This window comes from Phocoena phocoena, chromosome 5 (assembly GCF_963924675.1).
Source record: "Phocoena phocoena chromosome 5, mPhoPho1.1, whole genome shotgun sequence".
NCBI lineage: Eukaryota > Metazoa > Chordata > Mammalia > Artiodactyla > Phocoenidae > Phocoena > Phocoena phocoena.
This window is the reverse complement of record NC_089223.1, coordinates 33,902,180-33,963,127: the sequence shown is the minus strand read 5'-3', so window position 1 is coordinate 33,963,127 and position 60,948 is coordinate 33,902,180. Positions and strand designations below refer to the sequence as shown.

General features: G+C 34.2%; 1 protein-coding gene across 1 annotated transcript; it reads right to left on the bottom strand.

Annotated features, from left to right (window-relative positions):
• Positions 1-2,736: 2,736 nt before the first annotated feature.
• On the bottom strand, positions 2,737-34,913 carry RBM46 (RNA binding motif protein 46). The gene is made up of 4 exons (XM_065877691.1): positions 34,763-34,913; positions 33,469-33,936; positions 32,174-32,956; positions 2,737-3,697 (listed from the first exon to the last, which is right to left on the bottom strand). Exons 1-4 carry the CDS (start codon positions 34,911-34,913, stop codon positions 3,498-3,500), a joined length of 1,602 nt encoding a protein of 533 aa, XP_065733763.1. The 3' UTR covers positions 2,737-3,497.
• Positions 34,914-60,948: the final 26,035 nt, after the last annotated feature.

Here is a 60,948-nt window from a genome sequence, read left to right as displayed (position 1 = left end):
TTTGGGTGTGGTTCACTAAAGATCTTCATTTTGTTTCAGAGAACAGTTATATGTCTTTTTACCTAAAAGAAATTTAGATAAAATATAGATGAATAGATAGATAAATAGATAGACTGATTTATCATGGAGTTGTGTCTGAAGTAAAGGAAACTTTTAAAGTGTGATCTCGTATGTTTTCCTCATAATCATTTAGTTTTTTGTAATCCTTCCACAGTTTGGTGTGCAAATATAAGCACATACAAATGTTTTCTCCCTCTTTACCCAAAATACATCATAGGATCTTACACACATATTTCGGAACCTTGCTCTTTTTCACATCTCTCGTTCTGTATTAGGAATAAAGAGTATTCTTATTCTTTTGTAAAACCTTTTATTGTGCACCAATAAATTTATTATTTTATTTAATCAGTCCCCTAATGATGGGTATTTGGGTTACAAACTATTTCAATGAATAGTGTTTCACACATACCATTTTGTACACATATGCAAGTATATCCCAGAAGTAGGATTGCTGGATCAAAAGATTTAAGTATTTGTAATTTTGGATGATAGCTGCCAAATTGTTCTCTACACCAGTTTATAATCCCACCAGCAATGTATGAGAATGCTCATTTCCTTCAATGCCTCCAAAGGTTTAACAACCTTTTGAATTTCTGCAAATCTGAATTTTTAGTTTGCATTTTTCTTATGAGTGAGATAAAGCACCTTTTCAAACATTTAAGGGCCATCCGTCATCTGCCTTCATACATTTTGTCCATTTTCCTCTTGAGTGGATGATCTTTTTATTACTAGAGATTAGCCCTTTGTGAAACAATTCTCCATTATTGTTCATCATTTGTCTTTTGACACGACCCACGGCACTTTCTTGCCACACAGGCTTTCCTTTTTAAATTGGACTTACCAAATTTTTCTATTATGGCTCTAGATTTTGGGTCATAGTTAGGGAAAACTCTCCCACTCCAATATTGTAAAAGAAAAACTAGAGAAGAGAGGTAAGGTTAAACTTTCTGCATAACCTTTCTGCTTACAAGGGATTTTATGCAAGCCAAGGGATCATGGCTACTTAGTAGAACATCTCAGCCACAACCCCTGGCACAAAATTGTACAAAGAATTTGATAAAGGACTGTCTTTAGAAGTGTTTCCCTGCCCAATGAGCTGCATGATATAGCTAAGAAACTTACCAATAATGGCTTGTGGTCGATAGCTTATTATAGAGCCTGTGCTACAAGAATTAATGCAGCAAATAATTAGTAGCTAATGTTCACAAGTCAAACGAAATTTCATATGCAGTATGAACAAAACTGCTCAACCATAACATCACAGAAAGAGACAGTGCTTGATATGAATGCACTGATTTATATATTTCTGGTTGAAGGAGGCAGAAGGAATGAAAAACCAGTACAAATGACTACTATATTCTTCATATAATTATACCTAAATAATAGTCTACCATTTGAGTGTCTTCTACTTAGCAAGTGTTTTACCTTTAACATTATAAGGTTTATGTATATCATGATTATACAGATTTGAAAGTATGGCTCAGAGAGATTAAAAAATGTGTACAAGTTCAAAGACCTGTTACTTGGCAGAAGTGGTAATCAAACCTGATGCCAAAGCTTATACGTTTCCCACCATATAACCATGGACCTCCAAATACACTATGTGGTCAGTAAGCTCTCTGAATTGTTTGTGATATACAACTGACCCTTGAAGAATGCAGGCATTGGGGGTGCCCACCCTCCAGCACCCATGGTTCCATACTGGCTGATTCAACCAACCATGGATGGTGTACTACTGCAGTACGTATTTATTGAAAAAATAATCCACGTATAAGTGGACCTGTGCAGTTCAAACGCATATTGTTCAAGGGTCAACTGTGTAATATTTTAAGTGAAAAAGTTATGTGTGAACTTGTAATTATTATTTGGTCCATTCCAAATGTTTCTATGAAAAACTAAATTGTCTGTTTATCTTCTGGCTTGCAATCTGAGTCACCTCTGCATCCCAAGGGTATTTCCACAGTAGCTAACGAAATAAATACTCGTTATGTTTGCTGAAGGAGTGATATGAACCTGTGAGTCACGGGAGTTAAAACTGTAAAATCAGATGTCAGAAAAAAAATAATGCTAGTTAAGTATAATGTCTATGCTCATTTAAATTAGAAGATCTAAGGCAGTAACCTGGAAAGTATTACATATAGTTAGATGGAATGAACTTTCTTTAGAGGATGAAAAAAGAAACTAATTTACTCTCCGATAACTTCTGCTAGGAAAAACTTTAGTAGAAGAAATATATGCAACCATTTCATATTCTATTAATGAAAACCATATACCCCATACAATGAGTTGATCAACAAAGTTAATGTCTGGTATTCTAAGAGGAAAGATTTTTGTCTCTATAAATTATGCAAACCATCATTAGAAACTGATTACAGATGTATACTGCTAAACTATTAAACAGTCCAAATAACCTGGATTCATTAATTATTCATAAAAAATGGAGGAAATGTCACTGGGTTCATGAAAAAAGTATTTCTATTGGCCCCTGAAAAGGACTTTTGTTACGTTTCACAAAACTATTAATTTTCTTTCTGCAGTATCCTTTGCTTTGGTCCCAATGAAGACACTGAGCCTATGTATACCAAGTAGGGGAAATTGTTCTCAGAAGGTCAAAGCGGTTGTGAGAGCTAATTTTTTTGTGCATACCAATAAACAAAAGTGAAACACGTGCATATTAGAAGCATCGTATATTTAATGTCAAAGAATTTGAATTCAAGTACAAAAATTAACACATGATTTCAACATTAAAGACCATAACACTTATTACTCAAAGAACTATACAGTGAATATCAAAAACACAAATGGAGCATAACTATAAAAACCTTAAATACATTAACAGCAAAATTATAATGTATTTCTACAACAAACAATTAACTAAAATATTTATAGTTATTTTCAAGGACCACAATGGTAGATTGCTTTTTCTTTAGTACTGCATAAAATCTGCATCTTAATCTTTTTGCCCTTCATTTCTTTCTACATAATAGTTAGATGCTTCTGTTTATATAATTGTTCTAATCGCTAATACAGATAGTGATCCTTGGTAATCAAATCTAGTGTAACCACTGTCTGCAAGTGCTTTAATACTTGAGAAACTCTATTTAGCAAAGTTACAATGAAAAAATTTAATGTAAACTTCTGGGTTCTACTGACCACTCAGGAATCAGAAGTTATTTAAAATCCCAAAAGTTTAAAAAGAACAGCAGTTTGTTATAACTTTATCAAGAGAAATCACTAAGTAACTTTTTAAACTTAGCATTTTTAAAAGTTTTACAATGGTAGGTTATTCTGAATTGTGACTGATATTTACTATGTTGAAATAAATATATAATTATCATTTTAAAACCAAATGTACAAACCCGATTCTAAAATAAAACAGTATTTTAATTTGCATGTTTTACAAGGAAACTTTCATACTCCTATTTATAATATTTTCTTCAGAAGAATGAGGCCTGATTGGAGATATATAGCCGCTGTCCAACATGGCTGCCATTAGCAAGTGATACTGTTGGTGACAAGGGATAGCTTGGATAAGAATAAGGCCTTGAAGTGTAAGGAAGCAGGCTGGGAGGCCAAGAAGAGAGGGTAGCACTAACAGGGGAAAGACTATTTATTGAGCTGCGACGGAAATTGTAGTCTGTAAATAAATACATAACAATTATGCTTCACATCTTTATGGTTACAAATTTAATTCAAAGAGACAAAGCATTAAAACTATAATCACAGTTTAACATAATGTTCTAACATTCAAAATCCTGATAATCTTATATTGCTGGTAAAGACTGCTTCAGCATTCACTGCATTGCAAATCCTGATAGTTTCATCAGTCAGTATTACGTAAACTTTCACTGACACAGTGCTTCAGAGATCTTACTAGAATGCATTCTTGGATATCTATTAATTGTTTTGTGTCTTTATGATCACCGAAAAAGAGAACCTCTGATTTCTCTTGCTCTATCCACAAGGAAACTCCTTTTAAATTTGGTACTGACACTAAGGGATCATCCAAGAAGAAAAGATATAAAACAGTGAATTCATATTTGCTTCTTTTTTGAAATTGTATTAGGTATCAAACCAGCAGACACATTTACCCCTGGACTGCAAAAACTGTCTAATATTTCATTATTTAAATACTAATGTAAACATTTATATAACCCCACAAACCAATTTAACATTAGAATCCTACTGGTACCATAAAACAGTAAAATGAATCATGTTTATAAAATAAACTTCAAGAAACCATTATCAACTTACAGTACAGAAAAATCCCAAAATTAAACCAAATTATTTCTTTAGAAACCAACACTTGAAATACTACTATTCCACAATAAACATTCATCTTATGTATGAATAATTTCCTGCTTCATTAGTTATAATGTTTATAGACGTCTGTGAGTACTAAAGACCAAATTTGCAAATCCTGTACTTTCCAAAAACTCAACTATGTTCTTTGGTGTAGAGTAAGCCAAGGGTGTGAAAATGACTATGAAGTGATTATTTACAAAAGGTATGGTGTTTCTAAGAACAGAAGAAATTAGATCATCTAATGCACAGGTAAAGTTTTTTCTATATTTTCCTGGTGCCATAAATGAGGCCTAAAAATGAATATTAACTTAGTATTGTCATGGGACTTAATATTAAGCCAACAGGAATGAGATCAACTGCAGGAGAATAAGCTCAAGCAACATCAGAAAGGACCTAGTTAAGAAAAAATAAAAATCAGTTAAATATAGGTTTAATTTCTAGCACTGTAAAACTCTAATTAGAATAATTTTATAACCTTTTTATTAATGGTACCATAAGATCAATAAAAGCAGTTTGTTCCAAGAAAACATAAATACATTCAAGGCATACAGTTCAAAATATTTTCAGTATTTTGAAACTGGATAAGGAATGACTTTGACACCATTTGCTTTTCTAATATCCAAAAGTAGGATAACTCTAGGTATTAGAGAACTTTTTTTCTTCTCTTCAAGGATCCACTTTGCCTGAAGCGTTATGGCATTGAGTATAAACAAAAACCTTAGTGTTCCTGATAATTCAAATAATTGCTAAAAAAAAAAGTTCTGATTCTCTTCTTCTAAACGTTATCACACAAATACAATAAATTCCTTATTAAGCATGTATATATAACTAGCTCTTTCAAATTTTAACAGTGTGGTACAGACAACATGATTTAGAAGAACAGATCTTTAAATATTTATACTTCTGTATGTGGGGAAATGTAGTTTTCAGAGAAATCACTTTCACTTTGGGTTTATATTCATTCAAGATCTAATGCAGCCTACTCATGAAATGTGGATAAAAAAGAGATCTTCAGGAGATTTCACAAAGAAGATAGACGGACAACTGGCTACTAGCAGAGTGCTTATCAGGTCAGAAAATTTGTATTTCTGATATTCCCCTGATGTAAACCTTCAATTTCCAAATACCCTAATGGACTGTTTTATTCTCACATTTTTAAGGAGACTAAAAGTATAAAATTAAAAGTTCACTTTGATGACTTTATTCACAGAGGATAAATTAAGAAAAAAAATTCCCCCTAATACTACAAAGATTAGGAAACGAAAAGCTTCAGATGTTTTATAAACATTTCAAAAATATTTTTTTTACAAGTTAAGAATCTAAATATATTTGGGAAAACATCTGGGTGATTAGAAAATATAATACATGTCAAACTTGAGACAGTAACTGTGAGATAAACCTAGATGAACCATGTTTTCCCCTAACATACAACTTATATATCACAGACAATAAAAATCAGAAAACATCACTGATTCACAAATTAACAAATGAATTAAAATTCCTAACATATACTTACTTGCCCACCCCTGCTTTTTCTTCCCAATGAACATCCTTAGCTCTTCAATCCCACTGTTTCTGCCTCAGACTGGGATATTACTCCCCTTCCCCCCTCTTCTTAAGGGAATGATACAGAGCCAATTTCAGAATTTAAGTTTTTACACTGAGAATTATTCAACTGTCTTAATTAACACTTTCTAAATTGAGGTACAATTTACATACAATAAAATGCATACATCCTATGTGTTCATTTCAATGAGTTCTGATAACTGTATAAAGCTATATAACCAACACCCAAAACAAGATATAAAACATGTCCATCAATCTAGAAGTTCCCATCATCCATTCCAGTCAAGAGCTCTTTGGAGGCAACCACTTTCTGATTTCTATCACTATAGCTTAGTTTTGACTGTTCTTGGACTTCATATAAAATGTATTCTTAAAGTATTTTTTTATGTCTTCTCTCAACATAATTTCTAAGATTCATTCATATTGTATGTAGCAGTAGCTTCCTTTTTATTGTTCAGTAGTATTCCATTGAATGAATATACTACAATTTCTTTATCCACTCACACTCACCTGCTGATAAAGATCTGGGTTGCTTCTAAATTTTGACTATTATGGATAAAGCTGTTATGCACATTCTTATACAAGTCCTTTTGTGGATATATATTTTCATTTCTTTGGGGTAAATAACTAAGAGTAGAATTGCTGGGTGGTAGGTTAGAGATAGATACTGCCGAACAGTGCATTGTGATCATTTTTACACTCACGTCAATAAAATATGAGAGGTCCAATTGCTCCAAACCCTCACCAACATTTGTTATTGCCAGTGTTTTTAATCATCGCTATTCCAGTGATATGAATGGTATCTCATTCTGGCTTTAATCTGGATTTCCCTTATGACTAATAACGTGTTCAGTGACCACTTGAACATCTTCTTTAGTAAAGTATCTGTTCAAGCCTTTTGATCATTCTTATTGGTTTTGCCTTTTTACCACTGATATCAATAAAATTTCTGACTAATTAGATTCTCTAAATCAAAATATTAAATAGCAATAGGTTGAGTCCTCGGAAGTCTCTAATTCAAACCACCTCTTTCACTGAAGAATTTTACAGACAAAAGATGGTTGATTAAGTGACTGTTCCATATTCCCACAGTTAAATGGAGAAAAAAACAAATTAAAAATTAGGCTTCCCAGTTCCTAGGAAAGTATTATTTCCACTTGATCAAGCATTTTACTCTGGCAATCTTCTCAAAACTGGGTTGAGAGAAAGCGTTTCAAAAGGTTGTTGTGCGTAGGGGGAGAGAAATAAAGTAGAGGGTGCTCTAAGCTACCTGGCTTCTGCTTGAGGCTGCCCACGCCCACACTTCCCACTTAAATTCACACAGCTCTGCATTCCCTTGCTTTATATGCTAAACTTTTATGTAACACTTCATTTGAAGAAAAGGCCCTTTTAACGCTTTAATATGATTATGAGAGATAACATTTTGATCAAATCCTCTAAAATTTCATATTTATATGCTGAATGGATACATTTTTACAGAATAACTTTGACCTATATTAAGACCAGTAAATAGGCTTAACCTTAAGTGCCAATTCTAATCAAGCAGTAATCACTAAAAGGACCCTGGATTCCAAGGGATTCTGAAGCTGTGTCTGGAATGAGCAAGAAAGTGAGTAGTAACTGTAGCGCCACATCTGACATGGGCACAAGAGCAGAGCCTGGCAGCACATTCATCACCTGCTTGCCAGTCCCGCCTCTGCAGTGATTATAATTTGGTCTCCTACCTTTCTCTGTCCAGCACAAGAGATGAATACCACCAATATGTTCCTCAGTGAAAACTAAGCAATAGGTATATACTGATTTACTCTCTTCTCGTGTGTCCCTTTTTTGTTTCTAATTCTCTTACACCTCTTGACCGAACATCACAGATTCTCTAGCTGCTTTTGTTTCATATGAAGAGGGGGAAACCCTTAATAGACACCTTAAAGTGAGTTCAGTTGAAAGCGTCTTCTCATACTAATCTTTTTCTTTTAGTTTGTTTCTGACCAGATATTCTTTAAACTAATTTTCCATTAGAAAGTAAATTCTTCATAATTGTTTTTTTTCTTTTCCTTGTTAGCTCTGAGTTCTACCTTCACACCCACCCCCTCTCTTTTTGATGCACCTTTTTAAAGTGTACAATTCAGTGGTTTTTAGTATATTCACAAGTTGTGCAACCAAACTCCACTTTCCCGAAATTTTCATCACCCTCAACAGAAACTCTGTACTTACTAGCAGTCGCCCCCCATTCCCTCTCCACCAGACCCAGCAACCACTAATTTTTCTGTTTCTATAGATTTGCCTACTCTGGATTTTTCATATAAATGGAATCATATAATTTATGTGGTCTTTTTTAACTGGCTTCTTAGCATAATATTTTCAAGGTTCATCCATGTAGTATGTATCAGAACTTCATTCCTTTTTATAACCACTGTATGGAGATACTGCATTTTGTTTATCCATTCATTAGTCAACGGACATCCAGGTTGCTTCCACCTTTTGGCCATTAGGAATAATGCCGCTAAGGAATAATATGCACAAGATTTTGTGTGGACATATGTCTTCAATTCTCGTGAGTAAATAACTAGGAATGGAATTGCTGGGTCATATGGTAAACTCTACTTTTAACTTTCTGAGGTATTGCCAAGTATTTTCCAAGGCAGCTGTACCATTTTAACACTTCCAACAGCAATGTATAAGGGTGAAGCACCTGATATTTTGACCTATGAAATACATTTCCCACCTTAATACACATTTTAAGTATTTCTTTAGATTTCTATGAGATCTTTATAAAAATTTTTGAAAAAATTTCATTTTACCATTTTATTATTTCAATTTCTAACATTCCAAGAGTCATAACTATAACTCAATAACTTTCTTTTACTGAACCACCGAATTTCATCTGCAAAACAAGTTTTTGGTAACAGTATTTATTATACATACCCAGAATATAAAATACAGCTGGGTTCAAACACAGAGATTTACAAAAATCATCTGTATTAGAATATTATTAACATTTATTATTTTGTACTTTCTCCTAGTACTGAAGACTAAGAGCTAACTATAAGGCAGAGGAAAGAATTTTCAGTATTGGTAATTATTAAGCAACTTATAACCTATGAAATATTTAAAAATCATTAACTATAAATTTTTAAGTGATACTTTTGGCTGGAATACACTAGTATTATCAAATTTACTGGCATTTTTACTTCATTTACTTTCCCTACTTCAATTTTTAAAAAGTATTTTTATTGTCTACTTAATTTTTCCTATCAGGTGACTGACAGCAAAGGGCAAAAAGTAGATGGGCAATGACCAACATTTTTTCTAAGACTAGGCCCACAGGGTAACTCAGGCCACTATTTCTGTTTTAAGATGATTTATAGGAGGGTTTGAGTATGATAATCTTAGCAACAGGTGGCTGGATAAGAAAATTATTGTCTGTAACTGTTTCCTTATAAGGTTCTAGTTAATTAGTTCTCTGATTTTACTAGATGATTATATTTTTCAGATTCAATTTTGGGGGAAAAATCACCTATTTCTGTTTTCAACTAAATTATTTTTTTAATTTACAACGTATTTTCCCATATAATTTTGAAAGAGTGATTTGGATTTTAAATTCTTACTCTGAAACTTCGATATTGTATAACAATCATAAACATATACTTTGTCAGGTATCAGTACTTTTATTTTTAAGAAATTACAGCCATTTCATTCTAAATTATCTCTAAAGATTGTAATTTAAACTTTAAAAACAAGGGTTTGAAATCCTAGAAAATGCAAACTAATGTCACTATAGTGACAGCAATCAGTTCAGTGGTTGCCTAGAAAAGAGAGTAGGAGGAATGGATTATAGTAGAGGTGAAAGAAATGTTTATTTTCTTGATTTTGGTGTCATTTCACAGACTTATACATAAAGCAAAACTGACCAAAGTGTACACTTTAAATATGTGCATTTTATTGTATTTCAATTATACCTCAAAAAAGTTATAAAGAAATCCCAAGTGTTTCTCTAGGTTAGTTTAAATGTGTCTCAAACTATATCCCACACAATTCAAGTACCTTGTCAAAACAAGAATCCCTTAGGCCAAAAATAATTGGGAAAATTTTAAGAAAGATGGGTTTAACAGCTAAACAAATTGCTACTGCAATTATTCAGGATGCTAACATGCATTATGATTTCCAAGGGGAGTATATATAGTACATGGTTCTTCCCAAACTTGACCATAGAAACAGTTACTTCACTCAACAACTTGGCAAATCAGTTTGGGAAGAACTCTTAATAGGGATACTATATAATAGGAAAACATTAAAAACAAATCAGAAAAATTCTTAAAATACATTAAACACAGCAATTACAAACTCAAATGCCTTCAGAGTCCAAGATGTAACAAACAAAAGAAGAACTCAAAAAGAAACAAATATAAAACAAATGCTGTCCAGCTATTTGTACTGAAATGAAACACAGCTGCTTTCCTTTCAAAAAACTGAAGAGACCAAACAAACCATATCAAGAGCTTCCAGCTTGCTACCTTTGTATTAAGAGATTGAATTAACATCAAATTCCTTTCCATGCTAGTTTCTATACCATTTTGGAAAGAGAGGAATAAAAGAGCAGCCTATGAGAGGGAAAATTATGATCCAAGCTATAGCAAACTAGGATTGTAACCTACTCAAGAACATTCGGATTACTACCCAGGGAACTACAACATTCTTTTTGCCTCTACATGTAAAAAGGAGTTTGGATAGTAATAATCTTTACTCAAACTTATTATAAACTACCTTTAGCTTTCTACTAAAACTTATCCTTCTCAGTACCATGTTGGAAAAACTAAACAGTGAATCCTAATAAACATAACTTTTATTCTAAATTGTATCAATAACAATTTTGGTTTAGTAAGTTTGAAAAAACTAGAGTTCTATTTTCAAATAAGTTTGAGAAATTCTGGGTAATCTACTTCATAATACACTCATTGCAACTACCTCCACCTTAATACTCTTTGCCATCCTGGTGGTTCACAATGTACACACTAGTATGTTAAAAGTTTTCAGTAGACCTGAAATATAGAAGTCAGTTTAACTCTTTAAAACTTTGCTTAATGCATCTATAATTAACAAAACTATAATAATTTAAAACTTTCACAAGGTTTCATTGAACAACTTTAACTATTTCTTCTTAAAACCGTAAGAAGAATAATTTATAACTGGCTTTCTGGAAACTAAATATATCACTTAATATTCCTAAGAGACTTTTTCTTACCTGTTTATTTTCTCCGAATTCTTCTACATAAGTCCAGGCTGAAGAGACTGTGTTCCCTGTCTGTAAGCAGTGAAGACAGAAAAGAATTGAGTCTTTAGACTGATGTTATCCCTTATCTTGGAAGTGCATGGAACCCTTGATAACTTTAGGTAAAAACTATTTGATCAGTAAATATGAAAATAAATTTAGAGGAAAAGAAAAAAGTGATAGTTATTTCTGAAGTTCTGCAAAGATGAACAAAGAGAACAGTATTTTGATTTTGGAATGAAAATTATGAGTGAATACATTAACAGAAAAAACATATCTTTCTATACAAATTAAGTCCTTATTAGTTGGTTTCTCCAAGAAGTACTACTCTACCAATAAAATAAGAAAAGGATTTTAAAAACAACTGAGATTGCCCAATTTTTGATAAGCAGAAAGCCAAAGAATCTAAGTGAATTTGAAAAATATCAATATCCTTTCTTTCCATCTTAAAAAGAAATAAATGATCAAAATAATACAAACCATAAAAAATATCTGGGTTATTAACAGCTAAACTTTAGAAGCCTAGTTTAGCCACATATAGTACAACTCTGGACATCCATCCATTTTGGTGGATCTCTCTTCATAGGAATGTATATCCAAAGCTATGCTAAGAAACTGCATTAGAGTATGAACAAATGAAAAATGTTTGATGATCCACATAAAACTACAGATTTTTAAATACCCATCTTGAAGATAACTCAGCAGAAAAAAGTCACCGTATTTTCTGAGTTTTACATAATGAAATAGGTAATTTAATCAACCCCCCCCCTCCAGTGAGAACTATAACACCTAGACAATTATTAAAAGCAAAACTACCTAGATGAAAGCACTGAGAATGGCCAAGACTGAAGAATTGTGGGACTGTGATCTTAGACAAGAAACCCAAAGAGGTGTGCACGTCTTCTGGAGGTGTGTTTTGCCTAGGAGGGTTGGCCAATTCTAAAGAATCTGAAAGGCAAGGGAAGATGGCAAGAGACAGACAAATTTCTGAGGATAAGAGGACAAAAACTGGAACTGAGGAGCTACTGATGAGGCAAGTCTGGAACCGTGAATAAAACTGAACCAGAAGTAGACCAACTTTAATGATGATTAAATTCAAATCTTCTCAATCCCTGCCTGGATTAAGACAATCTGGGATTGCCAGTCCTTTGGTCACCTTTCTGAAGCAAAAATAAATCCTCTCTGAATAAAGTTAACAGCATGTTCGCTTTCAAATTATCTCCACATTTTTTCATATACAATATCTGGAATTCAATTGAAAAGAACCAATCAAATAAAGAGATACAATGCGACCTAAAAGCACAAGAAACAAAAGTCAACAGTAAAAGATCTACAGGAAATGTAGATAAAGTTTTCAGAACTAGATATTAAAATAATTATGACTAATATACTCAAGGAAATAAAAGACAAACCTGAAAATTTTGGAGGGAAAGTGTAAATCATAAAAAAAGTCAAATGAAATTTTAGAACTGAGAAATAAATTCAAATAATGGTTTTATCATGTTAGACACAGATGAAAAAAAGAATTCATGAACCAAAAGATAGGTCTGAAGAAAATATGCAAACTAAACATACAAAAGAATGGAAAAGAACAGAAAGAACATAGTAGATAAATGGGATACAGTAAAATGGTCTAAGAAATGTATAACTGGAGTGCCATATAGAAAGGATAGACAAAATGGGACAAAAGCAATATATGAAAGCAGAATCACTTAGAACTTTCTAAAACAAGTGAAAAACACTGATCCACAGATTTTAGAAGTGGTGAAAGTGCCAAGTAAGATAAAAACTAAGAAAGCTACACGTAAGTCTATCACAGTAACACTTGTGAAAATCACAAGAGAAAATGTTATAAGTAGCTGGGGGGGTGGGGAGGTTTACAATAAAGGAGTAATAAGCAAATTATAGCTGACTTCTCAACAGAAACAACGGAAGCCAGAAGACAGTGAGTGGAATTAATAGCCTCAAAGAATTAAAGGAAAGTAACTGCTGATCTAGTAAAAATACCCTTTCAAAAGGCAGGTGAATTAAAGACATATTCAGGCAAACAAAACTGAGGTAACCTGTCATAGGTATATTCATACCAAAGAAAACACAAATGAATGTTCTTTGAGCAGAATAAAGAAATAATCATAGTTGACACATAGGAGGAAATAAAGAGCAAAGGAAATGATATATAAATGGTAAATGAATACTAATCTATATTAACTAAACACTATTATAATTAGGTATGTGGGGAGTTAAAACATAAAAGTTAAAGACATATAGAAATATCAAGACACTACACAAAACTGGAAGAGAAAATTTAAAAAGTTAAGAGTGTACTAAGGTCCTTGCACTGTCTGGAATGGAATAAAAGCACTAATTAATATTAGATTTCAGTGAGTTAAGAATACATGTTGGAGTCTACAGGGTAATAACTAAAAGGATAATAAAGACTCTATGACTAATACAGCTAAAAGAAGAAGAGAGAAAAGGGCAAATAATTCATCAAAAGAAGGCAAGAAAGGAGAAAAGGGAAATAGAATAGGGACACAGAACAAGGAATAGAAAGCAAATGGCAAGACAACAGACTTAATTCTAAGCATTTCAATAAGTATATTCAGTTCAAGCTGAGCAAACTCAAAACACAGACTTTCAACAAAAACAAACTTCAGCAACAACAACAAAACCTAACCATATATTGGGCTCATCTTAAGACTAAGATTCAGGGAAAGTAAAAGTTAAAATATAGAAAAAAATACACATGCAACCCTAATCAAAAGAAAGCTTGTAAGTCTATGTTAATATCAGAAAAAGTATTCTTTAAGGCAGGAATGCATGATAGAGACAGAATGACACAGTATAATAATAAAAGGTACACTTCACCAGAAAATTATAACAATTCTAGATTTCTATGCACCTAATACACAACCTCAAAATATAAAAAGCAAAAACTGACAGAACCAAAAGGAGGAAAAGATAAATTTGTAGTCATAGTAGGTGATTTTCATGACCCTCTCATAGTAATAGAATAAGCAGGCCAAAAAAACATGAAAGATAAAGAAATTTATATATAATTAGTAAACTTGGCCTAATTTATATTACAAGTTGAACTGTGTGCCCAAAAAAGATATATTGAAGTCCTAACCCCTAGTACCTCAGAATGTGACCTTATTTGGAAATTGGGTAACTGCAAATGTAATTAGTTAAGATGAGGTCATACTGGAGTAGGGTGGACCCTTAATCTACTATGATTGATAACCTTATAGGAATAGAGAAACACAGAGAGAAGAATGCCACATAAAGACACAGGGACACACAGGGAGAAGATAACCATATCCAACACAGGCAGAGATTGGAGTAATGCATCTATAAGCCAATGAACTAAAGGACTACTGGCAAACACTGGAAGCTAAAAGTGGCAAGGAAATTCTCCCCTACCAGCTTCAGAGGGAACACGGCCCCAACAACACCTTGATTTCTGATTTCTAGCCTCCAGAACTGTGGGACAATAAATTTCTGTTGCTGAAGCCATCCAGATTGTGGTACTTTGTCACAGCAACCCTAGCAAACTAATACACAGCAATTAACAACTGAAAACACATTCTTTTTAAGCAGGCATGAAATATTTACTTTAATTGGTCATTAAAAAACAAAAGACAAAGGACTGAAATGATACATAATATACTTTCCAATCATAGTAAAATAAAAACAATATAAGTACAAAAATCGTCCTATGTTTAGAAATTTATACTCATGAAAAGAAATCAAAATATTTTCAAAAAGATGATGATAAAAATAAAGTACATCTAAACATATGTGATGCAACTATAACCACACTTAAGAGGTCAATTTGTAGCCTGGAAATGCATACAATGTAATAAAAGAAAGGCTGAAAACTCTAAACTAAGATGGCTTCTTAAATGATATTCCACATATCCAAAAAATAACACCAATCTTAAACAAACTCTCCCACAGAATGGTAAAAGAGAAAAAACTTCCTAATGTTTTTATGAGGAAAAGTATGGGTCAATCTTATGAATGAACATAGATACAAAATCCTAAAGAAAGTATCAAAAATCAAATTCATCAATACATAAAAAGGATAATGTACCATGACCAAACTGGGTTTATTTCAGAAATGCAAGACTGATGTCACATTCAAACATCAATCAATGCAATTCACCACATTAAAAGAATAATAGACAAAATGATATAATTATCTAAATAGATACAGAAAAAATTCATCACCCATTTGTGATAAAACCTCTTAACAAACTAGGAAGGGACTTGAAGGGACTATTCTTACTGTGATAAAGGGCTTCTATAATAAAAACCACAGCAAACATCATACCTTAATGGAGAAATATTGAAAGTATACAAGGATGCCTTCTATCATTATTTGTATTCAAGACTGGACAAGTGGTTCTAGCCAGTGCAATAAGGCAAGAGAAAAAAGAAAAGTATAAGGATAGAAAGGAAGACAAAATTTCTCATTATTTGCAATTGACATGACTGTGTATACAGAAACATTTTAAATAATGTAGAGCCAAAACAAACCATTATACTCAAATGTTTTATTCAATACATAAAAAATAAATTGTATTGATATAAACAGGAACAGTCATAAATAGAAAAGGCACCTTTTACAATGGCATTGCAAAACATTAAATACCTAGGAACAAATCTAATAAAAAATGTAGGAGATATTTAAACAAATATTTATGTTTAGAGAAATTAAAGGAAGTCTAAATAAATGGAGAGATCTATAATTTTCATGGATCAGGAGGCCCAATACTATGAAAATGTCATTTCTTCACAAATTGAGCCACAGGTTCAATTCAATTCCAATCAAATTCCCAGTAGGATTCTTTCAGTAAAAATTTACAATCTGATTCTAAAATTCATGTGGAAATATAAGGGCTGTGATGAGTCAAGATAATTATGGAGAAAAAAGTTGGGAAGATATTCTCTACCAAATATTAAGATTTTCACAATTAACACACTGTAATAAAATCAATCAGTGGAAGAGAATACAGAATGTATAGTAAGACTTATATATATATGTTTGTGTATATAAGTATGTGTATGTGTGTATACACACATACATACAATACATACTTCACAACCTCACTAAATTTGAAAGATAAAAAAAAAGTTTCCAGAAGATAATACAGGAGACTATTTTATCACTTCAAGGTAAGCAAAGATTTCTTAAGCAGGGTACAAACAGCACTAACTTTAAAGACTGATAAATTGAACCACACTAAAATTAAGAACTTCTGTTTTTTTCAAAGAGTATCATGAAGAGAGTAAAAGGTAAGCCACAAGTGGAAGAAGGTATCTGTTAAAGTATATCTCCAACAAAGGGCTTGTATCTTAAGTAATAAAGAAAAAAAACAGATGACCCAATACAATAAAGGGACAAGAGACTTAAATCAAGAGACACTTCATCAAGAGGATATCTTAATGCCCTAAAACCCTATTAAAAGATGCTCACTAATATTACTAAATAGTGATATAGAAGTTATAATCTCAACGAGACAGCAATATATACTAACCAGAATATTCAATATTAAAAGACTGATAATACCCAAGGTATTGACAGGGTTATGTATGGAACAACTGAAACCCATGTGCTGCTAATAAAGTGTAAATTGGTATAATCACTTTGGAAAACTGTTTGGCATTATCTACTCAAGTTTTAAAACCATGACCTACCACTTTCACTCCTATGTATTCAACAGAAATACATGCAAGAACACCATGTACAAGAATCTTCACAGCATCATTATCTCAAACAGCCCAAACTGAAAGCACTCAAATTTCTAACAACAGAAACAGCAAATAAATTCTATGATTTCGATTGAATCCTTACATTGATGAGAGTGAATGAACAGTACTGCTACATGTAACAACATGGGCCAATCTCATAAACATAATGTCAAAATAAGCCAGACAAAAGTTTACAAAATTTTGTACAAATTTCAACAACAGAAGTAGTCAGAAGACTGGTTTCCTTGGGAACAGAGAGAGTAATATCTGAGTGGGGGTACAAAGGAGGCCTCTAGGGTATTGATTGATATTTTATGTCTTCACCTAGTGGTTACACTGATGTGGTCCCTCTGTGGCAATTCACAAAGCTTTCAGTTATGAATTGTGCACTCTTCTGTTTGTATGTAATGTAATAAGTTATAAAAAAAGAGGAATTAGAACATACACATAGACGCAAGAGGGAAGACATATGGGAACAGATGTATATGTATAGCTGATTCACTTTGTTATAAAGCAGAAACTAACACACCATTGTAAAGCAATTATACCCCAATAAAGATGTTTAAAAAAAAATAAAATAAAATAAAAAAAAAGAACATACACATGAGAAGTTGATCATTTATAATTATAAAAAATTAAACCACTTAATAAAGTTACTATCAATACAGAATAAGATATAAAAGAAAAATGATTCAAAGTAACTTTAAAAAACTGTAATGGTGATTGATTTTCAGTAGAGATGCTAAATGGAATTACTATTAAATATGGAACAAGTCTTCCTTCCAAAATGCCTTCACAGACTACCACCTGGACCTGGAGTTTTAAGAATTAGTTTTCTGTTAATCTTTAAGTTGAATGAAATCAAGTTCAACAGGAAAAAAATGCTGGGATTTCAATTACTGATATAGGACAATTACATTTCTGTTAATAAATATACAGAAGAGATGGTGAAAACCTATCAGCAGAACCTCAGTTTAATATCAAACACAAGGTTACTACTGGTGCTACAGTCCAGTTTAATCTGCCATTTATTAGTGTTGTTCCTTTAAAAAAAGACATATATTCCGATAAATTATTTTGAATGAGATTATTCAGTAATCAAGATACAGAAAGAGGCCAGGAAAAGAAAAGGTATATTGAAAGTCAAGAATAAGAATAGGATACATTAAACTTCAAAGGTCAGAGACAGGATCTTGTTTTCTGAAAACTGAAATCATTGGATATGTTATTTTACTCTTCTGCTATGTAGGAATAAGAGCCAAAAGAATGATAAACTATGTATAATTTCCACTAATTAGGATTCTAATTTTCATTATACTCATAAAGACATGACACTGTAGAACTATGACTTGTTCTGTAAAGATGTGATGAAAAGTTTTAAAAGTCACTTAAAACTAAATGTTACAAGTATATTCTGTATCTTTGAAGATTTTACTGGTTTCAGTTTGAAGAAGATTTCCATATACATTTTATAGTAAATGGTATGAAGATGAAAAGCTGTTTTTCAGACTCTCGGATGTATCATACTGCTATTTCTTCTTCTGAAAATAGAAAATGACTAAATGCACAGGATTCCAGTATATCCCAAATAAGACTGCTATATTAGCATCCTGAATTTTCAGGGCTTTTCCTGCCTTCAGGAAACTAAACTGAAACAACTCCATCACCTAGGTCTATACCTGTGTAGAAGAATGAAGAAATGCAATGCTAATATAAACTAAGTTTAGAAATAATACACAATAAGCTATTGCCAATTATTTTCCACTTGTGAAGTCCTAACAAATGGCACTAAATAGAACTGTAGATTACAGAAGCTATCATAATGTTCATTAAAATAATAATAATATTGTACATAATACAATCCATTATATTCTACACTACATTTTGTTGACAGAGATAAAAACATGAAGTTTTTCTCAGATAATTTAAAATCAACTACTACAACCATACTCTCCTGTTCTTCCAATATCCAAATTTCATTCATATATATACATACAGACACACACAATACATATCTATATATTCAATATAAAACAACCCACGACTCAGTCTATATTTCAAAGGTTTCACTATTTTAAAACACTTTATCAGCCTTCTAAAAATTATTTACTGTTCATTTCTACTTCAGTGAAATATAAATATATATCATCCTGTTAAGCACCATTCATAATCTGACTGTGTGTCTGCACCTACCAACTCTATATCTCAGATATTTCTTTTTTAATCCTTTCTTCTTTCTGCTCAAAGCACAGCCAAACTTTATCTTTCCTCGGAATTTTATCTTTTAATCTTACAGAATGTAGATCACTTTCAATTATTTGAAAAGCACCACGTGCTGAGTATTAAAGGAGGAGATAGTACTGACCTATAATAAATGAAGGACATAATAACAACAATTTAAAAAAATATATGTACAAAGTCCCCTGGCTTTATAATCCTAATGGATCAAAACTTTATAATAGTAAATAAACAGTAATATAAAAATTACTAAACTGTTGAGTAATATTATAAAGAACAAATCATTCTCAGTTACAATGTCCAAGAAAAGCTTTGTATAACAGATAAAGTAGATAAAAGTAGAATAATATTCCAAGCAGAGTAAGCAGCACTAGGAAAAGTTTGGAAACACCAATGAGCATGGCAAGTTCAGATAATCAAAGCAAGAGGTATTATCTATGGTTAGGTAAGATGGGGCCAAACAACAGAGCATCCTGAACAGGAGAATGTGGAGTTCAGAGGACTTTATTACATTACAATGGCAAGCCACTGTAGGTTCCTGAGCAAGGAAATAATGATGAAAAAGAATAATCAGACCTAACTGGAGCGATAAATTATGTTGCTGAATTACAAAATGAGACGTTTGGAGTATAATCAAAAAGCAAAATGAGAATACCAAGCAACAAGAGACCATGAAATAGACGTAGACAAACTTTGCCTATTTGAAATTCTGTCTAGCATCTAATGGAGGGGAAAAAACACATATCTTCTGCCACCTTGACACATATACCATCAGCTGGCAATGCTTATCCTAAACTTAAAAATCTCAAAGCTACAATGTAAACAAGCTATGTTCACAAAATCTTTGTAGCTCAGAATGATTCTTCCAGGATTCAGACAGATGTCCTAGGTCCACACTACATGGAGTGGTCTGGTATATGGGTTTGTTGGACGAGTGGAGATAAAATTGTCTCTGAAAAGGAGATAAAGTATGACACAAAAGCCCATTACACTATATTTTAAGTTTTAGAAGAATAACTTGCCAATAATATTCCATGAGTTCACAGCCTGTTATCAAAAGTTTAACATTAGACAAGGTCAGTTTTTCACTGGGATCATGTGAAGTTAACAAAGAAGAGCAGTTAAGAGCACAGCCTCTTAGCCAACTGGGGGATCCTGGGCAAATTATTCAATCTACTGAAGCCTTGGTTTCTTCATTTGTTAGAAAAAAGAAAGTGAAGACATTAAAATAATATCTATAGTACCTCAAAGAATTGACAGAATAATGCAGTATCATGTAAAGGCATTAAGCACAGTACCTAACATACAGTTAAGTGCTCAAAGAATCTTAACTATTATTATTACTAATAAAATTCATTATTATAAATAACTGGAAAAATCTGTTGTCTTGGATTTGTTTTCTGAGTATTATTCTTCGATACTTATATAGCATATTTCAATATAAAAGGTACTGCTGTAGGCCCTTTACAATTTTAACTCATTTAATATATATAATTACCCTATGAGATAAATACTGTTAACATTCAGATGAGGAAACTGAAGTATTGACAGGTTAAAGTAACTTTTCCAAGTAGGTAATGAAGCTGGGATGTGAATCCAGGAAATCTGGCTCTGAATGCCATGCTCTTTTATTCAATGTGGCCTGTATGCTATACTAAATTTAAAGTACTGAACTTCCTTTTGCTGTAATTCTTTCTAAAATGCAATGTACTATTTCCTGACCCTCTCATCTCAGATTAGGTCAGGTCATGCAATTATATTTTCTCATAACACCCCATACTTCTTTAGAGTGTTTTATCAGAACTGTAACTGAATAACTGTCTCCTTCAATACAATGTAAACTCTATGAAGGCAGCAACTGTGTCTGATTCACTACAGTGATCCTCAGGACTTCATATAAAGCACAGTGTTCAATACATATTTGTTGCATGAACATATATATTAACAAGGATTAACCATCAGCCAGCTAATAAACTGAAAATGAAAATAATTAAGCCTACAGGACTGAATAATAACAAAAACTGAATAAAAACAAAACAATAATAACAAAAACATATGATAAGAATAAGGATTCTAAAAATAAACTTTCTTAAATTGAAGTGTGAAAAAGGGCAAATTTTTCAGAGGACATCAAAATAGCAAGGCTAATACACTCCATGTGGTGTTAAAGTAGATAATTCTGAGTTAAAATAGTCTAGTAAAGAATCTTGCTTTGCCTCCATACATTTACTTAACAATGTAAACAGGTTTAAGAGGCGCAAACTACTAGGTGTAAAACAAATAAGTTTAGAAAAGTGTAATGTATAGTACAGGGAATATAGTAGCATTTTGTAACAGTTTAGCATGGAGTATAATCTATAAAAATATCAGATTACTATGCTGTACACCTGAAACTAATATTGTAAGTCAACTATAGTTCAATTAAAAAATTTAAATTTTAAAATAAATGTTAAAAAAAGTAAAGTTTTTTTTCCTTTTGTACAGAGCTTTTAGTAGTTTAAAAGCTTACATGGTTCTGCATTATATTCAATCATAATCTACCTCCTTGAAAATTTCCTCTATTAGACTTAATTCCAACCCCTGGAGCTTCATATTGAAGTCTCTCTTCTATGTGACAGCTCTTCAAGCTGTTGAAGACAGCAATCATATTCCCCCATAAATACTGCATTAATATTTACAGACTAAACAGATCTACATACTTCAGTTGTTCACTGTCCCAACTTCTTATTACAGAGTTTCTAAGTCTTCCTTAGTTGCCAATGTTTAATTAAATGCTGGTGCCCAAAAGCAAACAAAACATTCCAGATATAGGCTGAGCAGAATAAAATTATTTGGTCTGAATACTACATAACTTTCCAATTTTGCCTTGAGTTACAGTTGACCCTTGAACAATGCAGAGATTGGGTGCTGAGCCTCTGAGCAGTTGAAAGTTCGCATATAACTTATAGTCAGCCCGCCGCATCTGCAGATTCAACCAACCTTGGATCTCGTAGTACTGTAGCATTTACTACTGAAAAAACTCCACATATAAGTAGACCAGCACAATTCAAACCCATATTGTTTCCAGGGTATGTATGTTAATCTGACAGTCTCTAGAGTAGAATGACTCATTGTGGTTTTGACAAAATGATTCAGGTTTTTACTATTGGTTGGTTGGCTGACTTTCATTCTTTGTCACCTTATTTTTTTAATTATAAAAGTATGTTATACAGAGGAATGTATAAAATATAGATGTACAGTCAACATAATTTTAAAAATAAAAATATGCACTCACCACTCAGGTGTAGAAACAGAAGATTATCAATACCTTAGAAGTCTCTCTTATATCCTTTCCAACTTCTCCTTTTAGTCCTTAAAGTAATCATGATCCTAATTTTTAAGTGTTAACCATTCTCTTGCTTTCCTTTATAGTTCTGTCATATATTCCTTCATCCCTAAACAATATATTGTTTAGTTTTGCTTGGCTTTATTTTCCTACTCATAATTTCCCATTGCCTCAATTCCTTCAATGTAAGATTTGAATCTTTTCGTATTTTATTTATTTTTAATAAGCCACCTCATATCTTTCAGGGAGTGAAGCAGGGACTACAGTGGATAGCCCATCACAAGTAAAAAAAAAAGAGAAAGGTAAGATTAATATTCTGCTTAGGTCAGCCTGCCCCATCAATATGAGACAATGCTATCTCTCCCCAAAAAGAAACTGAGCTGAGGGGAAGTTGAACATCTTTCAATCTTTCTCCTAACCTGGATTTTATAATAGGGCTTTAGAATGTATGTAAATTCCCTGAATTAATGAACTACATATTTAAAGAGCATCCCAGGATAAATATAATTAAATAAATGAGGCAACATTTGAATTATTTAGTTTCAATTTATTCATACCTCATATGTAAACATAAATATTTGCTAGTTGACTATAGAAAATTTTCTCATATAAAAACTTTAAAAATAGAACATCAGACTAAAAGAACTGAAAATAATCATTACTGCCTAAAAATTCAGATAAAATCTCAAGGCAATGAAATTTGCTTTATTTACCAATTTAAATCAAAGACTGGCTGACATCAGTCTACTTGCCAAAGCCTAAGACGATTGATGGAAAAAGGCTGTTCATCCTCCTTCCCAAGTCATGTTCAGTAACATGCCACTCCCTGCTTGTGGCATAAACCACAATAAATAAATAAGCAAGTAAATAAAGTGCAAATATTTTTTAAAATCAGGAAAAGTGAGGTTTAAAAAAGACACTGGTGCATAAATGAGAAATAGATGATTGTAAAAAAGAGCAGATATCCTAGAGAGTCACAGATATCCTAGACGCATTTCAATACAAGCACTTAAAAATCTTAAGTCAGTAAATCATAGACTTAAAGAAATAAAGAAGGAAAAACAAACACAGCTATCTCATCATATTTGTAAATCCCCCTCAGAAGCCAAAAAAGTGCTTTCACAGGGTAAGTAATCCTATTTTTGCTCAGTATCTCCTCTTTCCCTCTAGTTCTTAAGAGAAAAGAAATTAACTTTCCAATGATTTGATATCTTCATTATTCCTACACTTGATATATCTAAATTTTACACCTAGGAATCCCTCAAGGAAACTTGATTTGTGATCTCTCAAAGAAATATATGTAGACACCTAATACACACAAGTGAGACATTTAAATGAGTAAACATTTCTCTGTTTGAATTATTTTGCTTTTGGTAAAAATTATAACTTTATAGTGCAGAATACAATTTTAAACCTGTTTTTCAAAGAATCATAATGGCTCACTTGGAACCTTTTAAATTCTGTACCCCAAATTATCCAATACAGGTATCCCTCACTTTTCAAAAGTTCACTTTACACCATACATTAGTATCTGTTTTTGCTAACTTAAAGAAATCCAAAGAGGATTTTCCCTTCTATGAAAAAAGGCAAAACGCAAAACTAGCGTTCAGGGTTTGTTTTGTAGCAATTTCGTTATAAAGGCAGCATGCAGCCTGAACATCCAGACTGGCATGGCCAAGATCCTTCCCCCACAATTACATCAGCGCCTCAGCATCAAGCCATCATAGCTTTGAACTGTGTCTGTGAGCATTTGTGCTTTACCTTGATTTACTTTGTCCATCTGTTAGCAAGATGTGTCCTAAGGTAACTGCTTCTTCGCTTTATTGCCATTTCAGCCTACAAAACGTTTCACAGGAATGCTCTAACTTGGATAGTGGGGGGAAATTGTACTTTCACAAATCTATAACTACATATTTGGTCACCTTTGGACCAAAAATGACATAGCAGCAGAAGAAAAAAAAGCCACAGACACATATGGCACATCTGCTGTAAATCTGTTTACCCCCTAATCTGGCCAGTAAACAAGCAAGACTGGAACATGTATGTTGAAACAAAGGTAACAAGAAAAAAATTAATTTCATGGGCTTGTAGTCTTACAACAATCCACCTATAAAACAGGATTACAAAAAAAAGCGTGAAGTATCTCTAGAAATAACATCCTTAGAAAATATAATGAAAGGAAATCAAATATGCAAAGGAAAAAGTGAAGGTCAACATAACTACTGTATAAAAGAAGCTGGAGTTGTACATCCTAGTTTACAATGTTTATTCACGTTTATTCTTGATTAATCTGTGTATAAAAATCAAGCTATACTGTTTAAACATGTAAGAAATGAGGGAGTTCAGAATATACTCATCAAATTTTCAGGCAATACAATTACAACAGACATGTTTTCTAATGACTGCATTCCTATATGCTTTTTAACATAAAATTATAAATACATTTATAGTAGAAATCATTATCAGGGTGGTATGTAAGATTATATTTAGTAAAAGCAATGCAGGAAGGTATACAGCTAGCCAAATAAACCATTTTCTTAAAATGTTAATTATTATATATATATAAAAATCAATATACAGGCCATTTTTACAGCTCAAATGTCACTTGCTGTAAGGAATGGCCCACATGTAACTAATAGATCTTTAACCAAATATTACAAATTTAAGGGCAAGAAAATCCAAGTTGTTATTAACATTTTGGCAATTTAGAGATTCTATTTAGAGTTTTTTTTTAAATTTTGTTTGCTTTTGTTTTGAATCTCCAGAGGGACGTGCACTTCTCTTAGAGGTAACGCACTATCAGATCTTAGATAGAGGATGTATCCTTCTAGGATAGAGGATGAATTGCTCTAGGATAGATAATATATCTGAATTTACTAATAAAAGTAGATACTTAACCATACTTAAGATTAACAATAGTTAAGATTAATTTAATCTTAACCAAAAGGCCTGGAAGCAACTCACATTGAATAATCTTAAAATGGTTAAAAGCACAGATGATCACCTGAATAAATTCATCACAGTAAAACCGTTTTTCCAAAACATTTTCCATCTCCATTCACTAGTCCATTCATTCTATAGCACAAGCAATTACTGTCTACTAAATATTAAACAGGAAACAGAAATAAAGGCATGATAGTGCAACTTCTACATAGATTTTCACTATTCTAAACCCCTCCAAAATAAGTAAGCCTTAGAGGAGAGAAAAAACAATACAACATTGAAATTCCTTTTAAAGCCACACTGAAAAATATTTTAGGGGACATCATGTGGCAAAATTATGAATTGCTGCTGACATCTAAGAATGCACATGCAAAATTTATTGTGGGGCCTTTGATACAATAGGCAAAAGTTTACAAACCATGATTTTTTAAAATATTAAATAAAAATATCATACATTACATTTATAAATTAAACAGCTGTAGCTACTATTAAAGCTAGTGTATTAGAACAAATATTTTAGGAATGTATTAACCAAAGATACTAAGAAACTGTAGGACAGAGGATCAAGCATGACTAAATAAATGTATAAAGTAAATGAAATCACATGATCACATTCATCAGTTAATAACATAACTATGGAACAAATACTGGTCACATGATATGTTTTAATACACATCATTATTTTCCTAGATTTTCTGTTACAAAAAGAAAACTAATTACCAAACTCTTAAGTAATTAGGTTGTTTATAATATCTTGGTTTTGATTATAATTGACAAATTCAGGGAAAGAAATAAAAAGTAATTACTTGTCATCATGAAAATGAAACAGGTAACTGACTCATTTTTTTTATCTAGTTGTTCTGCTATGAAGTGGACAAATATAAGCTTTGAATTATTATATATGAAGAAAGGAATATTAAACTGAGAAGAGTTAATTCCTACAAAAGTAGCTCTTGATTTTAAACTATTTTTAATTCAAATATCTATCTCAGTACACACACACAAAAAACTCAAGTATTATTTTTGGTACTTCATATAATTTTTGTCATATTTTAAACAAAACCATAATTTGGGGGATAAAAATGTCCTTAGAGGTCACCAAGTAAAACCCTGATACTTTAGAGATGAAGGCACTGAGGTCCACAGAGTAAATGATTCATTGCCCATTTCAAGGTTACAATTTGTTGGCAGCTGAGACTACAGCTTCTTTTACTTTTACTTGACTACTCATTACTCTGTTAAGCTTCTCCTCTCACAGCAGCAACTCCGTAACAATTGTCTGTTAATACAAGTGTTAGTAAGACAAGAATTATGAGTAATACCAGATGATGATCTTTCAGGAAAAAAAACTGTAAGTTTCAAGAGGAATAGAAACACATTTTCATGAACACTGGGCCCTCTCAGAGGGTCAAAGAAACATAGTTGAGTTAATGGAATTTTCATCTCACCACTTGGTCATATGAAAACAAATCAGTGTATAAAATGCTGGTGCTCATCCTACATAACTAGGTGAATTTTAAAGCAAATTCAGCAAATTATTTTTGTTCTTTAAAATGTAAGTGTGAAATAGTATAAAAGTTAGATCTATAATTAAAACTGGAAAGAAAAGAATAACTTTCTAAAAGTATTATTATTTTTCTTCTAATTATTTATAATAAAATTTCACTATAATATAACCATTATATTATACTTAGCTTAAGTGTCTTCTAAAATTATTTCTTAAATTTAAAAAAAACTAGAGAAGGTTTCTCTTTGTTTCAAAGCAATTTATTGGCAAATTTTTTAAATCAAAATTTTATTTTTTCATTTCTGCCCATCAATCTGTAAATAATGATAGCTCATAAGAAAAAAGCACCAGTTATTTTTCAGATTAAAGCTTCTCAGAATAGTATACCTTCATCCTGCTGTGTCTTCTATTTCAATAACTTTCAACCAACTTATAAGTGATAACAGAAATCAAAACCTAATCCCCTAATCTTTAAATGATATTAAAGAGATAGCAAACACAATGGCTATCATGCTTAGAATATATATATTAAATATTTTAGCACTCAATGATGAGAAAAAAATTAAAGTTTCTGATGATGTTTGTTATTACTAAGTCAAAATATGAGAAGCAATATGCAAGTCAGACACAAAATGAATACTGAAGAAAGTACAGAAGATATAAAAAAGATGAATATTCACATATAAAATGGTCCACACAAATCAGAATGGATTCATCTAAGAAAAAAATTACTTAGAGAAGAACCAAGCACAGTCAACACAGTTGTACTAAAAAAAAAAAAAAAACTTCAAAGTCTCAAAAAGCAGGACTGATAAAATTTCAGTTAACTAAAAGTCCACATCTTCTCAATTTCTAATTCTTAAAATCTCACTGAAATCAACAAAGAAAATGCTATACAGAAATGTGTGCCATTAAGTTACCATCACGCTGTTTTTCTAATAGGTGTTTGCTCATATTGTGCCCCTTTCTGCCCATAAACTCTCCTCAAGATTTACAACCAAGATCAGGTGGGAGGCGTCCCCTTCCTCTGTACTCCCCAAATAACCTATGCTTAGAGTTTGTGTCTCTGCCTTCGTCAGCAGACTGTGACTCCTTAGGAGCCAAAACAATGTTTTATTTATCTTTAGCTCCAGATTACTTAGGAAAGTACAATTAACACATGAGAGGCATTCAAAACAGATTTGTGCTTTCATTAAATTTTATCAGTCATGGCCAAAACAACAGTACAAAAGTCAGATGAAATTAAATCAATGGCACAAGCTCGTTTGTGACAGAGGTTCTTCACCTCTGTTTTAAAAGTTTTAGCTGGTCATTCAAGTAAAAAACTACCACTTGCATCAGGATTACACAAACACAGAAATGAGACAAGAAATGCCTTGCCTACAGTTATTTGTTAATAAATTATTCAATAAAATGAATTATGAACACACACTGAGGCTACCTGACTCCTTCCACTAAATATTTTCCAAGACTTTCTTCTTCAAAACTAAGACTTTCCTTTATCTCCTTGATTTTGATCTCCTAGATGGTGAAGAATCCTCCAGGGGAAAGCAGTGGCAATATTAGAAGGCCCAGATTCGAAACAGAGGCAAAGTTATAGCAAAAGCAGGATTATTCACACTGATAGTCTGATCCATTATTAAACAGATACAAAATTATGAGATAGAAAATGCTTATTTAAAAAGATGTGATACTGAATGACCTAAGATGTTTCCATACATCAAATATTTAGTATAGAACCTATCACCTAGCCCCCAAGTCTGTACTCTACCCATTAAACCCAGTAAGTATCCTATTTATTACAGCTTCCTAATATAACCAGGCGATAGATAATTTCTTACCCTACTGGTTGGGTGCTGAGTTCCCAGTGAGGTTAGGGAGGTTATTCTCTGACATTTTGGAGATGGAGACAGTCTCTATCTTTGAAGTAAAAAAAGGTGTGTGGGGGGGGTTAATTTTGGCATTAACCCTAGTTTTCAGCTTTTCTTAAAATATTTTGCTTAAAATAAAGCTCGCTATAAATGGAACCAAAAAAAAAACCCAAAATATTTTAAAAATTTATTTTAAGGTACTATGCAATGAGAACATTTGGGATTCTAGGTAAGAGCACTAAATGGTCACCAGAAGTACTGTGGCTTTAGTACTTATATAGATGCCTGCTCTCACCTGGAAAAAACTTCTATTTTCCTCAACACCAATGATCGTCATTTAACTAAATAAAGTCTAATTTTTTTCTCTTTTATTTTTCAGACTTGAAAAATGGGCGTGGTAATGCCAAAACAATGTGGATAGTAAAAGCACATTCTTAAAGACCTCTGAAATAAAAATGTAAATGACTGTTTATATCACATATAATAGCAAAAGATCATTAAGGTAAGATTTGATAGTAATGCTCAAAATAGCATCAAAACTGAAAGGGTAATAGAAGAGTGTCAAAGCAAATTAAAAAAAAAAATACTACACCCAAAGAAAACATCTTAAAATAGCAGTTAAATTCACTATCTAGAAAATTAGATTCAAATTCTTCAAGAAAACAGAGGCAAAGGATGATCTAATGGAAGTGCATTTAAGGGACTCTAGGAACCAGCAGCAACCTCTCAAGATCTCAAAACAATCCAATGCTTGAAACATGCAGGATATATCAGTAACAGAGTATCCCTTCCCCTCTAAAAACACATCACTACCACCAAATGATCTCAACCCTGAGCCATCCAGCAAAACCCTACAACCTTTATCTAAAGGAAACTGCACATAAAAAGGCATCAGCTCTTTAAAGCCCAGAGGATCCAATATTAACAGAAGAAAAAGGTAAGCCCGAACACTGCCAACAATATTCAATCTGTTCTTAACCTGCCCTGTGGCAATATGTAACTTCCTGGCTGTCTATAGCTCCTGCCCCTACTTTAATGACCTCTTAAGATCTGATTATTTGCTTTCTTATCAAAGATTCCTAGATCCCTGATCTCCGATTCTTCCACTTCCTTGAATTCTCTCTTTTCCTGCTTAGTTGCCTCTTAACTCAAGCTTCACTCATATTTCTAGTCAATCACAATAAGGATTTTTGTGGTACTGTCTGTAGACAAGGCCTCGAGCCTTGTGTTTACAAGCCCTAGTATTTAATTGAAATTTTTGGCTTATATTTGGATCTTAGCTTTTGCCTCTGATGATGAACTAAAACTGAAAAAATATATAAAACACAAATTGTCAATTTTTTTATTATAAGCAATTTTGATATAAAGTTTATAAAATATGAAATAGAATGACTAAAGCAAACTGTCTGTGCCCTCTAAGAATTTCAATTCTTGAAGCTAACTGTATCCCTAATGAACATAATCAAGTTGGAAATGCTATAACTGAACAGGGGTTTTCTTTGGGAACTACAGGTGAATAGGAAGTTAACTATGGCCCTATGACTCAAGTAAAAAACATCTTAAAAATCGAATTAAAAGCAGATGGGTAGGGGCTTCCCTGGTGGCGCAGTGGTTGAGAGTTCGCCTGCCGATGCAGGGGACATGGGTTCGTGCCCCGGTCTGGGAGGATCCCACATGCCGCGGAGCGGCTGGGCCCGTGAGCCATGGCCGCTGAGCCTGCGTGTCCGGAGCCTCTGCTCCGCAGCGGGAGAGGCCACAACAGTGAGAGGCCCGCGTACCGCCAAAAAAAAAAAAAGCAGATGGGTAAACCATGTTTAAATAGAAAATCTGACAAACTAAAAACAGTTTTAAGAATCTTGAAATTTAAGTTAACTTTGTAAGGGAAATGAATGGATATAGAAATAAAATGTTTCAGCATTACCATGTTACAACAGACGCAAGTATCTTGCTCAGCAACTGAATGCCTAATATTCCACTCCAAAAGAATAATTTAATCCAATTTGCTCTAAGAACTCTAACGTTAATCATTTGCTATCCACCTAATTTTATCTTTAACTCAGTTGTCTTTATTAAAAGAAAAATGGAAGTATTTCTATTTTGTAAATTAATAGAAATCATACCTAAGACTTTATTAACTTAGATGATTGTAAAGTTCCCAAATTCCGAACTAATAATTGAGGATACTGCTGAAAAGTTTCTTGTAGGGAACCCTCCCTTCAGGTCTAAAATTCTGACTCCACCTCCTAATCAGAATCTCCTAAAAATATTCATCATAATACCATGGGAGTGGCCATGCTGGATAAGCAAGTCTATACAGTGTATAAAAATTACTCTCCTTTTTGACAATGTTTTTCCTTTTCAATTTCCTTTTCTTACCAAATTTGAGAATATCAATTTTAAATAGATATAAGCTTCAGTAGCATGATTCTGCAACTATATATCAATTTAAGCTATGGCTTTGACAATTATAATCAAGAACAATTATAATCCTTAGTAGGAGACCTTTTCTTTCTATTGGACTTTTCAATAAGCCAATATTCTTCTAATAAATATTATTTTGAGCATGAAGTAATAACCAACTGAAATCTACAGCTGCATTAAAAAATGAGACAAACTGGTGTAGGGGGAGGGGGGAGGGTAGAGGTTAACACAGTAACAGGCAGTAGGAAAATACCAGAGTGATATTACATCTCCTCCTTCACAATGCCAAATATTTAGTTAGCATATGGCCCAAAGCTTGTCTTAATTATCCCTCAAATGCTTTAGAGAAACCTACTTTTTTTAAAGCATGAAATTAAAGAGAATGGTCATAAACATCTCTTAATGATGCTTTTTGTCTTTCATGAGTAATAATGACAGATTTCCAGATTGGTGAGCATAAGGTTGTATCTACACATGACCCATCTGAAATGCCTCTGATTTTACCAACTCCCTATCCCTGCCCTCAAAAAAAGATTATTGTGTAGACTTCACCAAAGATGCAGTAACACTCTTATAAATTGGTTTAAGTAACAAATCTTGTAACTTATATAGAAATCATTTCAAATGAGGATTAGTCATTACAAAAAGAGTAAATTGGTGAAACAGGATCATGAACTCTAAAGTAAATCAAAACTAAATGATCCCCCCAAGTAAGTAATGTTTAAATAGCTAAATATAGGAAGTTTATACAAAAGAAAAGTCTCAACAAAATTTACCATGAATTCAAAAAATTGAGGTAATATTTATGCTAAATACTTACCACTAATGTTGAGTTCAAAAGAAATGAATTTATAAATATCTATACTTCCTAATTTCATATTCTACAATATTGTTTAAAGTATTTTTAAACTTACCCAAATGAAGTAATGTAAACTGGGCTGCCAGTTCCTTTGCATCTTCCAGAGTAGTACAGAGTTTGTCTGGCATGAAGTAACTCTGGGATCCATTTGCAATAGCAGGAATAACGATTTTATATATCAAGAGTACTTTCCCATCTTGACTTGTTGTTGAATATAAATAATATTCTGGTGGTGCCCAATTATTTTTGTTGCAGTAATAATCCAAATGCATTACTGCAGAATTGAAATGACTGGATTTTAAAGAATACATACTAATTGGAGTAAGCTTTGTTCCAGGAAAAAGTGGGTAAGAGCATCTTTCAATTTCAGGGGGGCCTGGGCTATGCTGGCCATTGAGACGAGCTGCAAGAGTTGGTGGCTTGCCTAGAGTTTTGGGGTAGCTCTCTTCTTTGTTAGCAAACACAATCAGGTTTTCCGAATTGGGGCTAATCTGACCATTAAGATGCTGTCTTCCAGTGTTTTCTTTAATTACAGGTTTTGCCAGTGTTACCTCAATACGTGCTCCATCAATGCATTTTCCATTCATAACAGACATAGCAGCCACTGCATCTTCTCGGTTGAAAAAGTGAACAAAAGCATAATCTCTAAGTTTCTTTACTCGTTCAACTGCACCAGGTTTGAATTTACTGAATTCTACTTTAATTGTTTCCTCTGCAGTTGAGATCATTAAATTTCGTACATAGAGAACTTTAACTCTCTGCATGGTTTCCTCATCAACCTCCTTCTCTGGGTCAGCCCAATCTACCTGAATGGTATGGCCCCACAGTTGGAAGGTTCCTGTAAAAAAAGAATAAATTAATTTGAAGACAATTAAAACAAAAGTCAAAATTAAGTAAAACTGTTTCTCCAAAGAAGCAGAAACTCAAATACATGTCGATACATTTGGTCAGCATTAGTTTCCTACTCACAAAATAGTTTTTACTAAGGCAAACCTAGCCAGAACTTATGGTGAAATTAATTTTAAGAGTCAAAAGAACAAAAACACTTCAAAGATGGACCTTTATTAGAAGAATTAGGTACTGTCCTTTGTATTTTTATCAAACAACAATGAACAGCTAAATTAAAATGTATACATTTAGTAAATCAGTAAATTATTATAAATAATGACTCATAAGATCAGCTTCATGTCTTTTGGAATCACTTGATTTATTTTACTTCCTTAAACAATCTCCATTCCTCTTTAAGGGCACTACGTATTTTCATAAATTGATCTATGAGGTACTGTCGTCTGTCCATATGTATAGTAAGGTTAACACAGAAAAATAACCTTTGAAAAAGGGTAAGTTTACCTGGAATTAGTTTTCTCCTAGCCATAGCAGCAGCTCTGTGAGATTCATATTCAACAAATGCAAAACCGCGATTTTTGGTCTTATCAGTTGCGCTTGGGTAAACAATGACATCTACAACTCCTTCTGTAACTTTCTTCATTTCATCCAAGATTTCTTCCTTTTTCTTTTCCTTTGGAATAGCTCCAATAAATAATCTGCAATTATCCAAGCTTACACACACACCAATAAACTTCCCTGGTCGAATCTCATAATTATTAAGAATTCTGATGGCTAACTGGGCTTCTTCTTTTGTAGTATACATCACAAAAGCATAACCTCGATTTTCACCACTAAATTCCATCATAAGTCGAAATTCATATATCTTCCCAGCTCTTTCAAATACAGGAACTAACTCATCTTCATACATATCACGAGGTATTTTTCCTACAAAAACTTCACAGCCTCTAGGTGGAGGTGGACCTTCCCAACCTGAAAGACAAAAATAAACAGACAAATAAATTCTAATAAGATATTTATGTTCACTATTCAGTAATTCATGCCACAAATTTACTGTGAGCCTTCTATATGCTATGCACTATTACAGGTGTTGGGGATACAAGAGTGAACAAACTAGAAGCCCCCTTCCCTCATGAAGCTTATATTCAATAGAGAAAGGAGACAATGAGTAATAAGTGCTATGGAGAAAAATAAAGCCCGAATGAAATGAGGGAATGAGCCTTGAGGATATATCAGAAAAAAGAAAAGCAAGTGCTTTTTATATTAGTTATATTAGAACAACCAGAGCATGCAGGTCTGTATAGGAAATGCATACTTGAGGGAGGAGTAAAATGGTAGCCATCAATGCAGTCAGAGGCCAAGATTTTCTTTTAAGTCTGACAGAAAGTTAATTGGAGGGTTTGAGCAAGGAAATTGTACTGGCTACTGGTAGAAAGGCAAAACATTATATCCAATAACCTGTTTGCATCTAGTATAAACAGCACTCCTCTACTCACTACTCTCAAATTCCTCCCCAAATGATCTCCCCTTTCATAGCTAGAGTACCCTTTCCCGACTGACCTAATCCTGACTTCTTTCTCAACTGCTTCTTAAACCAAGAGGAGAGTTTAAAAATGTAAGGGAAAGACATGCATAACCATATAAGCTACCTCTTTTCCCTCCCAACAGTATAAAATGATTGCTGACGTCTTAAAGCAGTTACAAGGAAAGAGCTATTGTTTGGGATACTTGTGGAGATATACCTGATGTAAATGACTACATTAAAGATTCAATTTTTTGAACATAAACAAATTCACACCTGGAGGTGGACCACCAAACTTCCTTTGCCCATTTTCTTGAACCATGTTGTATCCAGTCTTTTCCATCAAAGCAAGTAATGCTGCTTCATTCTGAGTACCAGTTCGGACTTTACTGCATCCATTTGTTCCATCTGTATTTTCTTCATTCATGGTTGCAGTTCCTAAAGCAAAGTTTAAAAGCAGTGTTTATGACATGGAGCGCCAGGAGGAATCTATGAAGCATTTCTTTGAGTAGCAAAAAACCAAGGATAGTTGTGGCTGCTACATTTGGTTATCACTGTAGCCCTGCCCCCAGAGTTCTTCCCTACAGTGGAAGCTGGAAAACTCTTTTAATGTCTCTGATCAATTAAGCAGTACCTTTTTAAGGCCTAAGCTACAAAGAAAGGAAGTCAAAAGTGAAAAAGAGAAAGGCAACAACAAAAACAAAAGTGGGAAAACAGAAGTAACTGAAAGGGAGAGGAGAAAAAAGCAAGCAGAAGTAGTAACAAAGTATTCAGAAATTATAAACTGATAGAGCTAAAATTAGGTGACCTCCAAAAGTCCTTCCTTGTTTTAAAATATCTGAGTTTTTCTGAGTGATGAGGAATACAGCTACAAACACATCCATATCATACACATCACACCCAATCTTTTTACAGTCTTTAAATTTCTTTCCAAGCAATCCTATTGCATCCAATGATGTAATTCTGAACACGGCAGGAGAGTAGCTCATGCACCCATACAGCTTCTACCTGCCATCTACCTCACTGCCTTAAATTTAGCAGCCCAGTGTTCTTTATTAAACTACTATTAAAGTAACTTAATAAACTACTACTTTATTAAACCACTATTAAAGTCATTTATCAAACTGCCTACTGAGTTTGCCTAACGAGCACTGAGAATGAGATTTTCATTTGGCATCCTGAATTCAACAGATCCAGAACTGAATGTCATTTTATCTTCCAAATGTGTTCCTTCCTGTTTTACCTGACTTCCATCAATTCATCCATCCAACCAATAAATGGCACCACAAGGAGTATGTATTACTCCTTCTCCAAACTGTCACAACCAGAAACTTGGGACTAAACCCTGAAGTCCTTCCTTTGACTCACAGCTATCAGTCACAAAGACCTGCATATTTTCCCTTCTAAATATTTTTTTTCTTTTCTTTTGAAGGAAAGAATTTTTATTTTTTATCACCACATCTAACAGTTCTCAATAACTTTGAAATAACTCTATTATGTGTAACATAAAATTTTTAAAATCTGAAAAAAAAAGAATGCTGTAAAAATAAAGAAATGAACACTGTGTAGAACCAACTGTAGACCTTGAATGTAACCCTACAATACCTATTTCTTACTTCTTTTGGCTGAATTTTTCCATGTAAATTCTACCATTTCGAAATAAATTGACCTCCCTTCCTTCAGCTCATGGAGCACGTAATTAATTTCTACTTTTCAAAAATGAAATGCATTTGGTAAGAAAGAAACCAGAAAGAATTGGTTCTCATCGAGAGGCAACTGCCATAGAGATTACAAGCATATACACACTACCAAATGTAAAATAGCTAGCTAGTGGGAAGCAGATGCATAGCACAGGGAGATCAGCTTGGTGCTTTGTGTCCACCTAAATATTTCTTGAAATCAATCTTTTCCTGTCTATCCCCACAGCCTGTTCTCAATTATTTCTTACTTGAATTAGCATAGTCCTTCCTCATTACCCAGTATCCATAGGGGATTCCCACAGATACCAAAACCCACGTACGCTCAAGTCTCATAAAATAGCATAGTAGTTGCCTATAACCTATGTACCTCTTCCCACATACTTTAAATCATCTCTAGATTACTAGAACACCTAATAAAATGTAAATGGTATATGAACAGTTGTAAACGCAATGCAAATGATATATAAATAGTTGCCAGCATTCCTGGCAAATTCAAGTTTGGGGAAACTTTCTGGAATTTCTTTTTTCAAATGTTTTCAATCAAAGATTGGTTGACTCTGCAGCTGTGGAACCGCGGATACGGAGGGCCAACTATGCTAGGTTCCTAACCATTGTTCCAGGTTTTAGCCTTGTCTCTTACAAACAAAATCTCCACAATGCTGTCAAGATGATATAAAATATGTATATGACTACTTTAAGCTTCTCTTACAAATCAGAACTAAGGGAAAAAATGGGTAAATTTATTTTTAAAATCTTATAGTCAAGAAGGCCCTGCTAAAAATTAAACAAAAAGCCTCAAAGAAAAATATTACTAGATTATTTTTACTACTTAAGTATTAACTATTTTGAAGGCAAAAAATACCAGAAAACTAAGATGGAAAATTACAAACAGGGAAAAATGATCTGCAACACAACATAATAAAGGCTAATTTCCTTCAAATAAGAGCAGCATGGTGTCATAATTGAGAACAAATTCAGGTACCCAAACGACTGCTTAAATGTGAACCCTGGTTCCTCCCTTTACTAGCTATGACTTTGGGCAAGTTTGGCCTCAGTTTGTCTCTAAAAGGTAGATAGTAACAGTGTCTACTTCACTGAGTTATTGTCAGGATTAAGCACAAAGTGCTTAAAATAGTATTTTGCATATAAGCACTATAAATGTATTTACTATCTAATTAATATAATAGAATATATAATTAATAGTAATTTCTAATAAAATAATACTGTTGTATAATAAATTAATAGAACAATAAAAAAACAAACTGCTGACCAGGGATTGCAAACTCTAATTCATTCATTTACTCAAGAAATGTTTATTAAGGACCAACTGTGTGCCAGGCACTACTCCTTGTGTCTGGGATACATCAGTAAGTAAAAGACCAAAATTCCTCCCTTGTATAGCTTATACTCCAGTAAGGAAAACACATGATAATACAAGTAATATGTAAATAATATATGTTAAAAGATAACAGTAGGGGGAAAAAGAACAGAGATAGGGCACATGGGTGGGGAAGAGGTTTGCAGAAGACAGGGTGTAATTTTAAACAGATAAGCAGCATAGGCCTCCCTGTAACACTGAGGAACCTAGCCATTGCAGTTATTTGGGAAGAACATTCAACACAAATGGAAAAATGAGGACAGAGGCCCAAGAGTAGAAGTATGCATGGCACATATAAGGTACAGCAAGGGGACCAGTATGGTAAAGCCAAGAGGAGAACAGTGGGAGATGAAGTCAGCGAGGTAACAAGCTGCCACATCACACAGACCTTGTAAGTCAGGTGCCGAAGGACTTCACGGTTTATTCTGAGTAAATGAGGAGCCACTGGAGATTTTGAGCACAAGGGTAATATGATCTTTCATTTTAAAAGGAACACCTGGCTATTGTATTGTTCTACTAAGCAGAGAGAACTGCACAAAGTTGGAAAGTGCTGAACAGAAGGTATCTTCCCAACAAGCTGAAGTATTCAAATACAGGTTGGACATGCTGGAGAAATTCAAACAAAGGGTGCATTGCTGGACCATGTGGCTTTTAACGTTCCTTCCAAAATTTAGTACAAAGAGAGTTCACGCATAGACCCTGCCCTAAAAGGACTTACAATCCAGGAAAGAGCAATATCATCATCATCATCCAGTTAGGTGCCTTCTATGTTTTAAACCTGCATTTCAGAGAGCATTATCTCTACAAGAGATTCATAGTTCCTTGAAAACAAAATGCTGCAGGGTTTAAAAAAAAACTGGAAATTAATTCAATTAAAAAAACAATAATAAAAACTGTAGAGGCCAAACAAAATACCTGCAGACTTTCTGTGGTTTAAACTCTGGGCTGCATAAGAGCAGAGATCCCACCTGCCTTGAACACTTTCCCTATTACCCACAGTGCTTGGTATACAGTAGGTACTCAGTAATTATTTGTTGGATGAAGAATCTAACAGAAAATTCAGAAAAATCCTTAATATAACTTCATACACTTTGGGCAGGTGTGCATTAAATTGGAATGATTTTTTTGAGGAAAATTTGTTAATATTTATTAAAATCTAGGGATTCCCTGGTGGCGCAGTGGTTGAGAGTCTGCCTGCCGATGCAGGGGACACTGGTTCGAGCCCCAGTCCGGGAAGATCCCACATGCCACAGAGCGTGAGCCATGGCCGCTGAGCCTGCGCGTCTGGAGCCTGTGCTCCGCAACGGGAGAGGCCACAACAGTGAGAGGCCCGCGTACCGCAAAAAAAAAAAAAAAAAAAAAAATCTAAAATGTACATATACTCAGTAATTCAATTACTAAGAAATTAACCTACAGGTATAGTTGCACAAGTATATAAAGATATATGCACAAGCATGTTCACCGAAACATTGTATGCAAAATAAAAAATCTAAAAACTATCTAGTTGTCTACCAATAGAGGAATGATTTAAAAATTATGGTATAACTACACAACGGAATGTTATGTAGTTATTAAAGAATGTCATAGATTTGTGTGTGCTGATATGGAAAAATATTCAAGAAATATCACATGAGAGTAAGTTGGAGAACAATACATTTTACTATATATCAACTGTGTGTTTTGTTTAAAGTTATATATGTATACACTCACAGATGCTTGTGAATACAAAAATTAAGGCATACAATTTTGGAAAAATTTACAAGGAACTTTAACAGTAGTTATCATTGGTAAGTAGGAATGAGGAGTTAAGGGACCTTAATTTGTCACTTTTCTGTGAATATCAAGAGTATGCTACTTTTATTAAAAGCAGAAAGCCCTTTCAGGGATTTCCCACTCTTCCGTAAAGATAAAATCTAAACTCTTTTTTAGAAAAGTCATAAAGGTCCTTTCCTAACCTGGCCCACCTACCCCTCTCCAACTTCATTTCTTACTATATGTCAACAACAACACTTATCTAGTTGCAATTTCACAAATATGCCATGTTCTCATATACCAGCCTTTGCATAGGCTGCTCCCACAGTCCTTCCTCACTTTCTTTGCCTTTCTCACTCTTAATATTGTCCCAAAAAACCCTTGTCGACCCTCCCTTCTCAACGCTAAATTAGGTACTGTATTCCTTTGTACTGCTACCATCTCAGAGTGCTGGGCTGTCAACCCCTACCACTCCTCCTCTCCAACCCCCGACAGAGTTTTAGAAGGGTCTAGTCTTTTATTTCCAGATCTCTAACACAATATACATTCCCTGGCATATATTTAATGCTCAATGAATGAGACAGGGAGAGAGAGACATTGTGGTTTAACTAAAAGTAATGGACCTGGGTTCTACTTCTCAGTCAACAGACCTTTGACAAATCACTTTACACTTTTACCTTTACTAATTTCTGAAATTCCATTTTATGCTTATTTCTGCATTCATTTATTTACCACATTATATACTCTGCATGACGACAGGCACTTTATACACATTATCTCATTTAGTACTTACCCTGTGAGGTAAGTTTTCTTTTCCATTTTAAAAATAAATAAACTAAGACTAAGAGAGACAAAAGTCATAGCACTTGTAGGGTAGATATGCAAATCAGAGACCCGTCTGCCTAAATACTGGACTCCTAAACCCCTACTTTATATTACCCTCGTTTTAGTTATTTAATAATCTGAGATCTCCAAAGAGTGATATAATTTGCCGGAGATCATATAACTTATAAACTGCAATACCAGTACCTGAATCCAGACTTTTTTCAGAATAGTTTAAAAAAAAAGGTTAAAATAACTAATCAATTACTCATGCCTTCTGTGAAAAACTACAACACAATTAAAAAAAAAAAACACCACAACACTGTACAAACTTAGAGGGAAAAAAAATCCATCAACAAAAACTTTTTGGAAAACCCCTAATAAAATAATTTCAAACTTAACAGAGACCTTAAAAATCATCTAATTCAACCACCCACCTGATGTTTACATCTTCTTTATAATACTGCTACAGAGCAGTCATCCATCTTATTCTTTAATTCTTACAACAAACTCACTATCCACTAGAGCAACGTAAGTTTGGCTAACTCTTTAAGAAAGTTCTTCCTTTTAATGGATCATAATCTCTTTCCTTGTAACTTTCACCTATAGGTTCTGACTTTATTCTTCTGGCCAAACTGAACATGTCTCTTTCATATAACTGCATTTGAAAAACCATTCTTCTCTTCTCCAGGTTAAACATTATCAGCTTCTTTAACCCAACATCTTCTAAGTTGATGTCCCTAAAATGATTATTCCAGGAGCTATTAACAGGCCTCAAAATTGTGTTCAATGCCTAAAAACACCTGAGAATCACTATACCTTCCTCTTAAGAGCCTCACAAGGAAAACCAGTATATTTAAGCCCACAAAAAGTTTTAGTTAAACAAACCTTTCGGCTTTGTTTAACTCAGTGTTTTCCAAACATTTCAATATAATACCCTAATTTTCCTTAGTAACTCTATTAGCTTTCTATAGAGCCATTTGGAAAATGGGTGTATTAACTGCTTCTTGTATAGTTTCATGTTCCCTCACTATCCTCTTTTACCTTTAAAAGCATGATGGCCAAGACTGAAAAGTCCACCAGTACAGAGAAATATTACATGTTTTACACAGCTGCATGACACTCACAGTTCAAATTAAGCAAACTGTCAAAAAAACAAACAAAAACCAAAAGATCCAAATCTGTCCTAGCCTATATCAAGTAACTAGATTTTAGAGTCATACTGAATTTCATCTTCTTAGGTTTAACCAACCAGTTCTTCCCACCCTCCTCTCTAATCCAACTGGTGCTCCATACATGAAATGACCTAACTTATCCCCCTCTTCCAAGACACAACTTTTACATATGTGCAAGCTTAATTAAGAGCTATCTTTCCAAATATAATTAAAAAAAAAAAACTTAAATCTGCCCTAGTCTAACCAGTGAATAGTAACAGAATTCAACAATGGCTTAAATAGTCAACATTCTGTCATCCTTGTAATAAAACAGAATATCCACCCATCAATATTATTTGGGTACTGATAATTCATTTTAAAAATGTATTTACACTTGAAAAACAGGTATATGTGATATCCTAAAGAACTTTTGTTTTAAATACTAAAGCTACATTGTAAAGGCCCATCTCCATAAAAGGTAAAAAGCTGTTCAGCTTTTCCGTAATTCGTAATTCCTCCTTCCATGTTCATTTCATCATGGCTAGTAACGTCTCCTTTCTCTTTATATAATTTTCAGATTCTTTTAATTTACTGGCCTCATATATTTACTAAATGCCAGAAGTAGGAAAGAAGTCTTACCAAGGGAAAAGTCTTAAGTCTGTATATTTAGCTAACTGTGTACCTTATACTATACTTCAGGAATATATTTTATTAATGTGACATCAAATCCCAATAAATAAATCAATGTATTATTAATAGATTCTTATAAAAGAGATGCTACTCTTTGACAATCAAAATCATTAATGAGAGAAAGATTAACCAACCTTTTGTCTTTAAACACAATTTTTTTCTACTATCATTCCTTTAAAATTAAAAGCATTTTCAATGATATAACTACCTTTCTCTGTTTAAGATGGTTTTTATTCTAGGTTTTGCCATTATACCATCACTGAAGACTTTACAGTAAGAAAAATATTATAATTGCAAGTGGACCCTAAACCACCTCCAATTTTATACATTGGAAAATCAAGAGTAAGTAAGGTAACGAAATTTGCTTAAGGTCACAAAACTAGTAACTGAAAAGACCTGAGGCTCAAGCCCTCAGAGATTTATAAACTCTGGCTCTCTTCTATCATTTAGTCTAGAGGAAACTTAATGAAATAAACATCCCACAGGACATCATACTGGCCCAATACACTAAAGACATCACATTGATACAATGTAGAGAAAAGCAAAGTGTAACATTTCTATTTTTAAAACAGGCTGCAGGAAAAAGGATGAGAAAAAAAAGACTCTAGTTTAATATGCTACCTTACACATGAAATTTACTGCCTATAAACATAATAGATAAATACAGCTTCTGCTTCCATTTTATCCAAAGAAGTCTTGGACTTTTTTTTTTTTTTTTTTACTGTAATGCGTAGCCTGCTCTAAATGGCTGATTTCTGCAACTCACCCCACCTCTCCAATTATTTTATAGACATATATTTTGGGTTTATCCATGTCACTGAAGTTATATTTTTGAAGACATTATCTAAAGCCCCCAATAGGCCAGACTCCACATTAAAGACTCTTTTCACTAAAGAAATACTAGAAACGTATGTTATATTCAGTACACTTCAAGAAATCTCAATCAAAATATAAAAACTTGAAATTACGGAAGTATAAGATACACTGGAAAGTCACCAATCCTACCCTCTCTTTAAAAAGAAGTATGTTCTTAAAGTCTCCAAAACACAAGTAACATATACACATATCTAAGTCACAATTAAGAAAGTTTAAAAATATCTAACATGAAGACCATACTTAATTTAACCAAAATACATTTCTAAAAGAGCCAGAATTCAGGAACCTCAACTAGAGAATTATAAATCAAATCTAAAACAGACATACAATATCTTTATATTCATTCCAAAATGTTCCAGAATCAATCTGAGAATTACCAAAATTCCAAGGAAGCATAGCAGTCGAATACATTATGACAAAGCTGACATACCAACTGAAGCCTCTAAGGCTTAGTTAGTCCTCTGCCACTTTCAGCTGTGTATTCACAGCCCTAAGTGTTTTACAAACTTTCTTCCTACCCTGCTGACCCAAGGAATCTGAGTAAAGGAAGGAGGGTCCTGAGCATGAGAATGGCATACATGGTTTATGCAAAAAAAAAAAAAAAAAAAAAAAAAGTAGGAAGGGTAGATTAAAAGTTGTTGTACTCTATAAACTCTAGCTTTCACAGATAAATATTTTTTCCTAAACTTTGGACTTTCAAAGATTCCTCTCCATCTCAGTTTCAAAAGTAGAAGAAAAAGAAAAACAAAAAATCCACTAAGCTGTAAAGCAGAAGTCCGAGATAGTATAGCCAATCACAGGATAGATATTCAAGCAGCAATTTGAATCAAGCCTTTAGCTTGAAATGCTAACTATATCTTCATTAATATTAAACATCTTAATAAGTTAACAAAAATATAAAATTTCAAATTCCTACTCCCTTTCAAAATAGAAAATATATTAATGAAAAAATAACAAGCACAATTTTAGCAAAATATAAATGAAAATTAATCATTCATCTAAAGGAACTTGTCAGTTGTGTTCAAACTACTTAAATGGAAACTTCATCTTCTGAACTACTGTAAAAATTTATGAAGTTGTGAAAATGAACATTTTATAAATTTTATTTGGATTTTTAAAAACTGAATGAAATAGTGAAAAAGTATTAATTTTAAAAATATCAAAATACATTTATAGAAAGCACATTAGATCTTTAAGGCATCCTTTAAATTACATGGCATTAAGTTCCTCATTTGTTCAGTTGTTACTGAGTGTGGTACATGGTTAGCAGGTCAATGGAGGTTCTTTTAGCAACAACTCATTTTAGTGACAGACTGCACTACAGGAAGATGGTTGGAAAAATGAGAAGGATTAGTCAAAAATGTATGGATGTGTAAGTCTAACATTAAAAGGGTATAAATGGATCAGTTCAATTACATTACTTTTATGAAAGAATGAGAGCACATTTTTATTCCTAGAAGTTAAATACATAAAGTATAAAAAGTTTTAGTACTAGGTGTCTCACAACCTCTAGGAGTACTGTGGAGGGCAGGTTTAAATTCAGAAAAGACTTAAAAATTGAACTACTTTAAAAAATAATTGTAACTAAAAATAAATTTTTAAAATAATGCTTTGAATACAAAAGTGTAATATGCTCTTTGAACTTCGGATAAAGCTATCCACAATAGGACCAAAATTCTTGTACACTACTACAAAACTATGCATTACTATTGCTTACATAAGGTTTTCTATAATCTGTCACCTGAAATCTGTTACAATTTGAACACAGAGATCATATTTTCTTCCCTCATTTTCTTGCTTCACCAACTCTCAGGTAATAAAATGAGAAACAACAACCAGCATTAATATGCAAATCTGGACAGATTTTACACCAAACCCTCCTTAAACTAGCATGTCTAAGTTTCCTAACAACAAAAATGACACCCTTAAAAATATAAGGCTTAATTTCTGTCCACAAATTGGGCATATTCTTGTTACTAATAATTTTTACCTCATTATATATCTAGTAATGCTACATCTTATTTTTCAATAAAAGATACACTTTACATTTCACTTTATATTTCAAGTGTTGATATGTATTATAATCTTAGGTAATTATGTTCAAGTTGAATACTCCATCTTCTTAAGTGAAAATTAGCAATTGAAGCAGTGCTAATTATGGCACTGCTAGTATTTAATAACTGCAGCACTAATACTAATCTTTATGTCTATAATGGCACGTAATTGCAATCAAGCTATTCTTAAAATAGAATATTTTTAATGTGTACTCTGGAAAGGAATATATCATGAGAGCCCATGATGAACTTTAATTCTGGAAAGCTCTAAATGGAAGTTTGTCGAACTCCTCAACTATACACTGCAGTGATTCGTGAAAGTAAAATACCTTCTAATTATTTAAATAAGCAAAATTCTATCAACACGCGAATGTTATTTATATGTTAGTCTACTTATACATGCAACATATCCTGCTTCCTGGTTCTATGGCATCAAACACAAAGTGGTACAGATGTGTAAAAGAAGGCAAGTCTTTAAAAGCACCTGCTGATGTTCCATGATATTGGCCTATATTAGAATCACCATATACGATAAAGGCTATAGAGTATTCATCAAGAATGTAAAGAGACAGCTGAAAGAAACGTCAACATTAGCTAAACTAAATTCACATATGAAGCAACGGTGCCCAAATAAACCAAGCAGCTTCACAAGGATCTCAGAATTCAAACCAATGCAGGGATGTAACCTCACGTCTCCTGACTCCAGGTTCAGCGGTCTTTCCGGTACCCCCCAAAAATATTTTTATTTAATTAGTAATTAAAACCATGTGGCGTTAGGAAACAAAGATGATACTGTGCGGGTATTCACGCGTGTAGTAGTCCATGGCTGCACGCCGCCTGTCGCGGGGGAGAGGGGTCACTATCACCCTCTCCACCCGCAGCCCGCCACTGTCAACACCCGACACACTAGAGAGCCCTTGGGGAGGAACAGAAGAGAGTCCAAGGCTGAGAAGAAAGTTCGAGGCTCATCCCCGTTACAACTCGATGAAAAGAACGACGTAATTGCCAAATCTCACCCAGCAGTGGGACGCCCAGGGCGTCGTCCCAAAGCCTCCAGAAGGGACGCGCGGGTGCGACAACGGCTGCACGGCCGGGAGGTCAGGCGAGCGGCCTGGACCTGCGGCGATCGACAGAAGAAAAGTGTTAGGAGAAGAACATGGAGGGAAGCGGATGGGAAGCGGCCGGAAGGCGGCGGGGGAGAGCGGAAATAAGGCGGAGAGAGGGCAGGGCGCCGCGGACGGAAGGAGCCGCAGAGGGGCCCCAACAGGACCGCGGGGCTGAGGGCGGACTGCCTGCGAGGCCACGCGGCACAAGCAGCGACGGCGGGCCCAGTCTGCTCAAAAGATGCCCCTGGGGCGGGAAGCCACGCCGAGGGCACCCGCCCTTCCGCTGCTCGACGGGGCTGGGGCAACTCGCAAACACCGCCTCCCGCCGGGCTTGGGTCCCCGCTGCTCAATTGCCGGGGCAGGGAGTCGGACAGGGCTTTCTGCAGCCAGGAGGCAGGGTCTCCAGTGTCCCTGCGGCCCCCATCCCTTCCTCACCCCTCGGGTCTTCAAATGTTCGTCCTAAATCCCTGGGACCAACGACCACAAACCGCCGCCACCGTTTCGGGGCCAGTCGGTCGGCGCGGTGGTCGCCGCAGGGGGGAGGGGAGCCCACGTGGAGGAGCTCGCGGCGTCCTCGCGCCTAGCCTGGTCTCCCAGCTGGCGCAGCGCTCGGTGGCCTTGGCAGCCCACGCGGAATGACGCCTCGACCAATCAGTGACCAGCTCCGGGGAGGGGGGCGGGGGAGTGGGCGGGACCAAGGTTTAAATCTGAAGGTGGCTCTTGGAAGGGGAGAAAAAAACTTTTGGAGTGACAGACGCTTTAGCCAATTGGAGCGAGAAGAGCCAGTTGTCTGCGCAGTTGGGCAGAGACTGATACCAAAAAAGGGTGCAGCGTGTTTTGTTGAGGCGTTTAAAAACAGGGGCTGTAATTTGAACTTCTTTACTTCTCTTACTTGGGGGGGAATGTGGATGCATTGTAAAGGTTCTTTTTCTCAGCGTTTTCAAGTCTTAAACTGCTAGTCTGACCCAAGACAGTCATATATACTAACTATGGACCTCTTTAAATAAGGACTTGGGGGTGGGGGTGGGGAGATATAAGCCTAAAAGAAGAATTTGCAATAGACTAGACTTGTAAAGATTGAGTGGTTTCAGTGCGCAAGAGGTTGGGCTGAATCGGAGACTTAGTAGTAATAGGTCGGACTGTACAGCTATAATCAGCTGGGAGAGTGATTTGGCGGTGGCGGAGCTGAAGAACCAGGTTGTACTCGTGTAAAACCAGCTTTCGTGGATACGGTTGTGTCACATTCTGCACGCATAACCCTGAATTTTGCCTCCTTTAAAAATAGAGCTTGGGTTTATATGGCAGACAACGAAAGAAAAAGATGACTTTAGGAACCAATTCCATAGATTCATGGAGTATTAGAACTGGAAAGAACCTAGATCATGTAGCTTCTCCTTTAACAAAGGAGGAACTTGATGCCCAGAATAATCCACTGAGTTAACACAGTAAACACAGGCCCCCCTAATTCCCAACCTCGTGTTGCTTTCTTCTACACTAATTTGTGATTTCAATTTGTTGTCTCCGTATATTCGAGGCACTAATGAATGTCTTAAATTTGCTTAGTTAACAAGTCGTGTGTGCGTATATATATATATATATTTTTTTTTAACATACGCCAACAGTAAGGAATGAGCAAGAACTTTGAAGTCATACAGATCTGGGCTCAAATCCCTATGTTACCATTTTGTGATTATGACACCCTGGAGAAATAACTTCTCTGAGCCCTAGTTTAAAATGGGGTTCATGAGGTTTAAATGATGATGTTAATAGTGAGCACTTACTATGTGCCAGAAACAACTTTAAGGGATTTTCACATATTAGTTCATTTATTTTTCCCAGTAACTTTGGCAAACATGCTAGCCCCCTGTAGCCCCACGTTTCAGTTGGGGAAACTGGGACACACAGAGCTTAAGTAGTTTACTCAAGGTCATATAGCAAATAAGTAGCCCTAGTTTGTCTCTGAAACCTGCAGACAAAACCACTATGTTATACTGTCTCAAAGTGTGTCCAGAAACAAGTGGCATAATACCCAGTGCATACTAGAAGCTCAACAAATACTCTTCCCTAAACTCTCTGCCTTTCAGTCAATGAATACCAATCTCATTTATATAGGCTGCATGCATTCAAAGTACAACAACCAGAAAACCTAGACTGATGGGATACACCTACTTAGCTTTTTTTAAAAAAAAAAAAACATGTCATTTCTCCACTTCAGGAACTACAAGGATAATTGTTCTATCATATTGATTACTATTTGTGGCTGCTCTTTTTATTTCTCTGAAGAAAGACTCCTTACATTCTTAATTTTCATGCTGATGCCTCCCCAATTCCAATTAATTAATTCTAAATAACACACGTTTGAGGTTAAACTAATTAAAATTGTGTTAGACATATTAGTCTGAAAAGTTTAATCAATTTTTAGGGAGTTGCTGTAGGATCCTTAAAATGACACTAGGTGGAGATGTTATCTTGTGAGCTGCGCAAGATGTTCTTGGAAGCAGACTGAAGGGTTGTTTTACATTTCCAGTTTTCTTTTTTCCTTTTTCTTCTACTCCAAGTGTAAAGGAAACCAAATAAAGAAAAGTTCCTCAATAGGCATTAGAGTCAGACCAAAGAACTTGCTTTAGATAAGACAGTGTTACTTAAAGACCCCTCTGCTGCTTATATTATATGTCGTTTTGGTCAGATTCCTTCTAAATCTTTTATTAGTCATAGCCTATAAATAGGTATATTTCTCAAATGCCATTAAAACTATATTCTTTACATGTAAAATTGAAGGAATGATGTTTAACTTTATTTCTCAAGGTTCCTAGAAAAGAGAATCTAAAACACTTATACCAACTTGAATTATTTTTCAGGAATAGATCCCAAATTAGGGTTTATTAGAAGTTTATTTGCAAGTTTATGGGGAATGTGATCCAAATGAATGGAAGAAAGAAGATAAGCTATGTAGAGGTGATTTTGACTGAAAAGAAGCCAAAAGTTGAAAGATACTTATTAGTGAGGGAGAAAATAGAAGGGGAGCTCTGTAAATGCCAGAAAGATAAATAATACTGTGGAACATGGAAAGAAAAAGTTACCAATAAAAAACTGGAGGAGTACGCAAAATATAGTTGGATAAAGGATCTGGATACCATGTAAATGTGTTCTTCCCCATATTAAATGCAAGCTTTTTGGATTAAGTTATCTTCACATACCTTCTATAAAATACAAAACCCCAAAAGGGAAATAAAAGCAATGAGAAGTCCTTATAAATGTTTAAAATCCAGTTTGGTCCTAATAAAAGTAGTAAAAAGTGAACAGTTTTATATAAAAGAGCCTTGTGTAGCAGTCTGCTTTGTTTTCCATGTGATGGAGCTTCCTTCATCCATATCTGGCCGTGATGGCACAGATCCACCAAAAACATGGCAACTACTTGCCTGTTTATAGAACTAATGAATATAGCTTGGGAGCTAGAGAACCTCCTTTAATTTGGTGACTCTCAAATCTAAATGATATCTCAAAACCCTTTCAGAAGTATAGGAGTTTTTTCCATACTTACATTAAATATGTTTAATTCAATTCACTGCCCTTTACTTTCTCACCCTGATTTGTTGCTTTCTGCCTGACAGATTAACTTGAATTTTTCATGACTCTGGGATGTGAATGCTAGTTCCAAGATGATTATAAAGTAGAATAGCGCTTTTTCCAGTTTTGGTGATAGGTTACACCAAGCCATCTTTACATCCATTCAGTGTACCTCCCATGATTAGCAACCTAGCTTTCCAAGGCAGTAAATCTTTGGGATCTTCGTACATAGGTTAATGGTCTACACAGGGAGTAAACCCATAACTAAGGCCTGGAGACACATAAACAACCTAATTGTTCATCAATGGGTGAATGGATAAAGAATATGTGGCTCATATATATATATATATATATATATAATGGAATATTACTCAACCATAAGAAAGAATAAAATCTTGCCATTTGTGACAACATGGTTGGAACCTGAAGGCATTATGCTAAGTGAATAAGTCACACAGAGAAAGACAAATATTGTATGATCTCACTTTTAAAAACTGCAATAAACCTCAGAATATGCAATGCTAGTAACTATGTGGAAGGAAGGAAGGAAGGGGAAATGGAAGAAAGAAGAAAAGAAAAAAGAAAAGAAAAGAAAAAAAGAAGCTTGCAGGTACAGAGAACAGATTAGTGGTTCCCAGAGGCAGGAAGTGAGGGGAAGGCAAAAGGGTGAAGGAGATCAAAAGGTACAAACTTCCAGATATAGAATAAATAAGTCATGTGGATGTAATATGTAATGTACAGCATGATGACTATAGTCAATAATACTGTATTGCATATTTGAAAGTTGCTAAGAGCAGATCTTAAAAGTGCTCATCACAAGGAAAAAGGTGTAACTATATATATTGGTAGATGTTAACTAGACTTATTGTGGTGATCATGTTGCATTATATACAAATATTGAGTCATTATGTTGTACACTTGAAATTAACATAGTGTTATATCAATTATACCTCAATTTTAAAAATTAAAATAATTTAAAAAAAGAATGGAGAACCATTATGCTAGAATCACCAAATTAATTTGATGTAACCTTCCTAGTACAGAAAAAAACTGCAGTAAACCTCAGAATATGGAATGCTAGTAACTCATCTTTCAGTAACATCATCTGTCAATAATGATAGAGCTATGCTGATCATCTGGCCCTTGGTTTCCCATTTTCAGTTAAAAAAATCCAGTCATCCAATTAATTTTTTAATCAACTACAATATTAGAAAGTGTTAGGTGATGCAGAAAAAAAATATTTTCCCCCTCTGACCTAACTCATAACATGAGAAAACTGACACATGTAAAAAATAATTTTCTGATAGTGAAGATTAGAAACGTAAACACTTGGTTGGGGAGAGAGCATGATGAACTCTTTCCTGTGTTATCTCACTGGTGTAGTTGCGTGCTTCCTTGGATAACAAGGTACAATGGAACCAGAGCTGACTGACACCTTAAGAGTCATCTGGGGGGCTGCAGTACCAGCCCCACATCACAGAGCCAGTCAGCGGCAATACTGGATCCCCAACTCCTCACCGCTGACTTCCAATCTTATGTACTAGCTCTCACAGAAACTTTTAAATTTGACTTTAACTTCTATATATTTATGATGGCACTTTTTAAAAGTGCCATGATAAATATATTCAATGAAGAAAATTACTTTGGCTGAGGCCAGCTTGGCTCAGAGACATTAGTACACCTGGCCATGAAGGATTTCTGAAGCAAAGCAGTACCTCAGGTATGACTTTTCTTTTATTGCACCCCATAGGTGGTGCCCTCCCGAGATGACTATAGCTCTGACTATCAAACTCTGTCACTTGTCACATCAGAGGAAGCAGAAGGAGACTCTTTCTTTGTGCCAAGAACATTTTGCATTTTCTCATATGCAGGGAATACAGGGCCCATGGAATTCTAAGGGGAAAATAGAATGCCATTGTAATCCACAATGCAGTCTGCACTTTTTTTTTTGTTTATTTGGGGTTTGGGGGGGTTTCTTTATTATTTCTTTTTATTTATTTTTTATTTTATTTTTTTAGCTTTCTGGTAATTTTATTTTATTTTTAATTTTTATTAGAGTATAGTTGCTTTACAATGTTGTATTAGTTTCTACAGTACAGCAAAGTAAATCAGCTATATATATATGTACCTCTCTTTCTTGCATTTCCTTCCCATTTAGGTCACCACAGAGCATTGAGTAGAGTACCCTGTGCTATACAGTAGGTTCTCACTAGTTAATCTATTTTATACATAGTATCAGTAGTGTATATATGTCAATCCCAGTCTCCCAATTCATCCTACCCCTCCTTCACCCTTGATATCCATACCTTTGTACTCTGCATCTGGACCTCTTTTTCTGCTTTGTAAATAAGATCATCTATACCAATTTTTTCAGATTCCACATATATGCGTTAAAATATGATATTTGTTTTTCTCTTTCAGACTAACTTCACTCTGTATGACAGTCTCTAGATCGATCATGTCTCTACAAATGACCCAATTTTGTGCCTTTTTATGTCTGACTAATATTCCATTGTATATATGTACCACATCTTCCTTATCCATTCCTCTGTTTATGGACATTTAGGTTGTTTCCATGTGCTGGCTGCTGTAAATAGTGCTGCAATGAATATTGCGGTGCATGTGTCTTTCTGAATTATGATTTTCTCTGGCTATATGCCCCGTAGTGGGATTGCTGGGTCCCATGGTACTTCTATTTTTAGTTTCTTAAGGAACCTCCATATTGTTCTCCATAGTGGCTGTATCAATTTATATTCCCACCAACAGTGCAAGAAGGTTTCCTTTTCTCCACACCCTCTCCAGCATTTATTGCTTGTAGATTTTTTGATGATGACCATTCTGACTGGTGAGGTAATACCCCACTGTGGTTTGATTTGCATTTCTCTAGTAATTAGTGATGTTGAGCAGCTTTTCTTATGTTTATTAGCCATCTGTATGTCTTCTTTGGAGAGATGTCTATTTAGATATTCTGTGCATTTTTTGATTGGGTTGTTTGTTTCTTTAATATTGACCTTCATGAGCTGCTTGTAAATTTTGCAGGTTAATCCTTTGTCAATTGCTTCATTTGCAAATATTTTCTCCCATTCTGAGGGTTGTCTTTTTGTCCTGTTTATGGTTTCCTTTGCTGTGCAAAAGCTTTTAAGTTTAATTCGGTCCCATTTGTTTATTTTTGTTTTTATTCTCACTACTCTAGGACATGGGTCAAAAAAGATCTTGCTGTGATTTATGTCAGAGTGTTCTGTCTATGTTTTCTTCTAACAGTTTTATAGTGTCTGGCCTTCCATTTAGGTCTTTAATCCATTTTGAGTTTATTTTTGTGTATGGTGTTAGAAAGTGTTCTAATTTTATTCTTTTACATGTAGCTGTCTAGTTTTCCAGCACCACTTATTGAAGAGACTGCCTTTCCTCCATTGTATATTCTTACTTCCTTTATTGTAGATTAATTGCCATAAGTGTGCAAGTTTATTTCCGGGCTTTCTACCCTATTCCATTGATGTATGTATCTGCTTTTGTGCCAGACCCATACTGTTTTGATTACTATAGCATTGTAGTATAGTCTGAAATCAGGGAGTGTGATACCGCCAGCACTGTTTTTCTTTCCCAAGATTATTTTGGCTATTCGGGTTTTTTGTGTTTCCATATGAATTTTAAAATTTTTTGTTCTAGTTCTGTGAAAAATGCCATTGGTAATTGGATAGGGATTGCACTGAATATGTAGATTGCCTTGGATAGTATAGTCATTTTAACAATATTGATTCTTCCAATCCAAGAACGTGATATTTCTTTACATCTGTTTGTGTCATCCTCAATTTCTTTCATTAGCATCTTGTAGTTTTTGAATTACAGGTCTTTTGCCTCCTCAGGTAGGTTTATTCCTATGTATCTTATTCTTTTTGATACGATGGCAAATGGAATTGTTTCCGTACAGACTGAAAGTGAGGGGATTCCCATTCCAAACAAATGGAAATCAAAAGAAAGCTGGAGTGGCAATACTTATATCAGACAAAAAAGACTTTAAAATAAAAACTGTTATAAAAGACAAAGCAGGACACTACATAATAATCAAGGGATCAATACAAGAAGATATAACAATTGTAAATATATATGCACCCAACACAGGAGCACCTCAATATATAAGGCAACTTTGAACAGACATAAAAGGAGAAATTGACAGTAACACAAAAATAGTAGGGGCTTTAACACCTCATTATATCAATGGAAAGATCATCCAGACAGAAAATTAGTAAGGAAACACAAGTTTTAAATGACAATAGACCAGATAGATTTAATTGATATTTATAAGACATTCCATCCAAAAACCGCAGATTACACTTTCTTCTCAAGTGCACACAAAACAGTCTCCGGTATAGATCACATCTTGGGTCACAAATCAAACCTTGGTAAATTTAAGAAAACTGAAATCATATCAAGCATCCTTTTTGACCACAACACTATGAGATTAGAAATAAATTACAGAGAAGAAGACATAAAAAACATGAACACATGGAGGCTAAACAATATGTTACTGAATAACCAAGAGATCACTGAAGAAATCAAAGAGGAAATCAAAAAACACCTAAAGACAAATTACAATGAAAACATGATGATCCAAAACCTATGGTATGTAGCAAAAGCAGTTCTAAGTGGGAAGTTTATAGCAATACAAGCCTACCTCAATAAACAAGAAAAATCTCAAATAAACAATCTAACCTTAAACCTAAAGGAACTAGAGAAAGAAGAACAAACAAAACTCAAAGTTAGCAGAAGGAAAGAAATCATAGAGATCAGAGCAGAAATAAATGAAATAGAAACAAAGAAAACAGTAGCAAAGATCAATAAAACTAAAAGCTGGTTCTTTGAGAAGATAAACAAAATTGATAAACCATTAGCCAGACTCATCAAGAATAAAAGGGAGAAGACACAAATCAACAGAATTAGAAATGAAAAAGGAGAAGTAAAAACTGACACGGCAGAAATACAAAGCATCCTAAGAGACTACTACAAAAAACTCTATGCCAATAAAATGGACAACCTGGAAGAAATGGACAAATTCTTAGAAAGGTGAAATCTTCCAAGACTGAACCACGAAGAAATAGAAAATATGAACAGACCGATCACAAGTAATGAAATTGAAACTGTGATTAAAAATCTTCCAACAAACAAAAGTCCAGGACCAGATGACTTCACAGGTGAATTCTATCAAACATTTAGAGCAGAGCTAACACCCATCCTTCTCAAACTCTCCCAAAAAATTGCAGGGAAAGGGACACTCCCAAACTCATTAACGAGGCCAACATCACCCTGATACCAAAACCAGACAAAGATACTACAGAAAAAGAAAATTACAGACCAATATCACTGATGAATATAGATGCAAAAATCCTCAACAAAATACTAGCAAACAGAATCTAACAGCACATTAAAAGGATCATACAACATGATTAAGTAGGATTTTTCCCAGGGATGCAAGGATTCTTCAATATACACAAATCAATCAATATGATACACCACATTAACAAATTGAAGAATAAAAACCATATAATCATTTCAATAGATGCAGGAAAATATTTTGACTAAATTCAACACCCATTTATGATAAAAACTCTCCAGAAAGTGGGCATAGAGGGAACCTACCTCAACATTATAAAGGCCATATACAACAAACCCATAGCAAGCATCATTCTCAATGGTGAAACACTGAAAGCATTTCCTCTAAGATCAGGAACAAGACAAGGATGTCCACTCTAGCCACTGTGATTCAACATAATTTTGGAAGTACTAGCCACGGCAATTAGAGAAGAGAAAGAAATAAAAAGAATTCAAATTGGAAAAGAAGAAGTAAAACTGTCATGTTTGCAGATGACATGATACTATACATAGAGAATCCTAAAGATGCCACCGGAAAACTACTAGTGCTAATCAATTAATTTGGTAAAGTTGCAGGATACAAAATTAATGCACAGAGATCTCTTGCATTCCTATACACTAACAATGAAAAATAAGAAAGAGAAATTAAGGAAACAATCCCATTCACCACTGCAGCAATAAGAATAAAATACCTAGGAATAAACCTACCTAGGGAGAGAAAGATCTGTATGCAGAAAACTATAAGACACTGATGAAAGAAATTAAAGATGATACCAACAGGTGGAGAGATATACCATGTTCTTGGATTGGAAGAATCAATATTGTAAAAATGACTATATTACCCAAAGCAATCTACAGATTCAATGCAATCCCTATCAAATTACCAATGGCATCTTTTACAGAACTAGAACAAAAAATCTTAAATTTTGTATGGAGACAAAAAAGACCCCCAAATAGCCAAAGGAATCTTGAGGGGAAAAAATGGAGCTCAAGGAATCACAGTCTCTGACTTCAGACTATACTACAAAGCTACAGTAATCAAGACAATATGGTACTGGCAAAAACCAGAAATATAGATCAATGGAACTGGATAGAAAACCCAGAGATAAACCCATGCAACTATCGTCAACTAATCTATGACAAAGGGGGCAAGGATATACAATGGAGTAAAGACAGTCTCTTCAGTAAGTGATGCTGGGAAAACTAGACAGCTACATGTAAAAGAATGGAATTAGGACACTCCCTAACACCATACACAAAAATAAACTCAAAATGGATTAAAGATCTAAATGTAAAACCGGACACTATAAAACTCTTATAGGAAAACATAGGAAGAGCACTCTTTGACATAAATCACGGCAAGATTTTTTTTGACCCACCTCCTAGAGTAATGAAAATAAAAACAAAAATAAACAAATGGGACCTAATGAAACTTCAAAGCTTTTGCACAGCAAAGGGAAATATAAACAAGATGAAAAGACAACCCTCAGAATGGGAGAAAATATTTGTAAACGAATCAACAGACAAAGGATTAATCTCCAAAATATATAAACAGCTCATGCAGCTCAATATTAAAAAAAAACAATCAAAATATGGACAGAAAACTTGTATAGACATTTTTTCAAAGAAGACATACAGATGGCCAACCAACGTATGAAAAGCTGCTCAACATCATTAATTATTAGAGAAATGCAAACCAAAACTACAATGAGGTATCACCTCACACCAGTTAGAATGAGCATCATCAGAAAGTCTACAAACAACAAATGCTGGTGAGGGTGTGGAGAAAAGGGAATACTCTTGCACTGTTAGTGGGAATGTAAATTGATGAAGCCACTATGGAGAACAGTATGGAGGTTCCTTAAAAAACTAAAAATAGAATTACCACATGACCCAGCAATCCCACTACTGGGCATATACCCAGAGAAAGCCATAATTCAAAAAGACACATGCACCCCAATGTTCATTGCAGCACTGTTTACAATCACCAGGTCATGGAAGCAACCTAAATGCCCACTGACAGACAAATGGATAAAGAAGATGTGGCACATATATACAATGGAATATTACTCAGCCTTAAAAGGGAACAAAATTGGGTCATTTTCAGATATGTGGATGGACCTTGAGACTGTCATACAGAGTGAAATAAGTCAGAAAGAGAAAAACAAATATCATATATCAACACATATATGTGGAACCTAGACAAGTGGTATAAATGAATCAGTTTGCAAGGCAGGAATAGAGATACAGATGTAGAGAACAAACATATGGACACCAAGGGAGGAAAGTGGGTGGAGGGAGGTTGGTGGTGGGGTGAATTGGGAGATTGAAATTGACATATATACACTAATATGTATAAAATAGGTAACTAATAAGAACCTGCTGTATAAAATAAAAATAAAATTCAAAAAAAACCACATTAGACCATATGGACTTAATTGATAGCTAAAGAGCATTCCTTCCAAAAGCAGCAGAATACACATTCTTTTCAAGTGCTCATGGAATATTCTGCAGGATAGATCACATGCTGGGCCACAAAGCAAGCCTCAGTAAGTTAAAGAAAATTGAAATCATATCAAGTGTCTTTTCCAACCACAGTGCTATAAGGCTACAAATCAAAAAGACAAAAACTGCAAAAAACACCAACACATGGAGGCTAAACAATATGCTACTAAACAACCAATGGATCACTGAAGAAATCAAATGAGAAATCAAAAAATACCTAGAGACAAATGAAAATGAAAACGCAACAATCCAAAACCTATGGGATGCAGCAAAAGCAGTTATAAGAGGGAAGTTTATAGTGATTCAAGCTCATCAGGAAACAAGAAAAATCTCAAATAAACAACCTAGCCTTACAAAAGTAACTAGAAAAAGAAGAACAAACAAAACCCAAAGTTAGTACAAGGAAAGAAATCATAAAGATCAGAGAAGAAATAAAATAGAGACTAAAAATTCATAGATAAACCTTTAGCCAGACTCATCAAAAAAACAGGGAGAGGGCCCAAATCAATAAAATCAGAAATGAAAAAGGAAGTTACAACAGACACCACTGAAATAGAAAGGATCATAAGAGACTACTACAAGCAAGTATATGCCAATAAAATGGACAACCTAGAAGAAATGAACAAATTCTTAGAAAGGAACAAATTCTTAGAAAGGTACAATTTCCCAAGACTGAGCCAGGAAGAAATAGAAAATATGAACAGACCAATTACCAGTAACAAAATTGAATCAGTAAAAAAAAAAAAAAAAACTCGCCAAAATAAAAGTCCAGGATCAGATGGCTTCACAGGTGAATTCTACCAAACATTTAGAGAAAAGTTAACACCTAACATTCTGTAACTATTCCAAAAAATTGCAGAGGATGGAACACTTCCAAACTCATTCTACGAGGCCACCATCACCCTGATACCAAAACCAGATATCACAATAAAGAAAAATTGCAGCCCAATATCATTGATGAACATAGATACAAAAATCCTCAACAGGGCTTCCCTGGTGGCGCAGTGGTTGAGAGTCCGCCTGCTGATGCAGGGGACACAGGTTCGTGCCCCGGTCTGGGAAGATCCCACATGCCGCGGAGCGGCTGGGCCCGTGAGCCATGGCCGCTGAGCCTGCGCGTCCGGAGCCTGTGCTCCGCAATGGGAGAGGCCACAACAGTGAGAGGCCCGCGTACAGCAAAAAAAAAAAAAAAAAAAAAAAAAAAAAAAAATCCTCAACAAAATACTCACAAACCAAATTCAGCAATACATTAAAAAGATCACACACCACAATCAAGTGGGATTTATCCAAGGAATGCAAGCATTTTTCAGTATCTGCAAATCAATCAATGTGATACACTACATTAACAAATTGAAGAATAAAACTCATATGATTATCTCAATAGATGCAGAAAAAGGTTCTGATAAAATTTGACATCAATTTATGATTAAAAAAAAAAAACTCTCTAGAAAGTGGGCAGAGAGGGGACATACCTCAGCAAAATAAAGCCCATATATGGCAAACCCACAGCTAACATCACTCTCAATGGTGAAAAGTTGAAAGCATTTTCTCTAAGATCAGGAACAAGACAAGGATGCCCACTCTTGCCACTTTCATTCAACATAGTTTTGGAAGTCCTAGCTACAGCAATCAGAGAAGAAAAAGAAATAAATGGTGTCCAAATTGAGAAGGAAGAAGTAAAACTGTCACTGTTCGCAGATGACATGATAGTATACATAGAAAATCCTACAGACACTACCAGAAAACTACTAGAGGTCATTAATGAATTCGCTAAAGTTGCAGGATACAAGATTAATACATAGAAATATGTTGCATTTCTATACACTAACAAAGAAATATCAGAAAATGAAATTAAGGAAATGGTTTGCATTTTAAATTAAAGCATCAGATCTTTCTAGGCAATTATTATATCTGTTCTAATTTGCATTGATCCGCTTATATGTACAATCTCTAAGGCAACCCTGAAATCACTGACCTTTTATGTTTTGCCAGCTTTTAGTCATTCCATTCCAATTCTCATTCTTAATAAATGAGATACATTTCCATCTCAACCTGTGTCTTAGCACCACTGGAATCTTTTTCTGTAGGAATAATGTATTTAAATGGAAACTTGAAAGAAATACAATCTGTAATTGAAACAACTACAATCTGTAATTCTGATTTTCATTCTGTCCTGTGAATATGGGGCAGGCTAACCAGACTGAATTAGAACCACTTCTCTGGTTAAGTCCAGTAGCCCCCTGTAACCCAGAGACAGGGCTTCAGTTCTATGAATAACTAGGAAATAGAGTAAGTCTGAAATATGTGTTTAAGTTCTAGGAAGTGGGTGAGTAGTGTCTATGTCAATTAGTTGGAGGTGTAAGAGGAAAGAAGGGGAGTTGTCAGTAGAATGACTACAGGATGCAAAATCACAATGACTGCTTTATGAACAAATATTAATAGCAGGAAATCTTATTAAAATTTTATACATTTGTTTTTCTTACTACTTATTTTTACTAGATGTGACAAATGGTTAAGTATATCTTATAGTCTATACTTGTAGAAAGCCTATTTTTATACACAGATAGATATATTTTTATGTCTGCATATAAGATATTTTCATATATTTTATATGCAGAATGGTGTTCAAAAAAAAGCACTGGAATTATAAAAACCTATATGAAAATTTCAGCTCTTCTCTTTCCCAGTTGTACATAGGCTTGGTCAACTCATATAACTCATATAACCTCTCTGAGCTTTAGTTTTCACAGTTGTAAAATGGACATAATACCAAGTTTCTCACAGGTGTGTAGAATAACATGACATAGCAAGTGAAAACACTAAGCCCTGTACTGGACACTTTGGGATTTGTGATTTTTTGGTATTATCTCTTGAATTGTTTGCCATGGTTTGTTTGTTGTTTATTATAATTTTAGAAATTTTGAATAGACATTTAAAGAGTACTTTCTCTTACATTATACTTTCTCACAACCCAGAATTGACTACTGGGTTAATTAAGATCTGATCATATTTACTTTAATCCTTTTTTATTTAAAAAAAGTGTATATACATGCACACATATGATAAAATTAGAATCTCTCTGGCCACCAGTGCTAATCCCATTTACACCCTTTGCCCATTGGTTGATTTATTTATTCAACACACATTTACGGAGTGCCTACTATGTGCTAGGTACAGTGCTAGTTGCCAGGGTCAGTATTCATGATGAACCAGACTAAAAAAATCTTCCCTTTACTCCAGCTACAGTGACTTTCAGCCTTCTTGACCATACCAGGCAAAATTCTGCATCACAGCTCTTATTCTGGCTATTCCATAATCCTGGAATGTGCACCCTCCACAAAGCCAGGTAGATGGCTATTTTATCTTCTTTAGGGCTTTTTTGAAATTTCACTTTCTCAGTAAGACCTTCCAAGGCCATATTGTGTGAATTACGTTCTTCTTCCATATCATACATACAAACTATATCTATCTCTGCTTTATTTTTCTCCATA

Coding starts and splice junctions, on each gene's coding strand:
- RBM46 (XM_065877691.1), bottom strand. CDS start 34,913: ATGAATGAAGAAAATACAGATGGAACAAATGGATGCAGTAAAGTCCGA. Junction 33,937..34,762: donor GTTTGGTGGTCCACCTCCAG/GTGTGAATTTGT, acceptor TTTGTCTTTCAG/GTTGGGAAGGTCCACCTCCA. Junction 32,957..33,468: donor TAGGAGAAAACTAATTCCAG/GTAAACTTACCC, acceptor CTTTTTTTACAG/GAACCTTCCAACTGTGGGGC.